Genomic DNA, 51,225 nt, shown 5'->3' on the forward strand with positions numbered 1-51,225 from the left:
ATATTTATTTTTAAAATTCTTGTTTCTAGTTTTAAATTTTATTTCCAAAATTTCTTTACAACAATACCAAACAAACCTTAAGTCCCACTAAGTAGGGTCAGCTACATGAATCATTTTTTGCCAATTCACTTGATCAAGAGCGTTTTTCTCTATTAGATTAGAGGTTGTTAAATCCTTCCTCACAACCTCATTCCAAGTTATTTGAGCCATATCTTTACCCCTTTTTCATGTCTAATACAATAACTAACTAGCTTCTCCTCATAGTTACTCTACTAGGGTTACATTTCAAATGCCCAAACCATCTAAGCCACCCCTCCTTTAGCTAGTTTTCAACCAGAGTTGTGCCTAAATTATTGCATAGATACTCATTTCTTATTTTATCTTTTAATATTAAACTACTCATCCATCTTAACGTTCGCACCCTACAACTTTTATTTTTCATACACGTTTCTTAATTGTCTAACATTCTAAACCATAAAGCATAACTGACCTTTTAACCGTCTTATAAGATTTTTCTTTTAATTTTAAGGGTATTCTACGATCGACGCACTCTTCCATTTTACCCAACCTATTTCAATTATATGTACTATATCTTCTTCAATTTCCCCCTCGTAACACAAACAACCCCTTTATGTTATATTTGATTAATGTAATTTTCATCTCTTTAATATAAAGGCATAAATTGATAATGATGAAAAAGAAATTATATATGGATATTATATGATAGCATACGAGAAAGTTGGACCATGTCCAATCTCTTCCCATTGATTCTCGTACATTCTTATTGGAAAGCTCCGAAAAAAAAAAAAAAAAAGGGTCAGTCATACAAAAGATTGGGTCAACATGAAATAGGATAAAAAAATATTCTCATAGTTAAATTTATTATCTCTTACCTATTTCATTACGTAATTTAAAGGTGCGTAATTATATTCTCATATGTATTTTAAAGGTATTGTCTATTTTAATTATATTGTTCCTATTCCTCCATCGGGACCAGACAAGGGGAGCGGACCTTATCGAACTAAATGACTGACCTCACAGACCAACGCATGTCATTTTAAATGTATTTTATCCTCACTCACCCCTAACTTCCCAAAATGTCACTCATCCCAAGATTACTACAAGTCAAGCACGTTATACCGTTGAGTTCTTATGAGAAAGCTCCCCAAAAAAAAAATATGCACCTAATTGATATGGATAATAACATCTAATAATTTTAAATCTTTCTTCCAAGAATATTCACATTCAAACTCCAAGTTATAATTATATATTATTAACATTGGTCTTATCATTTAAATTTATTTTTGATATGTATTTTTTATGCCTTTCATATTATCCCATCGCGTAGCGCCTGTAGTCTTTGTAGCATTTATAAATATGTGCAAACAATATTTTATATTTGTGGGCGTGAGTGATTGAATTGAATTGAAATAACCATGTTGTATTAGTGTGCCAGCTGTGAGAATTAAGTGGTAATTAAGGGGCATTTAGTATTACTACCAAAAATTATAAAAATAAAAATTAATAACAAAAATTAAAAACTAAAAATCAAGTTAATATTTATAAATTAAAATAAATTTAAAACTTAATTAAAAATAATCATTTTTGTGTTTTAATCAAATAATATTATAAAAAAATATGATTAAAATAACAAAATTATAAATAATATACATTAAAAATACTTCAATAAAAAAATTATTATAATTAATTTACTGAATTATTATACTTTAAAATTTTACTTTGCAGTAACAAGACACTTAAAAAATAGTAAAAATATTTTATGTGCATTTTATTTTAATTTTAGTTTAAAAGTGTATAAAATAAATAATTTAATACACAAGAACTATATTTACACATTAAAATTTCTAACAATAGGTTATCAAAACAATTAAAAATCATAAATTTTAATTTCTAATTTTTTTGCAAACAGTTAAAAATCAATAATAAAAAAAAAAAAAAAAAACTAGCAATATAAACAAATGCACTTTTAAAATCTATTTCTTCACTTTGCAAGAATAAAAATAAAAATTAAAAACGGGCCTAAGAATTTTCATCATCATCTTCGAAGCATGAAATGAACGCATTAATTGCATGCATGGTGTGCTAGTGATCAAGTGGAAATGCATGCATTTAGGTGGGGCTGAAATCATCCCATCCTCATCATTTTCTCTTTTATATTCCTTTTTTATTAGTATAATAAAGGAAAATACAGAAAATATGTGCATAAAAAATTTAGGTAACTCCCAAAAATTGAAAATTATAAAAATACTCGGAACTTTTCAAAATGACCAAAATATACCTAAAATTCAAAAAAACATTTAAAAGGTATTTCCAATCCATTTTTGCTAATCTTATGCACATATATGTCCATTTTTCATGTTTTTGCATCTGCAAGTCTCATTTGCATGTGCATGTTTGTGTATGACCTAAATATACGAGTATTACCTTTCTCAATTTGGAGAAAAACCCGCTCTTTGAAAACCTTATTAGACAATCTTTAATCCCAAGATACGTTTTTGCATCTATAAAAAATTAAAAAGCAAAAGACACTAACGTCTCCTAAAATTTAGAGGTTAAGATAACCTGCTCGCCTCGCTTAGACGACCTTCTCTTTTTTCGTCCCTGAAGCGACTTCATAATGAATTGCTTAGCTTACCTGGCTTCCTAGGCTATGTTCTCCCCGTTGCCTCGCCAGGCCACCGTTTATGTAATTTGACTTGTCCAATCAACTTGTCCAGTCGTGTAGGGTGATTTCCTTGCTTGGTTGATTATCACCATACTACAAAAGGGTACACAAAGATGGCACAAACAAAACCAAATGCATACGCCCTTGTCTATTAATTTATCCAACTAGTCTTGACAAATCATTTTCATGCATGCATGCATGTTTACCAATGCATGTACACTAATCCATCTATTTTATTTTCCTACAAAATTTCACACAATTCAATACTAAACAAAAGCCACCAATAATAATAATAATAATAATAGCAGTTCCCTAAAATAGCAAGTTTTTCCATTTAATCAAGCAAGCAAATACCCTCCAACATACGAGGAGGATCATACAAGCACATCAGCAACGACACTTCTAGGAATTAATGACTCATGGTGGTAACCCATAGTAGCCCTTAAAAATATAGTGAATAAGACTATGTTCAAGCAACCCAAACAAATTGATAAGCACCGAAGCCACCAGTCAAGACTGGTGGAAATTGTTCATGCATGATTTTGTAAATTGGAAAAAAATGATCATGTAGTTAACCCCACCTAGAGACTTGAGGCTTTGTTTGGTCTTGTTATGTCCTTTACACTATATCGAGTTTATGATGAGACTTTCCTTATTAAATTAGATGTTAAGATCTAAACTTTGAACCAGCAAATCGAATTTACAGCCAATGCACATGGAAAAATGTTCTCCTATAATATTTTTTTGTTGTACACACCATTGTCTTACACATCATAACAAATAACATAGGAGTCTAAGCATGAAAGGGGAAAAATATAAAAAACCAGCAACAAGAAGGAAAGAACAATGAATCAACAAGATTACCGTATTCGAACTTGAAATTGAACAACAATTGATTGTAAATTGAAATAACATGTATCACTGGTAGGACTTCAATCAAAGTCGAGTAAAATCGCCTGAACAGTAATCTTACTATCTTGCAACAATGGACATTCAATTTTGCAAAAATCCCAGTCAATTTTGCATTCTAATTGGGTGAATATCTCCGAGAGTCAACGAATCCAAAACTTGGATTAGTGGGCTTTTGCTCAAAATGCTGGTATTTTCTCCAACATAATTATCCAGATGACAAAATGTATTAACACCACAATTACCCACATAGGCACAAGTAGTGATGACAGAAAAAATTCTAAACCAAATGCAAGCATCCTGATCTATTTATTCAAGTGTATGAGTCTCCACAGACAAAACATTCTCATGCATGCATGATTGCCAATGCATGTACATGGGTCCATCTGCATTATTTTCCTTCATAATTTCACATAATTCAATGCTAAAAAGAAAACCAACAACAAGAAACGGTAGCAAGCTTTTCATTTCAATATATCATTCTCCATCTTGATCCATCGAGGTGCAGGCAAATAAATACTCTCCGAATGAAAAGGATCATACAAGCACGTCAACAACAATACTTTTGGGAATTAATGACTTCTGATGATAATCCTCATAGATGAAGTAAACAAGACTGTATTTTAGCAACCCAGACAAATTGATAAACACCAAATCCACAACCAAGTAAACACCAAACATGGTTCTAGAGGTAAACCCAAGCCTACTATATACACTATCATCTGCCACCAAACATGGAAGCCACATCCAAATAGTAGTTATATATGCAAGATACACAAAAGCATCATGAGACACAAATATATGTAAATCCCAGCCTTTAAGCTATTCATAGCTCTTCCTAATAGCTCCAAACCTAGAAATCGATTCAAATATTAACTGATACCACCATGGCCATATGCCACACTTCAAAATAATTATTAGCCAAAAACCAGATATTGCACCAATGCAATCGAATGGGCAGTGCAAAAAATGCATCCAAAGTGGTTTATTTAGAAGATGCACAGAAAGAGGGTGACATAGCTAAGAAAGTTGGAATATACAAACAACCGAGAATGTGAGGAAGAGGAAGTCGAGGAGAAGGAGATGGGTTTTGAGGTGTAGCGAGAGTCTACTGTGAGGACAATAACGGTGTTGGAGAGGAGAGAGAGGGTAAAGAGGAGGAGGTTGAAGAAACCAAAGACAAGGAAGGAGGAGTTATCATCCATGGGCGTTGTTGATGGGAAATATAATCATGAAGATAAGCTAAATAGGAGTCATCTTGGAAGATGGAGAGTAAATCAATGAATGTATCGAAGGGATGAAGGATGAGGGGGAGAGTTATTAGGGAGAAGGTGCTAAGGGGGCGTTTCAGGATAGAGCTTGGCCCTCCTAGTGCACATTCACATTTTGTTAATACATCATATTGTGATGGTATATCCATGTTATCAATCATAGTATGCGCGCGCGCGCGGGCACACACAAAAGGAGAGAGAGAGAGAGAGAATGGTAAGGAGGCGATCATTCAGTACACTGCTACAGACATGCAAAAGAGAGGAAGAGACAGAAAGAACAGCGTCGATGGCCATGGTAGGGAGTGGAAGGCAAATATGCATGGAGGAGGAGGATTTAACTTGCATGAATTTTCATTGCATAGGAGTTGATCATTGGTCCATTTCATCAAATGTGAAATTCCTTAACTCACTGAAATTTATTTGAATTGAAAAAATCAACTAAATTTCCATGATTTGTTTGAATTGATCAAGTGTGAAAACATCCACAAATTCCAAGTAGTGTCACTTTATTGATTGAGAAAAAGTCAACTAGTTCAAGAAGACACCTCTTATAATAAAATATTTTAATGATTTTCTTTTGATGAATTGTATAACTCATTTCCAAAATACACACACACACACACACACACACATATATATATCATCCAATCCCACATTTCTTAAATTACTTTTAAGAGGAAGCATTATGTGCCAAAGATTTCAAAGAATTTAGCTTTGAATGATTACAATAAATTGTGAGAGAATATCACTTATGTCATTTTAGACTACAATAATATCCATCTATAGCAAGTTAAGGTATACCAATATCTATTCTATTATTGTGAGTGACAATTGTTAAGTGCCTCCCTATTGCTTCCAAAATTTAACTCTTTTAGGACCTTTGATCATTGTCAATTTTTATATTTTATTTTCAAAAAACATTTTCGGTTATTGGTTTTTGGCCTCCGAAGTGTTCTCATTCGCTAAAATTTTTACAAATGTAATACTCTTAACCCACACCCAAAACACAAAATTCCTGAATAGTACAATTCATTGAAAGAAATTAATATTTTCAAAAGCTTGGCAATGAAAAAATTAATTAATGGTTCAAAAATACCTCAGTCTACTCTAAAATTAAAGTTTTACTTCTTCCCAAGTTTAATACAGTGTCATAATTTAAAACAGCAGTTATTTGAAAGTGCCAAGAGAAAAGGGCAAAATCCTTTAACATTAAATTCATAACAGCCAATTGAAAATTTTACACCAAATGTATGCAGCCATGCAACAAAGAGAGACCACATGACACTGCAGTACGATCAACAGTTCAACTGACTAAACCATCCGACTTTCTAAACTGGACAACCATCCAGTTCACTTTTTCAGTCTTGAGTTCAAAATTTTTCATCTTCCATTTCTAACTACTCAAAGAAATGCAAAAATTCCACCTGTTTTCTGTGTTCCAACATTTATATGGAGACAGAAGTTCTAAGGCAATAGAAGATGTTTTCAAGTTAAATACAAATGTTGTAAATTCAGAAAACAAGTTGCACCTAGGGTTATTTTTTATTGTCATAAGCTTCAATATTCTGGGGTTCGCATTCAGGACTAAAAAGTCGAACAAGTAAAGCAGAGGTAGAGCTCACAGTCACTGCTCCACAGGCAACCCAACGCAAACTCCTTGGAATTGTAATTCTGGGACCTGCAAGAGCAGGAACACAGTAACTTAATTCCAGTGTAGTAGGGCATCCTCAACTAGTGAGAATCAATATATACAACTTAAGTGACAATAAATCATTCAAAGCTTAAACTGCCCTTGGCAATGATTTAATGCAATTCATCATGAAGATCCTATAAAAAGAACTTGCCCTATGAGATGTGAATTGTTAAAAACAAAAGTGAATCTGTACAGGGGGAAAAAAAAACAAATTCCTAGTTTCAATTATTCAATGGAGAACACCCTTTTTCAATTCGAAAAATATTATGTCAACGTCTCATTGGCGAGATAATACACATACAGCATTCCATAACCCATCACTTGAAAACACCAATGAGTAAGATGATGCATTTTACCATTCAAGCAACCACACTTTGAGGCATAAGGCTTAAGCTTTCAGATTTTAATAAAAATTTTGAGTTGTGTCTGGAAAAGGAAACTGTTCTAGCGAGGAAAGGAGGAAAAATTTTCCCCGCATTCCCCTCGCCCTTTTTTGCTTGTGTGAAGGGGAGAAATAAAAAAGCTTTTGAAGGACTGGCTACTCCCTTACGTGTTAGAAAAAGTCAATAAATCGCTACTGCAACAAGCTGGCATGGCTATTTTCGTTTTACAATCTCGTAATTCTTGACTTTTTGGACAACATGCAGAATGGGTGATTTCCCTTTGTTGTTTGTACTTGGATGGCATCCCCTTGATGCCCCTTAATGAATAATATATAATATACAAAAATACAAAACAATATAATTTTCCAAAAATATGACTCCATTGAAGCCACCTTGAAAATTTTCCATGCAAAATTCTTTTGTAGGAATAAACCATTTTTCAAAAAGATTTTAGCAAACAAGAACTCTAGCTGTAAAAATAAACATGTAAATGAGAATATGAAGAATGTGAAAAGAAGCAAACCTTAAAATATAATCATGTGCTGACCATGAGTATATAACAGAGCAATTATGAACATACTAGCATGCACTATCGATGAACAGGCAATAAAAGATGAATGCCTTGACCAACTATCTGAAATACATTTTCAATTGGTTTTCATCCTTTCATCCAAGCAAATTATTATTGTTATTATTTTGATATACATGCTTTTTTTCGCCAACAATAGAATTTTCAGCAGATAAGGTTCAGTGAAATTGCCTTCTCCATGCTACCTTAATTGGGTTTTAAAAAAATCCCCGGGGCAATAAAGCTTATGCCACGACGTTAAATGTGTAAGAAGCATGAAATAGTAGTGATGAAAGCTTACACCTTGAAGTATGAAGCATACACCTACCAGGAGTGCCTTTTAAACTATGATGACAAGATACCAAATTTGGTTCCAAAATCAAGCAATGACAATTTTTTATTGACAACACTAAACCTCGGGGTAGTTTAGTGGGAAGATACAGGAAACCAACAAATAGGATAAGAACAAAGAGAGAAGAGAATCTAACCTTTGAGCACATGACAAATAATAGATCTAACCAAGTAGTCAAGACTTGCAACAGGCATCAAAAGCATTACTCCACATTCCCATCAACTATGATGAAGCCAGGCAGACATCAATATGTTGCTCAAACTTGGAAACATGTTGAGGGTGGAGTTACATGTCCATTTTTCAGAGAACTTATTTTATTTCCCAAATTTCCTTGGTGGTGGAACTAGGATTTTAAGGAGGGGAGACCAAACTATAAATGGGTGATATAGCCGAATATTAGTTATTTTCCCAAGGGAGGGGGGAGGATGCTACATGTAGTTTCACCGTAAGTGTCCTACTAGAGTATACATGCACGTAGTGTCAAAGCTTGCCTGTGATCATTTGTCTTGTGCATGGGCTGGGTTACCATCATGTAAATAGTAGTATAGGTTTCGTTAATTGAGTGTGTCAAAGCCTTAGTGTAGAATAGGAGTATGACTCCTCGGTCATTTTGATGTTCCCTAGTGTCAAAGCAAAATAACATATAGAGCTCTTTAGGGAAGGGTGAGTGTTCATTGGTCTTATAAAACTCACTACCTTTTATAAACGTGTTTAGCCTACTTCCCTCCCTCACTAAACACACACTGCTTACAGAGGTGTTACTAATGAATTGACTTGCTTCAATGTTACCATGTGCTACTAGTAAAGGTTTTGTGAATTAGGGGTGTCAATGCCTTGGTGTAGAATTGGAGTATGACTCCTCGAACATTTTGATGTTTCCTAGTGCCAAAGCTAAATAGCATATAAAGCCCTTTAAGGAAGGGTGAGTGTCATTAGTCTTATAAAACTCATTACCTTCTGTAAAAGAGTTTAGCCTACTTGCGTCCCTCACTAAACACACTGCTTATGCAGGTGTTATTAGTGAATTGCGTTACTTCAATGTTTTCCGCATGCTAGTAGTATAGTTTTTGCTAATTGAGTGTGTTAATGCCTTAGTGTAGAATAGAAGTACGAATCCTTAACCATTTTTATGTTTCCTAGTGCCAACACTAAATAGAATATAAAGCTCTTTAAGGGAGGATGTGTGTTCATTAGTCTTATAACACTCACTACCTTTTGTAAACATGTTTAGCCTACTTGTCTCTCTCGCTAAACACAATTGCTTATGGAGGTGTTATTAATGAATTGTGTTACGTCAATGTTTACCGCGTGCTAGTCATCTTCTGACATGAATTGCTTATTGCTTCCGCTTACTTTTCATTCAACTATTGTGAATGTGTTATTGTGGTAAACTATGGTATACTTTGGTTGAGTAGTTAAGAAAAAGTGCTTTAACTAGTGCCCTTACAAGGTGTGAAGTGTTCACTTTGTGACAGTTGGTATCAAATTTTAGTTAGTTTGCTTTATGAATATAGTCGTCTTCATATAGTGGGATTGTGTGAAGCATCGATAAGAGACCATGACGTCTAATACCGAGAACACTAAGGCACTAAAGGCGCAGGCTGAGCCAACCAACAATATGGCCATGGAGATGACCAAACTTGCTGAACATGTTGATGAATCAAAGGATCACAAAAACATTAACAAGGTTTTATGGTAGAGATGTTAGAAGACCTCCATGCAACACAGAAACTTTACAGGATCAAATAGAGGATCTATATGCCAAGAACCCAATGGTTCTTGCTATAGGAGATTCCTACATTATGGGAATAGAGTATAAAAGAATAAGTGTCAGAACCCAAAGCATACAAGGGTGCCAATGATGTTAAGAAGTTGGAAAACTTCTTATTTGACATGAAGCAATGCTTCAGTGCAATAAGGACCAACTCAAAGGAGGCAAAAATATCCATGAAAAATGTACTTGAGTGATGATGCTAAACTATCAAGTACGATGAAATAGAGATTGGAGGTTGTGTAATTGATTGTTGGGCAGACATAAAGGAAGAGCTCAAGTCCCAATTCTTTCCTAAAAATGTTGACTACAATGCTTGATGTATACTGCGAGATCTTAAGAACATTGGTATAATCAAAGGGAGTATGTGAAATAGTTCTCTGCTTTGGCTCTAGATATCTAAGACATGTAATAGAAAGACAAGTTGTTCTACTTTCTTGAGGGGTTGAAATTGTAGGCAAGGACAAGACTTCATCAAAAGAAAGTTCAAGACTTGTTTGCCCCACAAACTATTGCGGAACGTTTGACTAACTACTAGAGAGAGTTTCATAATGTCCAAAGAGAGTAGCATGGGTTAAAAGAGGGCAAGATGACATGCTTCTTATGTTGAGACCCACAGGCCCTCACAAGTCATCCCTTAATGCCTTGCAAGCTTCCATTGCAAAAGAGGCACAAGGATTTGTAAAGGATGATGAGGAAACCCTGAGGATGGATGCAACCCATTGGAGAGGTAGACGAAAGACCAAAAAGTTAGTGAATCTAAAAATGTTAATGTTTGTGGATCTACGAATCAATGGGAAGAGTACCCATGCTATGGGGGCTACTTCTCACAGGCAAAAGCACATAAACTCAACTCGAACTTAGAGAAGGACTTATGATGAATGACAATAGTTAACTCTGCAACTTAGCCTATTGTGGGAGTAGCCAAGCAAGTGACTGTGAAGCTTGGACAGTGAACAAGACCTGCAAATTTTTCACAACTGTGTCAATGGATGAATTCCAAGTGATTCTTGGAATAGAATTCTTAAGGAAAACTACGGCAATACCGATGTGCTTTGCTAGTTCCCTTAGTCTAATGGGAGACCACCCTTGTATGGTGCAAGTTGTTGCAAAAAAAGGGGGCAATGAGAAGTTTCTCTCAACCATGCAATTGAAGAGGAGTTTGAGGGGTAAATAAACCTATCTTGCACGTTGGTGGCAGATGAAGACATAGACCAAGAGCGGGTGCTTACTACCATCCAAGCTATGTTGGATGAGTATAAAGTTGTGATGCCAAACAAACTACCTCACAATTTGCTCTCATGACAAGATTGGAGCATGAGATCAAGTTGTTACCAAGGGTGTCGCCTATTAAAGATCCATTATCGAATGGCACCTCCAAAGTTAATAAAGTTGAGAAAGCAACTTGACGAGATATTGGAAGCGGTATGCCATTCCAATGCACTGTTTGACGCACCACTGCTGTTTCAGAGGAAACATGACTGGAGCATACGAATCTATGCAGACTACCACGTGCTCAACAAAGTGACTGCGCAACAAGTATCTTATTCCACTGATTGCTAATTTGTTTAAGCAGCTAATTTTGCCAAGTACTTCATCAAACTTTACTTGCGGTCAAGCTACTATCAAGTAAGGATAGCATATGGTGATGAACCAAAGACAACTTGCGTTACACAGTATAGGGTGTATGAATTCTTGGTGATGCCCTTCGTGTTAACAAATGCATCAATGACATTCTACACCTTGATGAACTAGGTATTTCATGAGTACCTCAACAATTTATCATTGTATACCTGAATTAACATAAAGAGCATCTATGGAAAGCGTTCAACAAGCTTAAGGAGATCAATCCTTATGTAAAGAGAGAGAAGCGCCATTACGCTCTGTAGAGCATCAATTCCTTGGTCATGTGATTAAGGTCATATCCAGATGGATATGAAGAAAGTGAGAGCTATTCAAGACTAGAAGATCCCAATGATAGTGAAGGAGCTACATTTCTTTCTTGGACTTGCCAAACCACAAACTAAAGTTCTTAGAGAGGTACTCAAAGAGAACTGCCCCCTTAATAGAACTACTAAAGAAGGGTCAGGCATTGAACTAGACAGAGAAGTGTCCAGGAGTCTTCAACAACTTCAAGGAAGTCATGATGCGAGGTCTGGTACTTGCACTCCCAAACATCGTGAAACCCTTCAAGGCACAGATAGATGCATCAAGCTATGCCCTTTAGGGAATCTTATTACAAGATGGCATCCTTTTGCCTACGAAAATCATAAGCTTAATAAAGTTGAACGAAAGTACACAACTCAAAAGAAGGAGATGCTAGGAGTGATACATTGCATTTGCGTGTGATAGCATTACCTACTTGGATTGAAGTTTGCGGTGAAAACTAGATAACTTGATCATTAGTCACTTCTTTAAATAGCCAAAGTTATCACCCAAGCAAGCCTATTGGCAAGAATTCCTGGCGGAGCTTGATTTCTTATTTAAGCATAAGGTAGAGCAAATGAACCAAGTTGCAAATGCACTAAGCAAGAAGGTAGAGCTTGCATCTTATAGATGGTGACACACTTGACAGTAAGGTTATCACAACAATGAGGAAGCACATTAAGCAGAATCTAGTTAGAGATTCAGTTGCCCAATGAAGTTAATACAAGAGGTTAAAGTGCACTAGTTTTAGTTAGAGAACAAATTGTTGATGACACATGGTAACTGACTTTTTGTATCTCGAGCTAGACATACAAGAAAAACACTACTAAAAGCGTCATGACACCATGTGGACAGGTCTAAAGGTGTAAGTGAGTTAACCCTACTCGCAAGTTACTCAAACTTGACTCACTCTATAACTCGACTCAAATCGGTTCTACTCGAATTCGAGTCGAGTCAAGTTGAGTTCGAGCTACTTGAGTAGCTTAACGAGTCGATTTGAGTTTCGTGATACTACTCTTGACCTTGATCAAGTCTAATTGAGTTTAATTCAATTGTTATATTTTATTATTTTTTATATTATATATAAATCATATAATATATATTTTATACATATATTTTATATTATATATTATAGTGCTTTAAATTTTTTTATATTAATTTATAATTGAGACGAGTTTGAGTTTTAAGAATTTGAAGTTGATTCGAACTCAAATTTAACAATTTTGTACTCAGTTGAGTTTTGAGCTCCACATTTTTTAGTCGAATTGAGTCGAGTTCAAGCATCCCACTGTTTCAACTCGATTCAAATACACCCCTAGGCAAGTCATCCAAGATGGCATCACACTTTGGTATTAGTGAAATAAAGTTATTGCTAGTGACACATGAATGATGAGGTGATCAAGTATAACCAAACTTGTTGTCAACAAGACAAGGTGAAGCGTAAGAAGATCGTAGGGTTGTTGGAGTCTCTCCAAGTGTCAACGAGATTGTGGGAGAGTGTCTCACTTGACTTCCTCACTAATCTGCTCATACTTGTCTCCATAGACAAGTTTTCAATGCACGATACTTTCATACTAGCATCAAAGTATTATTCAGCAAATTAGACAATACAATTGCTTTTTAAACATAGTGAAGTATTGGCATGTTCCCCCATGATACTCAATGTGACTCACTTTTATTTCAATGCCCAAAAGAGCTCACCAACCAACAAGAGTCTTTTTGAACTTGTTACAGACTAGTAGTTGTGGTTACCTCACACAGTGATGAGCTGCTTAGAGGAAAGAGTCTGAGAGCATACATTCACCAAAGAATGGCGACACAATGTAGAGTTTGTCTGACCTTACCTAGAAAAAGCTTCCAAGAAGATGAAGAAGTTGACAAATCAGGGGAGAAGGTTGTTGCACTTCAATGTGGGTGACTTGCTACTTGTTAAGCTCCATCATAAACAAATTAGGTCATTATGAGGTTGAGATTGGAGACTACTCTGCAGATATCAAGGATCGGTCCCCATCTTGGCTAAAGTTGGAAAGGCCTCTTACAAGGTTGATCCTCCAACTTGGATGGAAATCCATATTATGTTTCATGTCAGCTATCTCAAGCCATTCAATGCTAACACTGAAGATCCAAGCAAAAAACAATCATCTAGAGCACTACTAAGGACCATGCAACTAGACAAAAGAGAAGTTGAAATCATCCTTGCAAATAGAGAGTTCACATTATCAAGGAAGAAACGATACGAGTTCTTAGTGAAGTAAAATGGCCGATGATGTACTATGATGTTAGGGTCTTTCACTTGTTGGAATATTGTCACAGGCCAAATAGTTCACACCTCGTCAGCGTTGAATGGCTTAAGAGTTGAGACAGCTAACATGAAACATAGGATGGATTTCCATCCAAGTTGGAGGATCAACCTTGTAAGAGGCCTTTCCAACTTTAGCCAAGATGAGGACCGATCCTTGATATCTGCAAAGTAGTCTCCTATCTCGACCTCGTAGTAGGTCTTGTATATGATGGAGCTTAACAAGTAGCAAGTCACCAACATTGAAGTGCAACTGCCTTCTCCACTTATTTGTCCACTTCTTCATCTTCTTAGAAGCTTTTTCTAAGTAAGATCAAGCAAACACTGCATTGTGTCTTTGCATTGTGTCTCCATTCTTTGGTGAAGATGTATGCTCTCGGACTCTTTCCTCTAAGAAGCTCATCACTGTGTGAGGTAACCTCAACTACTAGTATGTAACAAGTTCAAAAGACTCTTTTGGTTAGTGAGTTCTTTTGGGCATTGAAACAAAAGTGAGCCACGTCGAGTAGCCACACCCATTCTTCTTATTGGCAGTGACAAAATAATGCTAGTATTCTTCTAATAGGCCATTGAATCTCTTTGCTTGTCCATCTATCTACAAGTGGTAGCTTATAGAAATGTCAAGTTGTGAACCAAGAATTTTGAGAAGCTCAGTCCACAAGTTGCCTATGAATCTCAAGTCTCAGACTCTCAGTCACTAACAATATCATGGGGAACACTCCAATGCTTCACTATATGTTCAAGAAACAATTGTGCCATCTGATTTGCCGAAATAATACTTCGATGCTGGTATAAAAGCACCATACTTTGAAAACTTGTCTATAAAGACAAGTATGGCCAAACTAGTAATGAAGTCAAGTTAGACACTCTCCCACATTCTTGTTGACACTTGACGAGGCTCCAACAGCCCTACAATCTTCTTTCGCTTCACCTTGTCTTGCTGACAGGTGAGACAAGTTCAGGTATACTCGACCATCTCATCATTTATGAGAGGCTAGTAATACCTCTATTTCAGTAATACCAAAGTGTAATGTCATCCTGGATGACTTGCCTAGGGGTGTATTTGAATCGAATCGACATAGTGGGATGCTTGAATTCGACTCAACTCGACTCGAAAATGTGGAGCTAAAAACTTGACTCGAACTCGACTGAGTACAAAATTATTAAATTCGAGCTCGACTCGGCTAAAAATTCTTAAACTCAAACTCAGCTCAATTTTAAATTAATATAAAATAATTTAAAGAAATATAATGTATATATAATATTAAATATAGGCATTAAATATATTATATATGACTTACATATAATATAAAAAATAATAACATACAACAATTTAATTAAACTCAATTAGACTTGATCAAGTTCACAAATAGCATCACGAAACTCAAAATTGACTCGTTAAGCTACTTGAGTAGCTCGAAATTGACTCGACCCGAACTTGAGTAGAACCAAGTCGAGTTGAGTCAAGTTACAGAGCAAGTCAAGTCCAAGTAACTTGCGAGTAGGGTTGACTCATTTACACCTTTAGACATGTCCACATGGTGTCATGACACTCTCAGTACTGTTTTCCTTGTATGTCCAACTCGAGATACAAAAAGCCCATTACCATGTGTCTTCAACAATCTGTTTTCTAACCAAAACTAGCGCACTTTAACCTCTTTTGTTAACTTCATGAGATTTTGGGCAACAGGATTTTGACAAAGTTCTACTTAATGTGCTCCCTCATTGTTGTGATCACCTTACTTACTGTCAAATGTGTCACCATCTGTAAGGCAGCAAGCTCGGTCTCTTGCTTAGTTCATCTGCAACCTAGTTCATTTGCCTTGCCTTGTGCTCAAATAAGAAATCAAACTCTGCCAGGAATTCTTGCCAGTCAATTGTGTCACCAACTGTAAGGCAGCAAGCTCGGTCTCTTGCTTAGTTCATTTGCAACCTAATTCATTTGCCTTGCCTTGTGCTCAAATAAGAAATCAAACTCTGCCAGGAATTCTTGCCAATGGGCCTACTTAGGTGATAACTTTGGCTATTTAAAAAAGTGACTAATGTCACCGCAAACCACAAAATACTTTAACTGACTAGTTAAGCAAGAATATTTTAGCTCATGTCACACAACCTTTCACAAGGCGTGAATTGTTCAGCCCATGACAGTATTCCAACAAGTGAAAGACCCTAACATCATAGGCCATCACAATATAAGTACAGAAGTACATAAGTAATAAATGGGCAATGCAAAGTAACACAACACCAGCAACAAAACTTTGTTCAAGGGGAAATTGAATAATTTCACCACAAAGCCAAGAAGTCTATTCTAAAAAATATACAACTCGCTGTAAGCAACACAAGCTTTCTGAAAAACTCATTCATGCCCAAAAATTGTCCCAAAAATAAGGTAATGATAGTGATTTCACACTTATTTGACGAAATTTTCAAAAGAATTTAATCACTTGTAAAAACATAGTAAAGTTGGTGAAAACAATAGCAATGAAAAAAAAATCAAAAAACAAATAATAATAATAAAAAAGTCGAAGAAGTCCTTAAACTAAGATTAGCCAAATTTAGCAACAAAAAATCCACTCCTAGAGCTTAGTTCAATAATCATAAGGTTTTGATATTATCAAAATTTTGGATTTTATGGTGAAAGTCAACAAAACAATCTAATATCAAACAATTAAAAGGGTAATATTATTAAGTTAAAAGACTAGAAAGAAACATATCTCTCTCTCAGCGTGAATGTAAATGTAATGGAATGGGGGAAGGGCATCCTGTTCACATTCCATGCTTAACAAAGCAACTAGTTTGGTGGAGCGATTTAAGTAAATGAATACCATAATTGGGCAATTTTTATACTAACAAGACTCATACAAATGATGCTCTACTCTCAAAATTGATCGACCACTGCAACATGATAAAAAATATAATACCCCCCCCCCCCAAAAAAAAAACCAAAAAGAAGGAGAATGCAAATGGTGGATCACTATGTAACGTAATAAATTAGAAAAAGAGATGAATTATAATTTTATTTAAAAACACATACAAATAGATAATGGCAATGAATCACCAACCCACACACCCAACCCCATAATAAACCAAACAAAACAAATAACATTGTTCAACAAAATTGATAATTTTCGTTCCTTCAACATTGATACACAATTGGGTTTATAAGGGGGGCGGGGAAGAGAAAGTACATATAACCGAAAATAAGGGGGTTACGATAGAACCAACCGTAGTGCAATCGACAAAGAATCCAAAATGCCAATCCTCCTCCAACAGTACAAATCCCGGCGGTTTGTCTCATTAATCTAGAGCATGGCTTGGCATCTGACCTCATCAGCTCCCCATCAGAAAACCCAAAGAAACGCCTCAACGCCATTTAGTATCCTATTGATCTCCCAATACCCACTCTGTTGCTTACTTGTTGCTTCAATCCTGCAAAGCTCACATCCACTCTGAACTCCTACAACACACATCGGCTTCAAATGTTCAATGGGTCTTCACACAATGAAAACAAAATGATTTTTTTTTTTTTATCTTTTTGCTAATATTAAAAGTTTCTTTCTGTATCATTTGGCCAAACACATTGATTGTAATTCTGAGCAACCTGTTTTGTGCCATGAATTTCAATGATAATGATAGGAAGTACGCAAGACTGTAAGAACAACAATATGCAGTAAATCATGAAAACGACAAGCCATTCTCAAATTATGAAACCGTTACCAAAAACGATTTGCAACCTTTAAAATCACACCCGAACCAAAACACACGCAAAATGGAAAGCAAGCTTAGAGAATGAAATTGAACATGAGGGGTGTGTGCAAGAGAGAGAGAGGGAGAGAGAGAGACTGTCCTGTCGGACAAAGAATGCGATGGATCAAGAAAGGATTAATGGATTGTCAGACTGAGACGAGAGAGAGAGAGAAAGTATGATCTCCTTCGTGGTGATCAATCACCTTCGTAGATGATCTCCTTCGTGGTCGATGATTGTCCTTTGTGATTGTTCATAGAAGAATGGACGAAATGGAGAAGGCCAAAGGGCGAAGGTGTAGATCGAAGTATGATCTCCTTCATGGCTTCATGGTCAATGAATGATGATTCGAGAGAAGGGGCAAAGTGCAAAACAAAAGGAGAAGTGTAGAACTAGAGAAGGCTGAAGGGCGAAGCCGTAGGCCGCATGCTGCGTTCAGTGTGCGTAGTGCGTAGAAGCCCCAGGCAACGATGCTGCGTGATTCGTGAATCGTGAATGGAGAGTAGGGCTAGAGGGGCAACCGGGCAAACATTGATTAGTATCCATTCCATTTGCAAACCAAATATGACATAAGAGTCTTTGATTTCTCGCTGTGAGAGGATCCAAAAGAACCAAATTATTTGAGTATCTTAGGAGTCGGTTGGCATTTTTAAAATATGTTAAAAATAATTTTATACTACCCCATAATAAAAGTAAGTGTCCAAACACCACTTATTTAAAAACAACCAAACACCACTTATAATTTTCAGCACTTTTCTAGTTCAGCACTTATTAGCAACACTTATTAAATTCAATACTTTTTCTGAAAAACACTTCTACATAAGTCGTTCCAAACGATCCCTTACTTCTAAAATGCATCAAAGGAGGAGTTGTGGTCACTAAGGGCTAGGGTTTTCAATTTACTTTCTTCTGCTTCCCTAACCAAGGCAAAACCCTCTCTCTCTCTCTCTCTCTCTCTCTCTCTCTCTCTCTCTCTCTCTCTCTCTCTCAAAAGAAAGGAGGGAAGAAGAAGGTGTGAGTGCAATTCTTAGAAAATTTTGAAATTTACTCCGATATATGTGAATCCCATGTTTTGGATGCGATTTGACTCTATGTTGTTCTGATTCTGATGTTTGCTAAGGACTGGTATCGGCAAAACCCTTGTCACTCATCACAAGGAACCAATGTCTCTCTCTCTCTCTCTCTCTCTCTATATATATACTCTCTCTCTCTCTCTCTCTCTCTCTCTCTATATATATATATATATATGTATATATATATGCTTTGCAATTTGCACTGGACCTTCTAATTTAAATTTATAGTTTTAGGGACCTAATTCTTGTTATGTTTATACATTCTAAAACAAACTGTCGTTGGGTTTCATGCATGTGGTGGCATTTCACTTTCGAAGTTCATGATTTTCCCCCAGGGTCTTACCATTTATTAAGTTTATGGCACCCGGTGCCTTGGCCTAATTAATTAATTATTTTTTTGGTATTTGAAAAAATGTAAGCTTTGCAAATGTGAATGTGACCATTGTCCTAGAAGTCTTATTAAGGGCTATCCTTCAGAAAACGGTAGGGATGCTATGCTCAAACATGAAGATCACGTGTTTAAGTCCAGAAACAAACTCCAAAACCCAAATATGGAAGTTAGGTTTGGTACATCATGTCCTCCCTAGGCCCCCTTTGAAGTGTGGGAACAGTGACTGAGTACTAGGTGTTATCAACTAAAAGGGGGGGGGGGGGGGCTCCAGCATATGCAGGGTCTAGGGAAGGGGTGGACCACAATAAGTCTATAGAATGATGTTAACACCTAACCATGCAGAAATTATTTCCGTGCATTTAATATGTTAGGTTTAATACTAAAATGTAGAATTTTTGGAATATATTATTATCCTGGCCAAAATTTGTCGAGCTGCTGCAAAATAATTAGATGCTGCATCTAATAGTTATTGTCCTACCATGAAATGGATTTATAAAATTAGAAATACATCTATTTTTATTGCACACAACTTAAATACTTATAAGTTAAAATCCACACAACTTGAATACTTGTAAGTTAATTATAAATGTCTATTTCAAAAAAAGTGAAGTGCAAATTCAACAATCATTCAGGCACGATTATTCAAAAATTACTTTAAATTAGACTATAATATTTCTAGTAGATGAATCTTCAATTCTGATATCAATATTTTCATTCCTGTATCATTTTTACTGCAATATAAAACAAGGAATAATCTATGGATATTTTACTTCTGCATTTTTTGATTTTTTGAATAATACAGATATAATATATATATATATATACCAGAGTATGCTCCTCTTTCTCTCATCTTGTCAGAACTTGTTATCTTTTTCTCTGGAGATCTCTTAGATTGTCTCTGGACCCCAATTAGCATGACATTAGCTGCATATGTAATGAACACTGTCTAGTATAGTTAAAAGGGATAATTGTGCTGATTTAGGCTTGGAGACCCATGGAAGAAGGAGCAGTTGGAGAAAAATTAGGAGCAAGATTTGGAGATGAAGTGGAATGTGCACTTGAATGAGTGAAAGTGGGAAGTGCATGAGCAGAAGATGAGGCAAGTGAGTTTGAAAAACTCATAGAATAAGGAGCAGGTGGAGAAAAATTGCAGGCAAGACTTAGAGATAAAGTAGAATATGTGTTTTAATAAGGAGATTAAGTGTGTATGTCATGGGAGGGAAGTCTACACGAGAGAGAGAGAGAGAGAGAGAGAGAGAGAGAGACTCGGTGAAATTGAAGTGGTTGCTGAACAAATGAAATCGAAGCAAGGGAAGAAAAAGTAGCATGAGTAAGCGTGTGTTCATCAAACAAAACATCTCGAGAGATCTAAGCATGATTGGTAGGAAGCTGGAGATGTTTGTAAATTGTGATTATAAACCAAAAAGAAGCAAGAAGCATGCATAAATTCTAATTTGTGTGTATTGTAGAGGCAAACACGGAAATAAGCACATCTAAAGACATTGAAAAATGAATAACCTGCGTCAGAGTCGTGAAGTCAAAAAAGAGGGGTATGCTATAGAAGAGGAGGGTCTATATCACATATGCAGATTTCTGTTTTACTACCCCCTTCTTTTTCAGAAGATTTGGGTTATTTCTCACTTTCTCCAAAGTGCTTACCATGTTGTAGGTGTTTGCGAAGGTGTTAGACATTAGGATTAACTTCTCAGTGAGTGGCATTGTGGGTATTGGGATTAACTTCAGTGGTGTGGTGTCCTAAACTGGCCCATTACTAATTTAGGTGTCCTCTTATTCATACTTGTCTTTCTTTTATCCCTGTATATTACTTGCCCCTCTCAAGAATTTCCTTGAGAGTGGCTAGGAGATTGGAGAAATTAATGAGGGATTTCTTGTGGTCAAAAGTAGGTGAGAGGGGTAGAGATCATCTTGTAGATTCGGTGGATGTGAGTAGGTTTAAAAGGGAGGATGGTTTTGGTCTAGGTAATTTGGTGCCAAAAACTTCTCTTTGGTGGGGATGATCAATGTTGTTGAGATCTTGAAAGTGAGGCCACTCTAATCTATCCTCATTTTTTATTTTTATTTTGCATATCTTCTTTTCATGATACTCCTATTTCTTTCTTCCTCCTCTCGCAAGAGGGTGATTACTCTTGGGATTTCAATTAGTGCGCTTCATCCTTTTTGGCTCTAGTTGGGGAGTGATAAAAGAGTGGCCGTGTGGGTTTTAAATTCCCAGACACCTACCAAATATCCCTGAAGGATAGAGCAACACGATGAAGGCAATTTTCTTGTAAATTCTTATTATCTCCGTTGGGTCATGATCCCAATGCTACTCTTTTTAAGGAGCAAAAAATAGGAATTATTGCTAGAGAGAATCTCCAGATCCCCATAATCAAGGGCCAAGATTGTATAGTTAGTTTAACTTGTGCACACTAATCTGCTAAGCACAATCCAGTGATTGTTATTCCAAAATATAAAATAAAAGCCAGTATTATCAATGAGAATTGAGTCACCAGAAAACCAACAATCCTGGGAGTTTCAAACATTTGTCTCAAAATGTATCCCTCCTTCCATTGAACTCCGTAATCAGATCAGAGTGTCAACAAAATTGAATTGTGTTTATATTCCTTTTTGGTGATGAGCAAGAATATGCCAATGAAATTCTATCAGCAATATTACTTACTGAGCAACATTCATACCCATGCGTCCCAATCACAACATCAGTTCAGAAAAATAACAGTAACAATGATAAAGCAGCAAGTGACCACAGACCCACCTTCCAAATCTCATGAAATTCTGAACAGATCAGAATTGACAAGGGAATGGAAAGTAAACTTCACCTGAAAATCAGCACACACAATTTGCAGCACCCAAATGCCACTGAACTGAAGAAACCACCGCCGAAAGAATGTTCTCTGAACAAAACCCCAACACTTCCCAAGTCCCAAAACACTACAAATCAGCTGTTGAATCGCTCAAATTGACCGATTTCTGCAGTGCAAATAGAGCTCAAAACAACAAAGAAAAGCCCTAATCACTGCGCCCGAAACGCACTGCTTCCAACCAGATTTCCCAGAAGCTCTCCTCTACAAAGAGAAGCTGAAAAGAGAGGAGAAAAGGATGAAAGAATGTCAAGGGAGAGAGAGAGAAGAGTATCAGAGAGAGTTGAGATGAAAGGAGATGAGGGAAGAGTCCATTTTATTCTATTCCTGCATATCAAATATAACGTTGTTCGAGCATGAATTGAACAAATCTTTCCTCTTTTACTGTGTGTTGGTCCTGCAAATTTCAATTTTTAACCTGAAAATAAGTAATAAAATAAAAATATACCAAATCAATAAACAAAAATTTAATTTAACATATCATTAATATTTTATTTTTCATAATTTTTAGTCATATTAAAATAAACTTTCATTATAAGGAAAAATAAGCTTCCTCCTTATTTTCCTTTCATTTTCTTTCTCATGTAAAATTCTTGATCCAAACAGACCTTTATTGAACTAGTCAAAGTTATTACCCTGAAAGCCTGTTCAGTTGTTTGGGCTGTAATTTTCATGTACTTTTAATTACTTCAATATTGCACTTACTAAGCAAAAGCCCTAAATTCATCCTTCCATTAGCAATTTGCATCAAATCAAAATTCATCATTTCTGGTGTGTAAATGGACCGATATAACATTTATTTAAGCCCTCTTCATTTGGCAGATTCTCTATTCCAATGTATGTTCTTTTTAAGAAAAACTTTCTAGATTGTAGGGGAGTCTTTAAGGACACTACTTGGTCTGCATGAGGTGCAAGAGACAACTTTTGTAGTGTATATAATTTTGAGTAGTACATAGCGTTTACAAATAAACAATCATAAAAGCATTGTAAAGCTAATGTTAATTGGCATTGGATTTTCAAAATTAAGATATCATGCACATAATTCTCCAAATAGTTGTTCTACGTAGAGAGTTGGATTGCCACTCCGACCACAGTTTCCCTCATTGTAAAGCAGCTCATCAAAGTGGAGCGTTTGCTGCAACAAAGCAATGTTTTGAATGTTCTAGATGAGTCGACAACAACTTCTTAGCAAACCTAGGATGTCAATGAAACAAACACAGAGAAGAAGCAAAAGGCCATTGCAACTAGTAATGTTTTGAATGTTGTATATGGAAGTTTGAATTACATCTTCATTGAATCGTTGTCCACGAAATGCAAAGTTGAAGAAGCTCCAACTGGTCCAACAAAGGAGAAAAGGAAGAGGCTCCAACCTTTCATAAATAGAAAAAAGATGTAAACTCATCCATAGTTGAGGGCATAATAGCCAACTAAATAATTGTCTACAAGAGGGTGATTGTGATAATGATTGAAATTTTTGTAGTATAATGTATTTTAAAAATATTTTTGCTATAATGTAGCATACATTCTCAAAAGAATTTTGGTATCTGCACCCCCCAATCTCATTGTCCATTGTCCATATGTGTTGGTGATGGCAATGCTGGAGCCTTTCAAGCAGCAGACTGCAGATAAGAGCAAGCCGACACTATTAGATATTGGTGTAACCAGTATTAAAACATAGCCTTTTTAGATGTAGACTGCAAAAGAAAAATAAAATAATCCAGCATTGTTCTAGTATTGCCTTTCAAATAAAACAAAAGCGGATAGGGGGTCGAGTACGAAAAATCCAACTTCGACGAGTAAGAAAAATCCTACTCTCAAGAAAATACCAGCACGGGACTGCACTGGTTTTTGCTCCATAAGGACAATTGATGAAAAACTTGAGTGATTATGAACTCTAAATTTTTGGCCAGAAGATAGTTGTAGCCATCAATTGCATTGCCAATAAAAGAAACTGAATTTTCTGTGCTACAACTCACCCTAAACTCATTTCAATGGAAAGCCATGTATTGTTGAGCAAAGAATGTGAGCTTTACTAACCAGACATCCTCCATTCACAACAATTGATTCTGCTTAGGAGACTTGGGGAACCATGAAGCTGAGAGTATTACAGGAAGCCATCCTCCTTGCACTACAACCATTGAAAGTAAGACTCCATATGTGCTTGCTGCAATGCTAGAGGAATTCCTAGAATTGAAGATTCTGAAGCATCTCAGATGATCCGGCAAGGTTAAGAGGTTGTTGCACTCTGACATCTAAAATATTTCAAGATATTTGAGGTTTTGCAGCCCCTCGGGCAGGGATCTAAGATTTGGAAGTCGAGGAATTTGAAAATATCTTAGGGTGGCAGGCAACAACCATTCCTCTGGAAATGACATCAAAGCTGAACATCCACCAAAAGAGAAGTCAGAGAGAGAAGTCAATCTGTGCAGGCCCCACTCACATGAGGGTATACTATTTTAACAATCAAAGATTGCAAGTGACATTAGATCACTGGGCAACCCACCATCAGAAAATGATGCAAAACTCGGGCACCATCAAGCGATAGTTCTCGAAGATGTACAAGGTTGTGCATCTGATTGGGTAGGGATTTTAGATTCCTATAATTGGAAATTCTAAGAGATAACAGCTTAGGAGGGGGCAAGCCAGGCTCAAGAAAAGATACAAGAAGTGGGCAGTTAGCTATTTCCCAGTGCTTAAGATGCACACACTTGTTGAGGCCATCAGGTAAGAACTCAAGGTTCCTACAATTATCAATTACAAGCTACTTGAGCCTTATGAAGCTCGGCAAAGTGACCATGGACAAGACATAATTAACTATTGGAAGGGATTTATTAGGACAGCCAGCAATCTTCAAAAATTCAAGAGAAGTGTTGTTGTGCATCATCTCTGGAAGGAACTACAAATTTATACAGTTTTGAATGCCGACTGACTTAATCATGCTGCGTAGATGACCCCTTGGAAGGGAAAGGAGAGAAGAACAATAGTAAATGACCAAGTGTTCAAGCGGAGGGCATGTGTTAACATTGGTGGTGGTGCCATGCATCATCCAATTTCATTGGGCAGAGTTGTTGGCTCACTAAAATTAGCTATCTGCAACTATTTGAGACTATCTGCAACTATTTGAGTGCTGTTAATTGCTGAAAGAACCCTTCGAGCAGACATGTGAGCTTTGGAACTCAAGACATCCACAAGTATGTAAGCGAAGTGAATGAAACCTCATTTTGTAGGACCCTTTCATCACATTTCTTTAGTTCCTAGTCATGGATCATAGGAAGTCCTGGGAGTGAAGCCAATTTTTGGCATTCATCTATATCAAGTATTGTCAAGGAAGGAAAGAGATTGGGTAGTTCACTAAGGTTAGGGCAAGTTCTTAATGAAAGTTCATGCAGGCAAGGGAATTCTCTGCCTTCCTATCGTGCAGTATTATTTAGCATTGGAAGTTTCGGGAGAGCTGCTAATTCTTCACACCAGACAATGCACATTTTTTTAAAGGCAGGAAACTTAAGCGAGATATTTCTTAGTTTAGGACAACCACAAATTTCAATCTTATACAACTTCTGGAAGCATTATCTGTCCTCAACCTCAGGGGATGACCAATCCTCCCATGCAAACATGTTCTCGAACTTTAAAGACTGCAAAGATGGAAAATTACCATCCCCGTAGAACTCAGGGCCAATATTGCTTATTCCTTCCGTTCCTTCAATTGTCAGCTCTTTAAGCAAGGGTAGCTGTCCAAGTGGCGGCAAACACTTGCAGTTTTTACAATTACTAAGTTTCAAGATTATTTCCTCAAAAAATGGAGGAGAACCTACCCAACTTGGAAACCTAACACCTCCATAATCATCAATTGTTTTAAGCTTTTGTGGGGTTGTAGCATCTCTAGCACATATGTTTCAATTCTTTCATTCCTTATATCAACTAAATCATTGCAATGTTTGACCTCATCAATTGTCCGCTCATAGACCTCCATGGCTTCCCTGAAACTTGGTATGGTCTTTTTCAAGTTTTTGTGACGATGGGGAATCTCAAAAAATTCTTTCTCAGTTGTTTCATTTAATGGATCATCATAAATGTTGCTCCATTGCAACACTAATAAATCAAGCTTCGGCTTCTCCCTTAAATTAGCCTCTATAGCATCTCGAAAGCTAACGACATTCTGCAATCCAGAAATTATAAGCTTACCTTGAAGATGCAGCATGTCTTTCAAGTCCTTAATTCCCAAGTCATTATTTTTGCCAACCATGAAGTTGGAAAGTGTTTGGAGATTTGTCAATCTACACATTTGCTAGGGCATCTCTTTTAAATTAGTTTCACTGATGCAAATATGTCGTAGGTTTGTTAGGTTTCCCAGGTTCGTAGGCAATCTAACAAAAGCACGACATTGTAATAGAAGTAATGTTTCAAGATTGCAAAGAGTACTCACTAAGGCAGGTAACATATCGATCGCAGTATGAGAGAGGTCCAAATACCTCAGATGTTTTAAGTTTCCAATCGAATCTAGCAATTTAGTGATGTGATAGCCATTGAAAGATAGCACTCTCAAAAATCTTAACCTCGGTAACAAATCGCATGGGACCTAATTGGGCAAATAGCTAACTCCAGTTTCACCAACTAGGTCCAAAGGTAGGAAGGTGCATAAGCACTCTACTCTTTGAAAAGCCTCAAATTTTGTCGACACATCACGTTTAACACGAATATATGAGGAATGGTGAACATTTTCAAAAAAATTTGTGTGGGTTACAAACCCCCAACTTATCCTCCAATCGAACACAAATCTCCTGATACATACTGAGCTAAATCCTTCATGAGCTCATGCATAACAAAACGTGATTTATGGTTACTAGATGGTAGAAAGAACGACATTAAGACTAGGTCATTGAAGTAGTCACCTCCTACATCTTCCAATCTCTTATTTCCTTTTGGCTGTAGCAGGAAACCTTCGGACAACCACAGTAGAACTAGCGAGTCCTTCTCAAATTCATGGTGTTTCAGAAATATTGAACAGTAAGCAAAGCATTGTTTCAAGTGTACTAGGAGATGATCATAACTCAATCTAAGAGTGTGAAGGATGTCCCTCTTATCATCAGGTAAATCCCATATCTTTCTACTCAAAATATCTTTCCATTCGTCTTCCTCAACTCTAGAATGCAAAAGAACACCCAATCTCTTCACTACCAAGGGCAAGCCATCGCACCATTTCATGATCTCCCTCCCAATTACTTCCTAATTATGATGGGCATCAATATTTTTATTCTCAAATGTTTCCATCTTGAATAATGACCAACAATCTTCAGAAGGTAAACATGTCAAGTGATGAGCCAGAATCGTGCCCATGCTTGCTGCAACATATTGATCGCGAGTTGTCACTATAATCTTACTTTCCCATGCACTAGCTCTCAAAGGACACCACAGCACATCCCAATCATTATTCTTTTGTCCCAAACGTCATCCAGAACAAGCAAGAACGTCTTCCTAGCCAATGCAGCTTTCAGGGAAACTTGAAGCAGATTCAAGACATGGAGATCAAAAGCTTGAAGCGTGACTGATTGAAGAATAGTCTTTGATACGCTCACCACATCGAACAGCTGAGAAACACAAACCCACACCGTCAACTCAAAATGTCCCTTCTTTTACAGGATGCTAGACAACATAGTCTCCTCATTGTGCACCAGTTGAGCAAGTGTTGTCCAGCCAATCTCTCCCATGCCCACAATGGGAACGGCCCCAATTTTACTAGCACTACCATTTTCTTCCCCAACAAGAAGAACTTTAATAATCCTCTCTTTGTCGCAATCCCTCCTGTAGACACAAGCTTCATCCACCAAAGACGTGGTGGGTAATCTATGTTTCCTCCCCACAACATTTATCACATAAAGATTTTAAGACCCAAAACATCCTTTCGCTGAGAAATGTATTCCAATTTCTCAATTATCTTTTTTATCTTGGACTCGATGGCTTTGTTGTTAAAGGGATTGAGAGAAGTAGAGATGCAGTTCCAATTGGTGCGTACCTGATTTGAGGTAATGAGAGAGGGACATTGGGAATCCAAATTGCAGAGCAGAGCTTGAGTGGCAAGCTCATCCAGTACATCCTCTGCATCGTATATGGAGGACTTGGTCAAGTGGAGATATGTGAAAAAAAGTAAATTCTACTGAAGAAGAAGAAGAAGAAAAACTATTATCTCCGCGAGAGAGAGAGAGAGAGAGAGAGAGAGAGAGCAGTGGGTATTTATATACACTACTGAAGACAAATGCAAATGAAATGCAAATGTACAAATGTAAATGAAATACAAATGCAAAAAAATTTCTAATAGTCCCCGTCAAGATGGAGTGTATATATTTAGTACACCCAGCTTGCTAAGTAAAGAATGAAATTGATGAGATCCAAGTGCTTTGGTGAAGATGTCACTGAGTTAAGAATGAGAAGCAACATTAAGAGTTTTGATCATATTTGCTTGCAGCTTTTCCCGCACAATATGGCAGTCTATTTCAATATGCTCTGTTCGTTCATGAAATACGAGATTGGCAGCAATATGAAGAGTTACTTTGCTATCACAAAAGACAAGTGCCAGCTTTGGATGCTAAATCTGAAAATCTTTCAACAAAGAAATTAACCAAGACATCTCACGGGTAGTAGAGCCCATAGCCATTTATTCTGCTTTAGCTGAGGATTTTGAGACAGTTTGTAGCTTCTTGGACTTCCAAGAAATTAAAGAATCACCAAGGAAGACACAAAAACCAGTAATTGATCTTCTGGTATTCACACACCCTGCCCAATATGAATCAAAAAAGGCCTTGAGATGAAAATCAGAAATAGCAGGAAAGAAAAGGCCCTGTCCAGGTGCACCCTTCAAGTACCGAAGTACTTTGTGTACTGCAGCTAAATGCAAATGCCTTGGTTTGTCCATATATTGACTCAAAACTTGCACATAATAAGAAATATCTGGATGTAATCTGGTGAGGTAAATGAGTCTTCCAATCAATATTCTATAGGGAAAGGGATCTTCTAGAAGATCACCATCTGATTTGGAAAACTTGACATGTTGTTCCACAGGAAATGCCACGGATTTGGCAGCCAAGATACCTGAATCTTGTAAGATATCCAAAACATATTTTCTTTGACACAATGTAATGCCTTTGGAAGATCAAGCAGCTTCCAATCCAAGGAAATACTTTAAATTTCCCAAATCTTTAATTCTGAATTTATTATCCATAAATGTTTTCAGTTCAGAAATGGAATTCAAATCATTGCTAGCGAGAATTATATCATCGACATAAATTAGCAATACAATAAAAGAACCATTTTCGTATTTGACAAACAATGAATGATATGATTTTGCTTGCTGAAAACCATAAGCAATAATGGCAGTAGACAATTTTGAAAACCATTGTCTAGAATTTTGTCGCAGCGCATAAAGAGACCTTTGTAACTTACAGACACTCTAGAGCCCCCTTGCTGTGCAAATCTAGGTGGAATGGGCATGTAAACTTCCTTATTTAAATCTTCATGTAGAAAAGCATTATTTACATCTAATTGATGTAAATGCCAATTTTTGGCAGCTGCTATTGCCAATATAACATCTCACTGTGGTCATCTTAGCAACAGGAGAAAAAGTCTCATGAAAATCAATTCCCTCAATTTGGTTGAACCCCTTAGCAATCAAACGAGCTTTGTACCTTTCAATAGTACCATTAGCTTTCTACTTAACTATGTAAACCCACTTACAGCCTATTGGCTTCTTTCCTGCAGGAAAAGCAATGAGTGGCCATGTTTGATTTGCCTCAAGGGCTTTGATTTCTGCATTCATTGCTGCTCGCCATTCAGGAATTTGTACGGCTTGTGAAAAAGTTTGAGGTTCAGAAATAGATGAAATGGTTAAAGCAAAATGTTTGTGACAACTTGAAAGTTTATGATAAGAAATGGCATCATAAAGTGGGAATTTAATACCTGAATACTTATCTGTCAAGGAAACAGATTGAAATGGAGGAAGAGAAGCCAATTGACAATGATAATCCTGCAAGTAGCTTGGTGGTTTTCTTCTCCTTGTGGATTGTCGAATAGGTGTAGCTGACTCTGCAGATTGTGGAGGAATAGTAGACGAAGAAGGCAAATCTAATAAAGAAGAAGGAAATAAATTTGTAGAATGACAATGGTGATGAAGATGAAGGTGCAAAGAAAACTTAATCTGGAAAATCAAAAGCTGATTTTGGGAAAACAAAAGAATTACAAGGTGTGGTGAAAGAAGAAAGAGATGAGAAAGGAAATATATGTCCATGAAACACTACACCACGAGATAGGAAAGTTTTATGTGTTTCAAGATCATATGATTTGTATCCTTTGACAGCAAAAGGATAACCAATGAAGATGCATTTTCTTGCTCTTGGATCAAATTTAGATCTATCACGAGCCAAAGTAGAGGCAAAACAAAGACAACCAAAAACTTTGTGATGATTATAAAAAGGAGGTGTGGAGTACAAAACTTCAAGGGGAGATATATTAGAGAGTAATGGAGTAGGTGTACGAGTCATCAAATGAGTACCAACAAGAATACAATCACCCCAAAAATTGAGTGGTAAGGAAGCTTGGAATCTTAGGGAACGAGCAACATTGAATAAGTGTTGATGTTTTCTTTCAACTACACCATTTTGTTGTGGCCTTTCAACACAACTTGTCTGGTGTATAACATCTTGAGAAGAAAAAAAATCTGGCATGTGAAATTCAGTCCCATTATCAGTTCTAATTTTCTTGATTTTAGAATGAAACTAAGTTTCAACAAGTTTGAAAGATTGTAAATAAGGTCTGGTTTGAGATTTGGTTTGTAAAAGATATACCCAAGTAGACTTGGAATAATCATCCACAATTGTAAGAAAATATTTTGAACCATCTAAAGCAGAAACGGAGAAAGGCCCCCACAGATCACAATGAATGAGCTCAAATGCAAATGCTGAAACATATTCACTAGAAGAAAATGGTAAACATTTCTGTTTAGCTAATGTACAGATGGTACAAACACAAGAATCAGGAAATTTTGGTACATGCAGATTTGAAACACAATTATTGAGAAATTTTAACTTGGACAAAGGAATGTGACCTAGCCTATAGTGCCACAAACGAAAATTCTAATTTGTTGAAGAAGATAAAACAGAACAACCAACCAAGGGTCTTTGCAGTAATTGATATAGGCCAACCTTCTCCTCACCCATTCCAATTGTTGTCCATGTAGACAAGTCCTGGATGAAACAAAAATTGGAAACAAAAACAATACAACACGAAGAATCACGTGTCAATTTACTGGCAGAAATTAGGTTAAAAGAAAAAAAAAAACACAAAGACATTGAGTAAAACAAGATTATCTAGTAAATGAACCGCACCAGTATGTGTTATTGGAACTGAATGACCATTTGGTAGTTTAACACTAGAAGCAACTTTAGAAGTTATAGAGGAAAAACAAGCAATGGAGTTGACCATATGGTTTGTAGCTCCAGTATCAATAATCCAGGGAACAAGATTTCCTGCAAAATAATCAATAGAGGACAATTGTGGAGTTGGTAGAACATCAGAAGTGGCTTGATTTACTGAATGTGGATTGGATTATGGTTTAAGCATGGCAAGTAGCTGCTGGCATTGATCTTGAGACAAAAGAAACTGTGAAGCATCATCACTCGATTTACCCACAGAAGAAGAAATTTGATTAGATGAATGAGTAGTTCCTCTTTTGGACTTAAAATCAGGAGGAAAACCATGAAACCGATAGCACTTTTCAAAATATGACCAGTGTATCCATAATGACCACACACATATTTATCTTTGCAAAAATTGGTTTGCTTTCAGGCAAACATTCCAATATTCGCAGGCTTTGCTGTCGGCAGCAATTGATTCAAGGCGAGGTACAGATATATCCAAAATGATTTCTCTTTGTTTCTCTTCTTGTACCGAAGAAAGAACTTTGTTTATAGAAGGAAAAGGATCAAGTAACAACATCTGACTTCATATACCATTGAAAGAGTCACTCATCCCCATTAGAAACTACATTACATATTCTTCTTGTTGAATTTCTTCAAAAAAATTTAGTGTTTCCATAGAACACTGTGGCAAATTACGTTAATAATTTGCTAATTCATCCCAATAGGACTTCAAATCTGTGTAATAATCACTCACAAATTTCTCATATTGTTTTAATGAACTAAATGCTTTTCTCAATTGAAAAATCCGTGGATGATTACCTTGTGAGAAATGGTCTTGCAAATCCTTCCACATATCGGCAGCATTATCAATGTAGAGAATGCTTGATCCTGTATTTTTCGCAACTAAATTGAGGATCCACGAGACAACCATATCATTACATCGAATCCATGACAAATAAAGAGGATCGGTTTCAGTTTCACCTTCTTAAGGATACCATTTGTAAATCCACTTTTATTTTTAGCGCCGATGGCTTTGGACATTGATCTCAACTAGGAGTGATAATTGTCACCAGGTAATTGATCAGTAACAAGCATTATGTCAAGATTTTCACCATGATGTAAAAAATATGGGCTAAAAGAATCATTAAGTGAGGTGTTAGGAGAAGAAGAAGAAGAAATAGTACAGGAATCCATGAAAAAATTCTAGATCACCATCAAATGACTGAAGAGGACAACAGTAAACCAGTAAACACGCAAACAACAGCGAGAGATTTGAAAGCAAAACCAATCGTTGCTTGGAACTAGAGAAAGCAAATTCCTCTGGGAGAGAGAGATGGAGAATTTGGTTGTTATATCTTTTCTGCTTCTTCTTTTCTCTTCCGTGGCAGTGTCTTACGATTTTTTCTGCTATCAAATGCGAAATTTCTCGTCAATTTAGGAGGAGAAGCTAATCAGAAATCTTAATTTGATCCCCAAGGATGCAGGCGATGCCGTCTGCTCCGGAGATTCTTCTGTAGATCCGAACATTGTCGAAAGGCATTTCAGATTCATCGTAATCAACTACGCGCACGTCTATGATCGAAGAAACGTCGTCGAGCAGTTTCACAAACGACAACCACACCAGCGATTCGAGCTACAGAAGGCTCCGAATCAAAGAAGAAATGTATTGGACGATCTTTTGCATTGTTGTACCAAGTTGAAAAAAAAAAATTGAAGCGTAAATCCGTTGCTAAGATTTACTGCGGAAATTTCGACGCCTGCTTCAAGCTCTTCGTCGGTTCACTATCGAGACGAAATTTGACTACGACATGCTGATGTTATGCTACCACCGGAATTATCATCTTGAATTGCCGATTTACAATCAAATTGTCGATGAAGAAGAACATTCTCTTGTAAATTCAATAGCAGATGCGGATGGCATGAAAGTGATTCCTATGGCCAATTAAACTACTATGATACCATGTGAAAAAAGAAATAATTCTACTAAAGAAGAAGAAGAAGAACCGTTATCTCAGAGAGAGAGAGAGAGAGAGAAAATTTTTTCTTTTATATTCTATATTTCAAAATACCAGAGCAGCAGGTATTTATATACACTGCTGAAGCAAGCAAATGAAATACAAATGCAAAAATATTTCTAATAAGCCACTTCTCCACGGCTAGGCTGTCAAATTGCTTCTCCTCGGTGTCGTTGAGCACGGCGGTAGTGGCGAGCAGAGTAATCTTCAACTTTTCCAGCAAATCGTCGAAATTGGACACCCGAAGAAGCCCAATAAATTGGTGAGAAACCAATCTGGCGAACAGCGCTTGAAGAAAAGCAAAAAGAAATGCTTCCCTCACTGCCATGCGTCGCTTGGTTGGTGACTGATTTTCTACTTCAAACTTCAAACTAGGTAGCTGTCTGTAAACCAGGAGAAATGAAGTCTAGAAAAATCAAAAGAATCTCATAGAAGAAGATAAAGTAGGAGAATGAGAAAGAGAAGGAGGAAGCGAAGATAAGGCGGCAGAAATAGGGGTGTGCAATCGATCGGTTAAGCCAATTTCAGCCAATTAACCAAATTAATCAAATTATTTTGGTTAACTCCACCCCATAAGACCGAATTGGTCTATTTAACCGAATCGGTACTTAACCGAACCAAATTGCCGGGTAATTCGGTTAACCGAATTTAAACAAATAAAAAATAATAATTATGAGTAATTCTCCCTTAAAACAACTAAGTAATTCTCAAAATAATTTCATCCTCCATCCTTTTATCTTCTTTCTATCCTTTATTTTATGCTTGTGTACTCGATGAGAATTTTGCATCCACTAATGAAGACAACTCATCAGACAAATTCTCAACACCAAAAAACTTTTGCAAGATACGCAAACAAGGGTTATTGGTAAAAGCAGGGAAGAACCGAAGAAAAAGAGAACAGGGCACAGGACTTTGGGTACAACAAAAGTAAGAAAACACAAATATAAAAAAATTAAAAAGGGAAAAAACTCAAATTCAATGAACATTCAAACAAATATAAATAAATAACACAAGGAAACCCATTTTAAAGAGGGAGACTGATCAACATGAATATAATAATTTGGAGGAAATATTCTCTTACACATTTAATCAAAGACATTGTGTTCATCTTAGGGAATTGTAAAATTTCAATAAACATCAAACTACAAAGACTTTAGAGTTTTGAACACAACGGAAAAATGAAAAACCTGAAGGACGTAAGGTCCGAAGGAGTACTGCGAGTCTGCGAGAGTGCGAGCTGCGAAGTTGGGAAGGTGGAAGCCGAAGTCCGAAGGGGAAGACTAAATTTGTCGATCTGGAACAGGAAGTTCGAACTCGCCGTCGCCGACTGTGTGCGAACTGCGAAGTGGGAAGGGAACTGGGAAGGGAAGAGCTGAAGGGAATTGGGACTGGGAGTCAGGGAGTGCCGGCTGCCGGCGAAGTTGCGACTTGCGAACTGCGAACTTGGGAAGGGAAGAAGGAAGACGGCGAATGGGAAATTTGGGATTTAAGAATGGCTGAATACCGAATGGAACCCCCCCCCCCCCCGGGCAACCTAGCCTAAAAATTAAAATCATAAATAATATAATTTAATAATTTATATTTAATTATTAATTAATTAAAAATTTAGATAATTCGGTTAACCGAAATACAAATTACCCATAACCAAACCGAAAACCGAATATTTGAAATCACTGTATTCTAAAATCGTATTGAACCGAACTATAAATTACCCGAATCGAACCAACCGAACTCGATAGATTAATTCAGTTAAAACCGAATTGTGCTCGCCCCTAGGCATAAATGCTACCCTAATTTTTAATTGGGTCCCTATGATGATGATGATGATGATGATGATGATGATGATTATTATTATTATTATTATTATTATTTATCTAAAATTAATATGAGTTAAAATCAAACACTTAACATCTATATATATATATTCATGAAGATAAATCTGCGGGCTAGGTACCATCAGGTGAAGGTTAGGGCAGAAGACGTTCCGAAGACAGCATTCAGAACTCGGTATGGCCATTATGAATTTCTGGTTATACTGTTTGAATTGACAAATGTTCTTGCAGTGTTTATGGATTTGAGGAATAGGGTTTTCCACCAGTATTTAGATCACTTTGTGGTAGTGTTTATTGATGACATACTGGTATATTCAAAGAGCCCTGAGGAGCATGATGAACATCCGAGGATAGTGCTTTAGGTGCTGAGGGAAAGAAAATTGTATGCAAAATTCAAAAAGTGCGAGTTTTAGCTGGAGTAAGTTACGTTCCTTGGACATGTGGTATCGAGGGGTGGTATTTCAATAGATCCGAGCAAAATCGAGGCAGTAGTAGATTGGGTATGACCGAATAATGTGCAGGAAATCAGAAGTTTCTTGAGATTGACTAGATACTACTGCAGGTTTGTTGAGGGTTTCTCTAAATTTTCAGGTCCTTTGACGAGATTGACCAGAAAATGTGTGAAGTTTGAGTGGTCTGATGATTGTGAACAAAGTTTTCAGGAGTTGAAGTAGCAGCTCATCGTTGCACCAGTGTTGACGATTCCTTCAAGAGAAGAGGGTTTCGTGATTTACAGTGATGCAACACATAAAGGGCTCGAATGTGTGTTAATGTAAAGGGGGAGAGTGGTAGCATATGCCTCCCGACAACTGAAAGATTCCGATAACATTATCTATATGCAGGTAGGTGTGAGATTTTCACTGATCATAAGAGTTTAAAATACTTCTTCGTGCAGAAAGAATTAAACACGAGGTAGAGGAGATAGTTGGAGCTGATAAAAGATTATGACTATATCATCAGTTACCACCCACAGAAAGAATTAAACATGAGGCAGAGGAGATAGTTGGAGCTGATAAAAGATTATGACTACATCATCAGTTACCACCCGGGAAAGACTAATGTGGTAGCAGATGCCTTGAGTCAAAAATCAGTGGAAGCAGCAATGTCAGTAGAGATGATTCAGCATCCGATTAAGATTGATTTAGAAAGGCTCGATGTGGAGCTGGTGGAGGGTAATCACCAGGCATTTATTATCGATATAGTATTACAACCAACCCTGCATGAAAGGATTAAAGCTGCTCAGATGAGTGATGCAGAGTTATTAGAGCTTGTAGATCAAGTGTAGAATGGACAGGGGACAGGGTTCAGTATTTCAGATGACGGGGCCTTAAGATTCCGCACCAGGCTGTGCGTACCTGCCGACCCTAAGATAAAAAGGATTATTTTGGAGGAAGCGCACCAGTCCCTTTAGACTGTGCATCCTGGTAGCACTAAAATGTACAAGAATCTTCAAAAATCTTTTTGGTGGAGCAATATGAAAAGAGAGATCGTTGAGTTTGTGAATCGGTGTTTGACATGCCAACAGGTGAAAGCTAAGCATCAAAGACCGACAGGATCATTGCAGCCCCTTCACATCCCTGAATGGAAATGGGAACATATATCAATGGATTTTATCACAAGATTATCGCCGACGTTGCATAGACAGGACGCCATTTGGGTAGTTGTAAATTGACTGACAAAGACTGTCCATTTCCTTCCTAGCAGAGTTAACTGCTCCTTAAGCAGGCTGACAAAGTTGTATATTCAAGAGATAGTTAGACTCCATGGCATGCTAGTGCCCATAGTATCGAACCAAGACTCACGGTTCACATCTTGTTTTTTGAGGAGTTTGCAAGGAGCCATGGGTTCTCAGTTATCGTTCAGCACGGCGTTCCATCCTCAGATTGATGGGCAGACGGAGAGGACGATACAGATACTAGAGGATATGTTGTGAGTATGTGTGCTAGACTTTGGAGGCAGTTGGGTACATTATATGCCGCTAGTTGAGTTTGCTTATAACAACAGCTATCAGGTCAGCATTGGGATGGCACCATATGAGGCGTTATATGGTAGAAGGTGCCGATCCCCGTTGTACTGGGAAGAGATTAGAGAAAGACAAATTTTGAGGCAAAAGTTGAAACAACAGACTCATGATAAAGTCATACTCAGCGGAGACAGGATCAGAACAGTACAAAGTCGGCAGAAGAGTTATGCAGATACTCGCCGGCGAGAGTTGGAGTTTGATGTAGGAGATCATGTATTTCTGAAAGTGGCACCAATGAAAAGAGTTATGAGATTTGGGAGGAAGAGCAAACTGAGCCCTGAGTATATTGGGCCATTAGAAATTCTTGAAAAAGTGGGTCCAATTGCCTACAGGTTAACTTTACCACCAGTTCTGTCTAGAATCCACGACGTATTTCACGTTTCTTGTCACGCCCCGAACCCGCAGGTGGGTCCCAGGTGTGAATTTAAGTAACCTAACATGTCTCTATATCAATTTAAACATACATGATACAATACATAAAGGGGTCTAACCCTGTGGGGTAAACGAATGCCCACATACATACACGCAATCATCCATACTCATCTATAATATGCAGGGGAATACGGTCTTTAATACAATAACAGTATCATACCAGAGTCTACACAACTAGGATATACATTCTCATAATTACAACACATACTCTAGGTGTCCACAAAACTATATTGACAACCTGGATACCAAAACTCATACCTAAAAGGTACTAGCAGTAGCTACAACACCCCTTACTTTTGGACGCTAGGATGCTACTTGCCACTACTTGAAGGCCCTGAAAATATTGTACGTACATTCGGGGTGAGACACCTCTCAGTAAGGAAGAAAATAGTTTATATCAGTCTGTGGCATACCAGTGCCATTTTACATACTTCATAACACTATACATACAATACAGTTTGAAACAATTCGTACAGTTTCATACAATTCCATACAGTTCCAGTATTTTCAAAATACCATTCTAGTACATACGATACCCAACATACATACATACGGTCAGTGTCGTCACACTAGTTCGCAACTACACCAGGTCACCTCGTCTCACAGTGATTACATTGCTACATACGCAACTACGCTGCGACGATCAAGGCCCAATGGTGAATCCATTGCCTCATACGCAACTACACTAGGTCACCTAATCTCACAGCGATTACATTACTACACATGCAACTACGAAGATCTACGACTCAGGCCTAATAGTGAATCCATTGCTACATACGCAACTACACAAGGTCACCTAGTCTCACCTTGATTACATTGTCACATGTACAACTACGCTGCGACAACTTAGGCCCACTGTGAATCCATTGCTACATACAGTGTAGAACACACCCTTCGGTGACCAGCCGAAACATACTGGTGATATTTCACACCCCGGATATAGAGCCGGCCACTCTCGCCCATGGTAGTTAACTGATACATGGCTATTTTACAAACTCCTGGAATCATTTTGGAACTCACGTTCCTATACATTTCAGCGTATGATAATTAGCCGCCACATAGTTATTTCACAAATATCTGGAACAAAATACATACATACAAACATACCACACTTATTTGGTTTACGGAAAATCATATCGTTTACAAATTTAAGTATACAGTTTATGCAAATATGGATTACGGTCACCTCAATAATACAATTTTAATGCAACCAACAGTTTTCCAAACAAAGTAGAGATGATACCCGAAATTCCCAATTTTCCCGAAAACTGTAATCCGAAAATCCCGTGTTTTTACCCAACAGATTTTCCCAAATAAGTAGTCAAAACATACATACGATCGTAGCCTACAGGCTTACCGATCCCGATTTCAAAAATGAACTGATATAAACAGAATCCCCTTACCTTAACCCGAAAACCAACTACGAACTCTACGGTCCTCAAAACTAAGAATTGAGATCCCGAAACCTACAAACCATAGTACAAAACATACTTACAATCTGTACTACTATACATATACCGAATCAGAAATGAAAACCGAGCCTTACCTCGATTTTAACCTGAAACGAGATTCTGATCCATAGAAGTTGTAGAGAATCCTTCCACGATCCTCGTGGTAACTTCCGTTTCTCGATTCTAGCAATGATCGGTGAAGGAATCTAGAGAGAAGGAGTAGGGAGAGTTTTAGAGAGAAAGAGAGCTTTTGGGAAAACTTAGCCCCAAAGCAACCCCCAAAGATCTTTTATAAGCCTTTGACCAGAGGGGCTTCGTCGACGAAAAGATTTCCTCGTCGACGAGGTCTTTAGGGATTTCGTTGACGAGGCAGCGATTTCGTTGACGAACCTTGATATTTAAATTTTCCTGAACCCCTTGACTTTTTCTCGTCAACGAACCTCTAAATTTCGTCGACGAAAAGCCTTCTACCTTCGTCGACGAATTATGACCTCGTCGATGAAGTCTGCAAAATTCCATTTTTTTCCCTTTTTTATACAATAAAACCATATATCACGGTTCGGGTTCTTGCATTTCTATATTGAGAAAATACGTCCTAGATCCTTCTCAAGTGATCAGTTATGAGGCACTGGAGCTTGATGATGTTTTATCTTATGAAGAGGTGCCAATGCATATTTTAGACTGGAAGAAACAATAGCTGCGTACAAAGAGAATATCACTGGTAAAAGTGCTATGGCCCGGTCATGCAATTTAGGAAGTATTGTGGGAATTAAATGAACAATTGCGCCAGAAATATCCACATCTCTTCAGTGGAGTTTAGAGCTGAGTTAGTCAGAATAAAAGTAAATATTAAGGTATGTATGTGGGTTTGTATAGTGTAGTGTAGGATAGATAGTATTTTTGTTTTAGGATAAGAATGGTTTTGAGAGAATTTTATTTGGGTTATTGTAATCTTTCAGGACCATAAATGTAACCACAGTATTCCTCCGCCATAAGTGAGGGTAACTAATAAAATTTGAGTGTTTTCTTTAATGATGAAAAGGTGATAAATAGCAATTTCAATGACGAAATTTTATAAGGATGGGAGAATGTAGAGACCCAAAAAATTTATTCATGAAAATAATAATAATAATAATAATAATAAAGGAAAAAGAAGGAAAAGGAAAAGGAAAAGGAGCATTAGCAGGGGTTCGTCGACGAATCTAGAGTTTTCGTCGGTCCCAATCCCGGAATAAAGGAGGAGGGTTGCGTCAGGTAGATGACAGTCAATGTAAAATTTGTTAGATCACTATGATCTGAATCCTTATCAAATATTTATTGGGGTGTCCCTTACGTGTGACGTGTTGCACTTGAACCACCTGAGTGTAGCGAAAAAATGGGCAATGGTGAGCTAGGTCGTTGCCTTGAAGCAACGCGTCGTGTCAGCACCCGGGTACGGTGTCAAATATGCGAAAGTTGTTGCATCATTCTGGATGTGGGCAGGTAAAGACGTTAGTTCAAGAAACTAGGATTAGATTAGCAACTTGGAATGTAGGGACACTTACGGGTAAAAACATGGAAATTGTGGATACAATGATCAAAAGAAGAATTAATATAATTTGCCTTCGATAAACTAAGTGTGTCACGCCCCGAACCCGCGAGTGGGTCCCAAGTGTGAATAAAGTAACCTAACCTGTCTCTATACCAATTTAAAACATACATGATACGATACAAAAGAGGGTCCGACCCCGTGGGGTGAACGAATGCCCACATATATACACATGAACATCCATACTCATCCAAAATACGCAACGGAATACAGTCTTTTATACATAACTAGTATCATACCAGAGTCTATACAAGTTAGGATATACATTCCCATAATACAAAACATACCCCAGGTGTCTGCAAAAACCATCCCGACAGCCTGGATACCAAAACTCGTACCTAATAGGTACTAGCAGTAGCTACGACACCCTTAGTTCCAGACGCTAGGATGCTACTTACGGCTATTTGAAGGACCTGAAAAATACTGTACATACATTCAGGGTGAGACACCTCTCAGTAAGGAATAAAGCAGGTTATATCAATGTGTGGCATACCAGTGTTATTTTTCATACTTCATAACACTACAAAATATGATACAGTTCGAAACATTTACATATAGTTTCATACAGATACATATAGTTCCAGTATTTTCATAAAAACCATTCCAGTACATACGATACCCAAAACATACGGTCAGTGTCGTCACACTAGTTTGCAACTACACAAGGTCACCTCGTCTCATAGCGATTACATTGCTACATACGCAACTACGCTGCGACGACCCAGGCCCAATAGTGATTGCATTGCTCCATACGCAACTACATAAGATCACCTAGTCTCACAGCGATTACATTGCTACATACGCAACTACGCTGCAATGACTCAGGCCCAATAGTGATTACATTGATCCATACGCAACTAGACAAGGTCACCTAGTCTCATAACAATTACATTGCTACATACACAACTACGATGTGACGACTTAGGCCCACAGTGATTAAATTGCTACATACGGTGTAGAACACACCCTTCGGTGACCAGCCAAAACACACTGGTGATATTTCACACCCCGGATATAAAGCCGACCACTCTCGCCCACGATAGTTAACCACTCTCGCCCACGGTAGTTAACTGATACATAGCTATTTTAAAAATCCCTGAAATCATTTTGGAACTCACGTTCCTATACATTTCAGTGTACGGTAACTAGCTGCCACATAGCTGTTTTATAAATACCTGGAACAAATACATACAACCATACATACCACACTTATTTGGTTATGGCAAATCATATCGTTTACAAATTCAAGTACACAGTTTATGCAAATATGGATTACGGTCACCTCAATAATATAGTTTTAACATAACTAACAATTTTCCAAACTAAGTAGAGATGATACCCGAAATCCCCAAATTTTTCCAAAAACTGTAACCCGAAAATCCCGTATTTTTACCTGATAGAATTCCCCAAATAAGTAGCCATAACATACATACGATCGTAGCCTACAAGCTTACCAATCCTGATTTCAAAAATAAACTGATATAAACAGAATCCCCTTACCTTAACCCGAATTCCAACTACGAACTCTACGGTCCCCAAGACTACAAACCGAGACTCCAAAACCTACAAACCACAATACAGTACATGCTTACAAGCCGTACTACTACACATATATTGAATCAGAAATAAAAACCGAGCCTTACCTCGATTTTAGCCCGAAACCCGAAATTGCTCGAAACGAGATTCCGATCCGCTAGAAACGTAAAGAATCCTTCTCTGATCCTTGCAGTAACGTTGGAATTACGAATCAGGCAACAAATGGTGAAGGAATCGAGGAGAGAGAGAGAGAGAGAGAGAGAGAGAGAGAGAGAGAGAGAGCTTTGAGTTCTAGAGAGAGAGAGAGAGCTTCGAGTTCTAGAGAGAGAGAGAGAGAGTTTAGGGAAACTGGGCCCCAAAGTAACCAAAAATATCTTTTATAGCTCCTTTGACCCGAGTGGATTCGTCGAAGAATTGGTGTCCTCGTCGACGAATTCTCCACTAGCTTCGTCAATGAACTAGATATTTCAATTTTCCTGAACCTCTCAGCATTCACTCGTCGACAAGTTTCGAAATTTCGTCGACGGGAAGCCTTCAACCTTCGTCGACGAATTATGGCCTCGTCGACGAAGTCTGTGAAATTCCATTTTTACCCCTATTTTACATAATAAATCCATATATCACGGTTCAGGTTCTTACAAAGTGGGTGGAGGAGAAAGCTATAGAAATTGATAAATCAAAATTTAAACTTTGGTACACTAAAAAAGAAAAACATAAGAATAAAGTAGACATTATTGTAGACAAAAGCTTAAAAATAGCGTTGTGGATGTAACTAAAGTAGGTGATGAAATTATAAAAATCAAGATGGTATTAGGACAAGAGATAATAAATATCATTAGTACTTATGCCCCTCAAGTCGGCTTAGCAGAAAATCTTAAGAGACAATTTCGGGAAGATATGGATAGTTTTATACAAGGCATACTAGGGACTGAGAAAATATTTATGGCAGGAGATCTAAATGGATACATTGGAAGAGATAATAAAAGTTATGAGAGGATAAATAGAGGATATGGATATGGAGACAAAAATGAGTCCGAGGAGATGATTTTAGACTTCGTTGTCATATGATTTTAGTATAATGAATACTTTGTAACGCCCTAAACCCTTAAACTCGGGTCCAACGCGTTATACTTGATAAAATCCACATTTTAATATCAACTATGCAGCGGAAAACATAACTATAATCTTCCAACAAAATAATACCAGAGTTTTCTAAAATTTATCTACACACCATAAGATACCACAATGTAACGCCCCGAACCCTTAAACCCAGGTCCTGCGCATTATACCTGATAAAATCCACATTCTAATATCATTTATGCAGCGAAAAACATAACTATAATCTTCCAACAAAATAATACCAGAGTTTTCTAAAATCTATCTACACACCGTAATAAACCATGTTTTCTCCTGTATTCAACATATATACATATCCCCAAAAAATATCCAGTATTCACAATCATTCCTTTCTTATCAACCTTAAAACATAAGACATAAAATATAAAATTTTAACATTCCCCAAAATTAACATAGAGATATACCATTTTCTTTTTCTATTTCCAAATAATGCTATAAAAACCTCGAGCTCTCTAAGCTCGATCTCAAGGAGGTCCTGAAAAAAAAATACATTTATATTCTAGGTGATACACATCTCAGTAAAGGAAGAAACAATATATTAAACACAGCGTGTGGCTAACATAAGGTACATAAATATCATTTTAAATACATTTGCAAATCATTAACATAACATTAAAATCATTTTCTGAACCTAAACAATCACATGCAGAGATTTAACCCACGAGATTACCCAAGGATAGGGGTGATTACCTGCCCATACAAGTAGCACCCCTTTACTCTGATACTTAGGCAATCCTGAACTCACAACTAAAGCATATTAGGGCACTCACCTTACTCAGTAAGCCCTCAAGTATTAGATTGATCTCGTACTCACACCTTTCAACAATAGCTTACTGGCAAAGACCCTAAGGATAGGGAAATCTACCGCCCATACAAGTAGGTTCCCTCTGCCCTAGTACGTTATGTAGCTACTGCCACATCTGAAGCTATTAGTGAACTTGCCGTACTCAGCAAGCCCTCAGGCAAAGAGTTCGCCTCGCCTTGCCCAAACGTAACATGTTCTATATACATAGATACTTCTAATACCATAATACATTATTCTTTCTGTCATTATTCATTCATACACATCTGTTCATCTTCTCAGCTTTGACATTTCATAGCGTCTCACTTTACATGACTTTTTCCCATTTTGCATTGTTCACACATCACATTTCATTTCCATTTCATTTATTTTCCATTTCATTTTCACTTCATACTCATTTTTATTTTAATTCATAAATAGTAGGCATCTTTTCATCTGTGGTTGGTTAGCTTCGGCATCCTCTTAACCGTGGTTGGCATCTTTTCAGCTGTGTTCGGCATCTTTTCAGTCGTGGTCAGCATCTTTTCAACCATGATTGGTTAGCTTCGGCGTCCTTTCAGCCGTGGTCGACATCTTTTCAGTCGTGATTGGTTAGTTTCGGCATCCTTTCAGCTGTGGTCGGCATCTTTTCAGCCGTGATTGGTTAGCTTCAACATCCTTTTAGCCGTGGTCGGCATCTTTTTAGTCGTAGTTGTTTCCATGATTGTATTAACACTCACATGCAACATATTTCATATATCATTTTCATACTCATTTCATTTTCTGTATATCTTACATCTCGTATATATAACATAATTTCACACAAAATTCTATTTTACTCATATCACACAATTTAGCAGTAAAATTCATACACATATATTTCTTATAAAATAAGTCAACCTACATTTAACATTTATATTCTATAAATATACCTTTCATTTCTTACATAACTATCCTGAAAATATTTTTTCACTTTCATCAGTTCATTTTCAAATATACGTATCTAATAAACAACCCTGAACTCGAAAAAACATAATTTAAATGGTTGGCATTTTAAACTCATACCGAAACATATACATGTATATATAACACAATTTATTTTTTATTAAATTTATAAAAATTCTAATTTAATATATATTTTTCCCCTTACCTGGTTTCTTGAACTACGCCAATAGGGATCCCAAAAAGATGTCTGCGGCGCTCACCCGGACCCTGAAATTAAAAATTTTAGTTCCATGTAATTAATCCTGAATAAAATATTGTTTTAATATTTTCTATGCCCATAAATTCTAAATAAATAAAGATACCCTTAAATATAACTAAATTACCAAAATTTTCAAATCACACTCTCGTTTTAGAGTAGGGCCTAAAAAACCCCAACTGAAAAATGACCTATGCCGAAATGACGACGACGACGACGACTAGGACCCCGTAATGGTGCCCGATCATCGATTCAACAGTAGATTTAATCAGAAATTGAGAAATTAGGGAAAATATACATTTCCCTAGGAATGGTGTCTATGTCGCTTCCATGATAAATCTGCTGCAGTAGAAATATCGGTGACGGAGCTAAGAATCCAACGACACCTTTCGTTACCCGATCGGTCGAATATCCGTTGAGAAATGAAAGGAGAGAGAGAGGTGGAGACAGAGAGGCGAGAGAGCTTCAGAGGAGGCCTCCTCTGCTCTGGATAGATCGAGAGCTTCCAATCTTATTTTTTTTTTTTTTCTTTTTTTTTCCTTTTACTTTAACTTAACCTATATATATATATATCTTATTTCAATATGTTTTTTTTCCTTATCATACTATTTATTTTACTTATTAATTTAATAATATTTAATTAATTAATTAACTAATTAATAATTTGTAACGACCAAAAAAATAATAAAAAATAAAATAAAATATATTATTATTAATTAATTAATTATTATTAAGAAAATTAATTAAATTAAGAAATTTAAGAATTTTGGGTATATATATATAAGTATATATATAAAATAAAATATATTATTATTAATTAATTAATTATTATTAAGAAAATTAATTAATTTGAGAAATTTAAGAATTTTGGGTATATATATATATAAAAGTATATAATAATGTAAAGTAGGATAAAGGAAAGAAAAAAAAAAGGAAAAAGGAAACTTAAACACTAAGTTTATGGAGAAGTAAGAAGAGAAGCAGAAAGAAAAAAAAAAAAAAAAAAACTTCACGCGCCAGTAAGGAAGGAAAGAGAAAGGAAAAAAATATATATATTCTCTCACACTCTTAACTCCTCTTCTTTCTACGATTTCGCGGTAAATTTTTGCCCAATTGAAAATCCAAAAATACCACCTAACTCCATTCTCCGCCACCGACATATCTACTGAAGTGGATTTGTCGTATGAGTAACGTGTGCATAACTCTTGGGGCAAGCCAAATTCTTATTCTTATCTCAATTTTTCCTAAATTTTAAACCAAATGAGCGATTGGACACCATCGCGTGAATCGAGGGATGATTCTCTACAAGTCTAGCGGAATGAATTTATCGTGGGGTCGTTGTAGAAATAACCCAAAATTAGGATAAATGGGCTATTTAGAAATTAATTGGGGTTGATATGATTGAATCAGGGTTCGGGTGAGCGCCACGGGTATAAGTTTGGGAGCCCTGCAGGCGTGATTCAGGAAATCAAGTAAGGGGGAATAAAATTATATCAGTATTTTATTAAGGTGAACCAGTTATTTGGAAGCATATAAAATTTATTATTTATCTATATGAATTTCGGAATAGCCTGATTATTGGAAAAATGATGATTTTGGTTTAAGGTTATATTTGGGGATAAATTCTTATGATATTAAAATCATGTGGCATGAGAACAATTTCTTTCTAATAAATTGAATATGAATTTTTATGGTATTTGAGTTTGCATGTGGGGATATTTGAAATGATTATGGCATGATGAATGAGTTGTTATGTTTGACTCCTGTGTAGAAATGCATTGATTTGTTGGAATACTGTGTAGGAAATGAATTGATCTGTTAGATTCCTGTATGGAAATACATTGATGCGTCTGTGTGAACTAACTGGTGTGGTTATTCATATGTATCTCAATATAACGTTGGCATGAGGAGGTTGTTATATTGCTTAGATGTAAATCATGATATGACGTTGGCAGGTCGAGGAGCTCGTCGTATTGTTATTTATATGGGGTAGGACATTGGCAGGTCGAGGAGCTTGTTCTACTGATGTACGACGGGTAGGTCATGGGGATTAGATACTGGTGAATAGTGGTGCCTGTGTGGGCCACGTTATATCCTGTGTGGATAATGACGCCTATGTGGGCCATGTTATATACCCTGTGTGGGTAGTGGTGCCTGTGTAGGTCACGTTATATCCTGTGTGGATAATGGCACCTGTGTGGGCAATGTTATGTACCCTGTGTGGGTAGTGGTGCCTGTGTAGGCCACGTGTAGATAAGAAGTACGTAGGTGCCTGTGTGGGCCACGTACTGACATGTACGCAATTACTTTATATGGGCCACGTACTGAAGATATTGGAAGATGAAGTATGAGATGCATGATTCCTGTGTGGATGTGTTGTGCGCATGTGGCCCTGCACATTCACGCGCATAGGAAGGAAAGAAAGAAAGAGAAAGAAAAATTAAATATATTCACTCACGCTCTCCACTCCTCTTCTTTCTACTATTTTGCAGTCGATTCTCGCCCAATTGAAAATCCGAAAATACCACCGAACTCCATTTTTCGCCACCGACATATCTACCGAAGTGGATTTGTCATAGGAGTAGCGTGGGCATATCTCCTGGGGTAAGCCAAATTTTCATTTTTACCTCAATTTTTCTTAAATTTTAAGCCAAATGGGCGATTAGACACCTCCACGAGAATCTAAGGATGATTCTCTACAAGTCTACCAGAGCGAATTTCTCGTGGGGTCATTGTAGAAATAACCCAAAATTAGGATAAATGGGTTATTTAGAAATTAATTATTATTTAATTATTGTAAATTAGGAAAGGATAAAATAATATTTTATTGGGGTTGATTTGATTGAATCAGGGTTCGGATGAGCGCCGCGGGTATAATTTTGGGAGCCCGCAGGCGTGGTTCTGGGAATCAGGTAAGGGGGAACAAAATTATATCAGTCTTTTATTAAAGTGAACTAGTTATTTACGAGCATACGGAATTTATTATTTATCTATATGATTTTCAAAATAGCCTGATTATTGGAAAAATGATGATTTTGGTTTAAGGTTATATTTGGGATAATTGCTTATGATATTAAAATCGTGTGGCATGAGAACAATTACTTTCTAATAAATTGAATATGAATTTTTGTGGTATTTGGACTTACATGAAGGGTTGTTTGGAATAATGATGACATGAGGAATGGATTGTTATGTTTGACTCCTGTGTGGAAATGTATTGATATGTTGGGATACTGTGTGAAAATGTATTGATCAGTTGGATTACTATGTGGGAATGTATTAATCTGTTGGATTCCTGTGTGGAAATGATTTGATGCGTTTGTGTGAACTAACTGGTGTGGTTATTCGTATGCATCTTAATATAACGTTGGCATGAGGAGGTTGTTATATTGCCTAGATGTAAATCATGATATGACGTTGGCAGGTTGAGGAGCTTGTCATATTGTCATTTATATGGGATAGGACATTGGCAGGTAAAGGAGCTTGTTCTACTGATGTATGATGGGTAGGTCATGGGGATTGGATACTAGTGAATTATGGCGCCTGTGTGAACCATGTTATATACCCTATGTGGGTAGTGGTGCTTATGTGGGCCACGTTATATCTTGTGTGAATAATGGCGCCTGTGTGGGCCATGTTATGTACCCCGTGTAGGTAATGGTGCCTGTGTAGGCCATGTGTAGATAAGAAGTATGTAGGTGCCTGTGTGGGCCACGTACTGACATATACGCAGTTGCTCTATGTGGACCACGTACTGAGGACATTGGAATATGAAGTATGAGATGCATGATTCCTGTGTGGATGTGTTGTGAGCATGTGGTTTTAATTATAGCATAAAAATAATGGTATAGCATATTGTGAATGCATGTGTGTCCATGCGGCAAGGTAAACATACCACCGGGGGCTTGCTGAGAAAGGCAAGTGCTCTGTTAGGTAGTTTCTTGGTATTAGTGCAAAGGGATGCTACTTGTATGAGCGGGTAGACATCCTGATCCTCGAAACCTTCACCTTTAAAATAATAAAGATGTGTGTACTGACGGTGAGGTAATACTTCATCTGAAGGCTTACTGAGTAAGGTGAGTGCTCTGGTAGGTAGTTTTTAGTACCAGAGCAGAGGGAAGCTACTTGTATGGGCGGGTAATCTTCCTTATCCTTGGGAACTTTCGCCTGCATAAAAATTTTGTACTTGTGCATATTGAATGTGTGTATGATATTAAATGTTGGGGATGTTATTAATGGTATATTTTCTCAGTTGTTATTGATATCATATAAGAAGCAGTTTATTTTGATATGTAAATATTAAAACTCAATTGTCACACATTGTTATAATTTATTCCACCCTTACTGAGAAGTGTCTCACCCTAGTGGATTAACAATTTTTCAGGTTCTTCTGGAGACCGGGTTTGAAGGCCTAGGCTGATATTATTTTTGGTGATTTCTTTTTGGGGTATTGTGAGATACCGAAATATGTATAGATATTTTTGTATGGGATTATGTTTTAAATACTGGTTGTGGAAATAAACATCTGGATGTTGTAGTGTTTGTTTTTGGGTTGTTATATAGAACTCTAGTATTTATTTGAGGTTATTTATTATGTTCCGCTGCGTGCATGATAATTATGGTATCAAATGCAGGTGATTGAAACACGTGGCACTCGGGCCCCACTTGGTGGGTCAGGGCATCACAACCCAGGCCCCACTTGGCGGGTTTCAGGGCGTCACATAATTGCTCTTAATTTTTTTTTTCATACTATTTCTTTTTACTTGTTTATTTCATACATTAATTTAATAATGTTTAACTAATTAATTAATTAATAATTTTAATTTATTAATTAATAATTTTTTTTTTGGGTCATTACATTTTTCCCTCTTTAAAAAATTTCGTCCTCGAAATTTTGCTAGCTAATCAATCATTTTTTCATTTTAGGACTTCATAACTAACTTTATCCCAATATCATAACCTCTTAAATCAACTAACCTAACAATCTAATTCAAATCCCGAGTTCTAATTTTTCTACTCGGAAACATCACCATCTATGGATTTACCATGATTTTCTGAAAAACACAGAAGACCATCAACGAATTTTTGCCCCCGAACTTACGAAACACAACTTATAATTCCTAACGGTATCTTAATCTACCCATTCCCATCCTTATCGCAACTCAATCATATACTTCGGTATAAATCATTCCTAACCTAATACTCTAATATTTTCATATTCAGGCGATGTGAATCTAATCACACTTCTGGCTAGACATTGCTCTGATACCACAATGTAACGCCCCGAACCCTTAAACCCGGGTCCGGCGCGTTATACTTGAGAAAATTCACATTCTAATATCATTTATGCAGCAGAAAACATAACTATAATCTTCCAACAAAATAATACTAGAGTTTTTTAAAATCTATCTACACACCGTAAGATACCACAATGTAACGCCCCGAACCCTTAAACCCGGGTCCGACGTGTTATACCTGATAAAATCTACATTCTAATATCATTTATGCAGCGAAAAACATAATTATATCTTCCAACAAAATAATACCAGAGTTTTCTAAAATCTATCTACACACTGTAAGATACCACAATGTAACGCCCCGAACCCTTAAACCCGGGTCCGACGCGTTATACCTGATAAAATCCACATTCTAATATCATTTATGCAGCGGAAAACATAACTATAATCTTCCAACAAAATAATACCAGAGTTTTCTAAAATCTATTCACCTTTATTCAACATATATACATATCCCCAAAAAATATCCAGTATTCACAATCATTCCTTTCTTATCAACCTTAAAACATAAGACATAAAATATAAAATTTTAACATTCCCCAAAATTAATATAAAGATATACCATTTTCTTTTTTTATTTCC

At 36.9% G+C, this 51,225-nt stretch overlaps 2 protein-coding genes across 5 annotated transcripts; both read right to left on the reverse strand.

Annotated features, from left to right (window-relative positions):
• Window positions 1-6,057: 6,057 nt before the first annotated feature.
• LOC131154416 (uncharacterized) lies at window positions 6,058-21,923 on the reverse strand. The gene is made up of 3 exons (XM_058107177.1): window positions 21,905-21,923; window positions 17,084-17,307; window positions 6,058-6,544 (listed from the first exon to the last, which is right to left on the reverse strand). Exons 2-3 carry the CDS (start codon window positions 17,229-17,231, stop codon window positions 6,402-6,404), a joined length of 291 nt encoding a protein of 96 aa, XP_057963160.1. The 5' UTR covers window positions 17,232-17,307; window positions 21,905-21,923; the 3' UTR covers window positions 6,058-6,401.
• A 106-nt stretch (window positions 21,924-22,029) lies between these two features.
• LOC131154415 (uncharacterized) lies at window positions 22,030-34,884 on the reverse strand. 4 transcript variants are annotated; one of them, XM_058107174.1, is made up of 5 exons: window positions 34,553-34,884; window positions 31,102-31,176; window positions 27,957-28,039; window positions 23,469-23,565; window positions 22,030-22,163 (listed from the first exon to the last, which is right to left on the reverse strand). In XM_058107174.1, exons 2-5 carry the CDS (start codon window positions 31,147-31,149, stop codon window positions 22,095-22,097), a joined length of 297 nt encoding a protein of 98 aa, XP_057963157.1. In that variant the 5' UTR covers window positions 31,150-31,176; window positions 34,553-34,884; the 3' UTR covers window positions 22,030-22,094. The 4 variants fall into 4 exon arrangements, with proteins under 4 accessions (XP_057963157.1, XP_057963158.1, XP_057963159.1 ...); XM_058107175.1 differs by lacking the exon at window positions 22,030-22,163 and adding an exon at window positions 22,172-22,343; XM_058107176.1 differs by lacking the exon at window positions 22,030-22,163 and adding an exon at window positions 22,172-22,364.
• Between the last annotated feature and the right edge of the window lie 16,341 nt (window positions 34,885-51,225).

Source organism: Malania oleifera, chromosome 4, assembly GCF_029873635.1.
Source record: "Malania oleifera isolate guangnan ecotype guangnan chromosome 4, ASM2987363v1, whole genome shotgun sequence".
In the NCBI taxonomy this organism is placed as follows: domain Eukaryota; kingdom Viridiplantae; phylum Streptophyta; class Magnoliopsida; order Santalales; family Ximeniaceae; genus Malania; species Malania oleifera.

Excerpts from the sequence above, each read along its gene's own strand:
- LOC131154416 (XM_058107177.1), bottom strand. The coding sequence starts at position 17,231 with ATGGCGTTGAGGCGTTTCTTTGGGTTTTCTGATGGGGAGCTGATGAGG. Across the intron at positions 6,545-17,083 it reads TCTTTGTCGATTGCACTACG|GTCCCAGAATTACAATTCCA; the intron begins GTTGGTTCTATC and ends CTGCTCTTGCAG.
- LOC131154415 (XM_058107173.1), bottom strand. The coding sequence starts at position 31,149 with ATGGGTGAGGAGAAGGTTGGCCTATATCAATTACTGCAAAGACCCTTG. Across the intron at positions 23,566-27,956 it reads CTCTCATTACCTCAAATCAG|TCTGCTGCTTGAAAGGCTCC; the intron begins GTACGCACCAAT and ends TCTTATCTGCAG. Across the intron at positions 23,317-23,468 it reads ACCAAAATTCTTTTGAGAAT|GTTGGAGCCTCTTCCTTTTC; the intron begins GTATGCTACATT and ends TATTTATGAAAG.